Genomic DNA, 72,089 nt, shown 5'->3' on the forward strand with positions numbered 1-72,089 from the left:
AACTGTCAACCACACTTACATTACAAGCCAAGCCCTGCCTGTTAATTGACTCTGTATCCAATCTGCTATCTTCTTTGCAAGTGACAGTGGCAAAAATAGGCATTTTCTATGGCTGAAATTAGGAGAGGATAAGAGAGACATAGAGAAAGAAAGCAAAAGAGAGAGAGAGTAAACCCCTAGCCCCAAAGTAGCATGTCCTGCAATGACATGTATATTGAATACCAATCAGAGGCATGGGGTTTGCCAGCCCAGGCGCAGCACTCATTTCCAATGCACACACTGTAGCTCAATCAGTAGGGCCCTGGCGGATAAAAAAGGATCGCTTGCCTGGCTCTCTGAATATTAGCTAATGCCACATTTGCAAGTCTTCAAGAGCAAAGGGAGACTGTGTGTGTGGGTGGGGGGCAAAGGGAAAGATGAGGGAGATATAGAGGGATGGAGAAACACAGGGATCTGAGAAGGGGAAGATAAAGATAGAGTGAAAGCAAGAGGAGGAGGAAAAGGCATAAAAACTGTGCTCTGTTTGGGACTGTGGAAAAAAAGAGATTATTTCTTGCAATAAAAAAGCTGTGAATGGCTTTGTAGTACACAAGTGATGGAAGTGATGCCTGGATGGGGATTATGCTCTTTTCATCATAAAGCCCCATCTGGTATACTAGCAAGACCACGTCTGTCCAGGCCTCTCGCCCTTTAAAGTGCCGGCTTGGGTTACACATCAATCCAGTCCTATTGCAGCTGTGCCGGGAAAATAAGGCAGAGCAACTCTGCACATACATGGCAAAGCACATGCATACATGAGCAAGCATAGCCACAAAGAAATGCTCATCAATTACAAAACCGTGTGAACAAATGCAAATGGACAGATGGATGCACAGGGTGAGGACAGACAGACAGAAAGATGTCTTGCACAGACACACACACGTAGCCATGCCCCAATGCACAAAATCCCAAAGAAACAATGGTAAAACACAAAAAGGACAGCTCTGTTTTTGAAGCCTGCCTATTTCTAACTTGAAAGAGCCAGCCATAATTAAAACCAATGGGCAGCAATGCGAGATAAATGAATAGCAGAGCGTTCACCAGACCCCTCCTCATCTTTTAACTAAACCACTGGTCCGGTGTCTCACAGATGTTCCAGCCCTATTTGATGTGTGAATGTGCATGCCTCTGTGTGCATATGTGTTTGTATCTATGTGTGCCTTCACTGACTCGCAGAACATTACCATTTGTCATTTTCTTCATCGTACTTACTTACATACAAATAAAATCCATGATGGGCTCCAACATGTATGAGAACCAGATTTGCATCTGCTGCATTTTCAACATGAACCATCATATGGTATGAAAATGGTATAGCGCTGTGCTCCACTACATAGTGGGAGGGCATTTGTGAAGATAGCATACCTTCAGTGCAGTTATAGTGTCTACTATCTAGGGATCTAATTAAAATATATAAATGTATGTTCAGTCTTTTATCGTCTGAACATGTGCCAACACAACTTTGACTACAGTACATGTAAGCAGCTGATCCATTAAGTCTTGGTACATGTGTATTGGGAATTATTAAATATTTACACTCTTAGAATATTTACACATCATTTAGATTATATCACAATAATTAATACCATTATGTAGATCTCTGGAAAATAAAGTTTTAACCTCTGTTCTAACCCTAAAATTAGGATGTTAAAAGGTTAAATAATTACATCACTTATTAATTCTGTGCAATAGCACTGAATAATGATGGCTTTAAATTATACTATACTACCAAATCCTTTACTTTTTTCACTGGCTCTATTAAGGAGATTATATTTAAGTAATATTGTGTTCGGTCACATTTCACCCTGAGATATACAATCGTTCTTATAGTACAGACATCTGCCTTTTAGTCACAAATGATATTAGAAGTCACACATTAACTTGAAGGACGTGATTTACTTTCCAGCAGTGCTAGACCTTTAATTCTCCTGTCTAAATTGGCTGGGGAGGAAGTTTCTTCATCTTTAGACCGTGTCATCCTCACATTGGGCCTCATCACTGGTAGAAAGGCACACGATCATTATCTCATCATCTGCCTATTCCCAGTCATTTCTACCATAGGATATGAACAAAGAGGATAATATTGGAACTGGATAAAGATAAATGGAACTCAATTTCACTGAAATTAAAACAAGCTTTTGATTCATTTGAGAAAAGAAGCGATAATAAAGAATTCAATTTGGTTCATAAAGGTAATTCAGGGTCTCTTTGACCATTCTGGCTAAAGAAATTAGTGTTGCATCTCTTTGAGGGTCTTCAAAATAATGAACAATGGGAGAAAGAAAAACAGAAAGATTGATATAAGGGGAGAGGCATGTTATGACTCTAGTGAAAATTGTGCTGTTAACAAATTGGTGGGTCTCAGCTGTTTTCCAAGACTCCAGCCTCCAGGTGCAGTTGTCTGCCTGTTTGTCTGTCTCTTGTTTCATTTTAGTGTTTCTTTCAATGCTGGACTTTCAGTTGCATCCGGACAGCCCAAATGACAAGCGCTGCTGGCAAGAGAGAGAGGTAGTTGACGGGAGAGGAGTAAATAAAAGCTGTTCAAATCATCGCTCCCCACCCCCTCCTCCTCCACTTCCCCTCCTCCCCCTGTCAGCCGGTCTGGACAGCCCTGAGGAGATCAAACCTGTTTGTAATCCTCTTCTTCCTCTTCATGTCTGTATGTTTACAACCTGACCACATTGCTGCTGTATGCGCTCTCTCTCTCACAGCTCTGTCTGTGGTCCACGTCTCTCTTTATTAAATCAGTTGTTGGAAGGTGGGGAAGAGATGGGATGCATTCATTGTCCTTGGCTGACAGCCTCTCAGAAAGACAGTTACACAGTTGTACTTTTTTTTATGCACCACACTGACAAGTGATGGGCAATTAATTTGCACCAACTGCTATGTTACCACCAACTGCCATGTTAAAATGGCCATAAGAGAGATTTCCAGCCCTGGTCTGACTGAATGGTGAAATGTCTACTGTATGGCTGTCATCACATGGTTTGAGCCGGTTCTGGGTCCTACTTGGGAGATATGCATGCAAACTGTTAGGGATGACATTTTTCTTCTGTTGCAGACCAGGGGCCTTGTTTCTTTTTCAGCAATGGTCCATTTCTTTTCGGATGCAGTAATTTGCGGAAGGGGACCCCAGTCGTAGATCACAGACTCTGGATCTGTGGGGTTGGTGAGTGAGGGAGAATGGCCTTTGGGGTCCAACCCTGGAACTTCTTCAATGGAAACCGCATGGGTTTTAATGGGCAACATCTGGGTGGTCCAATCAACTTCAAAATGACATTTACTGGCATATGTGTCTGTGGTGATTAATTCCAGCCAAAGAACCATCAGCTCAGTGTCCTTTCTTGAGATGTCTCGGATAGTGATTTATCAGAACGACAGGGGTGGTTGATTACATGATGCTGTAAATGAATTCCAATGAATGGTCTGTTCGGGTTCCTAGTGGTTTTGTGGCTTCTTTGACATCTTAATCGAGCTTTTAAAAAACTTTGAATCTTTGTAAAATGAGAAAAAAAATCTCTCTAGCACTTACTCTAATTTGGATTTTCAATTTATAAAATAGGAATAATCTCTCATGGAAACATGTCTTTGATTGATTCCTGTCAACAAATTACTTATGTTCAAACTACAACATCATCCACAGAGAACATAATGCTGTTAACATGTTCCCAAGCCTGGGGGTCAGAACGTAAACAGGATGCTATGGAGTTCACCACATCTAAACCCCATTCAACAAAATGTTACTAATCTGCATCACAAGAACAGCAATCATCTCACTTCAGCAGTTTTCCAGCTACAGACTCTATTATGCATCACCTCTCCACTAGAACATTCTGACATCATTGTCCACAAAACCCTCTAGAACATTTGTGGTGTGTTAAATCTGAAGCAATGGGAAAACCCCTTGTCTCCAATTCTGAAGTAATCATGAATGAGCAAGTTGTCATTGGGTTAGCCTGTTTGAAAATGGTCATCTGCATCCACTGAGCTGTTTTAATTTGCCAAGTGAGGCTCATTATGGAGATGTCATCTAAGGATGGAGATGTCATCTTGGTGCAATAGACTCCAATTACTTAACTAATGTAGCCTAGTAAAATCATAAAAAATGATCCTGTTACAATCTTAAAAACAAGTACAAAATGCAATCTTCCAATTTAACTGGCATAAAGCTGGATTAATGGTTGATTGAGGGACTGTATTTAGGTTAAATAGAGTATTATTTTCCCTGTGCTCATTGCTAGTGCAAATTAAATAATAGCGCACAAACCAGGAGCTGCATTTGGTGTCTTCACCAATTTTCTTGAACCACAAAAAACCTGCTTGCACCAAATGTCTTAAGAATCTCACATGAAAACCAACTGACCAGGCCACATACACAATGGGCAAGCGTTAAGTGTTAATTACTGTGTTATTCAATCGGCTATGTTTACACTAAAAAATATTATACCTCATCTATCTACCAAATAAAACTGGTGAAAATATTTAAATATGGTAATATGATGAATATTATGTTACATGAAGTAACGTCCTGTTGTCAGTGAGGCCTACCTCTCAGACTGCAATATTTCTTTGCAAATTAAGGAAAGTATTTGTATTTCATATAATGTAAAATGAATGAGAAGTTGCATCTACACATGTCAACATACTTCATCTCCCATTCTGAATACACACACACACACATATATATATATATATATATATATATATATATATATATATATATATATATATATATATATATATATATGTATATAAACCCAGCAGATTACCAGCCTTTTCACCAACATTGTGTGACCCCAAGAGCATCCTACTGGGTTCACCATTTCACTGTGGAACAATAATTTGCAAAAACTGTCCAGCAAAATCCCACCAAGGGTTTAAAAAAGTCTTTTTTCCATGCTGACAACCTACATTTGAGAGTAAAGTTTGAGCCAAACACAACTATTGAGGGTCAGTCTGCCGGATGGCATCCCACAGAGACCCCATGATAGCGGACTGAAGCTTTGTGAGGGAACGAGGGAGGGGTATGAGAGTAGAGGAGGTTTGACACTTAAATTTGCTGCTAAAAGATATACATGCAAATCATAATCATCCCACTGATGACCCTGGATTTGAAGAAAAGAACAGTAATTGTGAGGAGCTACAGTATGGTAAGTTGAAATAATAAGCTTAGGAAGACGATGACCGTAATGGCTACCTGCAGTGCTTGGAAAAAAACCAGAGTGCGCCCCCACCAAGCCCTCCATCTTTCATAGAGCTACAAACAACAGCTTTTTCTTTGGTCAGCAAGGAGCAAAATGAAAAGGAAATCTTCCCCAAGGTTAAGAATAAAAGGCCTGTATCAAACTAACACCAGGAGAGTTTTTAGTTCACTTTGCTACCTGCAGTGTTTGCATATTAGTCTCTTCTACCACTGGTCGACAACTTGCAGTGTAATGAATACAAAATTACATTTAAGTTAGTCCTGTATGACATCTTCCCTCTGTTCTTTTTTGGTTTTTGTTGAGGTTCTTTTGCCAGATGAACATTTCTAAAAACCACCTGCAGGAGTGATTTGCCATTTTGGTAAAGTGCACCTGGAGCAGTCCGAAAGCTGTAAGCACTATCCCAAAGCACAATTTAAGCAATAGTAATGACATTGTTCAATAACAGCATCCAAACAACAAACGTAAGTAATACAACAATACTTTGTATTGATAGCAGCATATAATCGCAGGTCGGACAGCAGCAGGCATGATGGAGACCCCCTACCTGGCACTCCCTGAATCCACGACCCCCGCTGTTTTTGTATTGTCGATCCATGGCGGCCCATTGACAGCCTCCCCTGGATTGCCAATTTCCCGTTGGTGGTCCAGGGTTTCGCCTGTCCTTTCTCAGCATTGTGCAACTGGAATAGGTGCGTCCTCCCCTGTTCACGCTGCGGTTGTAGCGCCACAATCTGATTGGACAGCGCTGAGCGAGACTTCATCAGCAGAACATCCCTGTCGTCATGACAACTTGCCAATATCCCAACAGGGGTGTGTTTGTAGGAGGGTGGGGTGGCAGGGCATGGTTTTTTTCTTGCCTCCGACTGCAACACGACAGCGATTTTTTTTTACATCATCGTTACCTCATGTCTTGTTTTCCCTCGCTCAGACCTAGCGGCTAAGCTAATCTGTTTAGTGTTCGATCTCTGCGAATGCGCGGGCCAATCTGCCACAGCCTCAGAATCTGCGACCAGCTGTCCCATCAGGGTTTCTCGACCCAATGTCTTGCACCACGGGAAGCCAAAGCAGCTTAAAACAACCATCATTGCTATTCTGTCACACAATAATCAGGATGGCAATAGCAAATCCAAAGCACTCTTACTACAAAGTTTGTTGTGCATTTGTTTCTTTCTTATTTATTTATTTATTTTTTTCTCTTTCTTTTTTTTTGGGAGGCTACATGTTTTTGAAGCCAAGCCAGAAATATTAATAAGGGAACTGCACTTTCGGAATGTCTTAAACCATGGTAATTGCAGGAGGAGAAACTTTTGGGGAAAGTCATTTTACACTCTACACCTGATTGGACTTGCAATTATACCCCAAAACTTCTCACCCACATTTTTCCAATGAAAATTACAGAACAACTTATGCTAGACTAAAAACACCTTTGTAACAGTTCATCATTCTGCTAGCACAGCATGTAGTTAATTTGAAAGAAAGGAATCTAAATTCCAAAGAACCAGGCTGAAACAGAGCAAAAGACATCAACCAAAGGCAGAAAAAAGAGGGTAAAGTGAGAGAAAAGTAAAAGCAAAGCATTATCTTGTTGTCAGCCATGCTATCAGAAGCACAAACAGATGAATGTTTGGCCACAGAGACACCTGCTGTGCTGCTAGCCTGCTAACCCATGATTAGCACAGAGCGGACGGCTGGTTCCCAGGGTTCTTTCCCAGTTACCTCCTGCCGAGCTGAAGATGATGACCTTGGCCGCTGCTGGAGCTCTCCTCCCCTGCTAGGAGTGAATGGCAGCCAGGGATGGAGGACTCTAGCCTCGACACTACTTTGATTACTAATCCCCCAAACATTGTGCACCACCCGGCACCCTACCTGGTCTTCTAGCTAGAGGCGGCTTGGTGGTGGCCATTGAAAGCGGGAGATGAATGGGCATAGCTGCTGGAAGCCAGACTCCCCGGGTAGCAGACGAGCTCTGCAGGCCCACAAAGCTGCTTAAAACAATCCAGTGTGGTTCTCATCTGTTTTGAAGAATTCAAGAAAAAGGATGCCCCGACTTATTCCTTATTTTAAGTTTTCATCAGTAGACAGCATTTTCCAAAAATAGCCCTGTGAAATGAGTATTGCACTTTTTAAAGATGTAAACAAAGCATCAGACACCCCTGAAAGCGTTTCTGTGAGTACTACGAGATACCCAGTACGTATTACATGGGACTGTGACTACGGAAATACAATAGCTGACAAGTGAAGGGGGAAAATTTGTACATACATATATATATATATATATATATATATATATATATATATATATATATATATATATATATATATATATAATTAAATGTAAGTTGTATACTGCTGCTAATGAGAAGACCCGGCAAAAATTGATCAAGCGTGGTTTGAGAATAAATGGAGTTCTTAAAGTGATAGCACTCTTTTTTCTGACTGACACCCAGCATGGGTTGAAGCATGAGCGTAAAACTACATCAGTCTAACCTGTCCTCACCATGCGTCGTGTCAGAGTGTAGCGGTCTTTGGTCAGTTCATGCCTTTTAATTCTGTAGGTGCACTCATAGACTGTGCTTGGAGACTTTGATGGGAACCATGATGCTATAATCTACAGAAATAACAAATAACATAAAAGGCGGTAATTTTTCGCAGAAAAAGAATGTCCAAAAATTCTTTGCAAAAGATACAATAGCCCGATAATGTATAGAATTCACCATGACAAACAGAAGGCGCCAATACAATGACTCTGCCCGCAAGGAAATGGCGGTAACTCTTGATTCTGCCAATTCAGATTTTTGCTCAAGTGACATGGAATTGAAAATCATTCCTTGGTACATTTCAGAAGCGTCGGCAAAAAACAAAACCAAAAAAAGAAAAGAAAGGAGAAGAAAAGAAAAAAAGAAACAAATAGAGGGAAAAAAAGAAGTGCCATGGAGGAAAAATAATTAAAATACAAACCTTCTCATTGTAACGTCAGCAGCATGTTCAGGAGCGACTGCTGGATGCCAGACTCTTAAGGGGACCGGAGCTGAATTCAATGCCTGTTGTCAGGGAAGCTTGATGTGATTATCGCCCCCTGCTAGGATTGGGATAGTGAAGTTGTCTGGCACTGGCAAGGACGCTCAAACAGCACTGCGGGATGTCCTTCTTGCTGTCCCTACTGCGGGAACGCCGCTCCGGACGCAACAGGGGGTGGGAAGCATCCACCATCTTCAACCAAGGAGTCTGACTGTGTCTATGTGTGGCTTGATGTGTGTACATGCGCACATGTGTGAATTCGGTGTTGTGTTGTGATTATTTTTCGGCAGTTCCTCACAATGAGTAATGGATGATGCTTCAGACACAAGAGGGGGTGCCAGGACAAGGTGCTTCCTCCTCGCCTTTCGCTGACCTAAAAACTTATATATAAGGATGAGGTGCGGCTGACTGGCAACAAATGGACTTATTACTTTTTAATGCATTACGCCTCGGTGTGTGAAGCAATTTAAAGCCAGTCCCGTGTGTGTACATATTTGTGTTTGCCTGTGTGAGAGTAAAAATCATTGTTTAGTTTGCCTAAGGAATACTCCCCTCCCCCTTTCTCCACTGAGAGGCTCGTTGCTCCTGGCCAATATCGACACATCCTGCGCTCACTATTGATCTATGAATTTGTACAATATAGTAATAACAATATGTCTTTTTCAGCAGTGGGATTGTGATATGTCTGTTTAATTTTTTTTTAATCTCTCGAGTATGTCTCTTTTAGTTTCCTGCACATTCAAACAGAGCAACAGCCTGCATTTAAAGCAGTGGCATTATGCTGAACTTACATTATTTCTGCAAGCTGTAGTTTTTCCATTGCATTGCATATGAATAGTCCAATCTAGGTTGAAGCTACAAGGGAATTTCATGTGAATTAGAAATTATACATGTAAAATGTAATCAATGCATAAATGAAGCCTTAATGACTACTTTAGGATAATGAAACCTCCTCCTTAGGACATGCTTAAACATGCTCAAAGAAAGGAATATCAAGTATCTCTCCGGACAGGAAAACAACAGCAATCAAACACAAACAGACCACTGCAGTATGTGATCCAGTGACATACATATTAAGTGTAACTTGTAGAGTATTTCTATGAGCTTTGACCACCCAGGCACAAGATCAGGGAAGTACTGCCTTTTGGGTTATCAGGGCATTTCTGCAGATTTCCCCACATTGTACCACCCAGCCCCCTTTGCTTTCTGTGCTGTCCCCCTGGAGGCAAAGGGGGGTAAAATAAGACTTCAAAGCAACTCCAAAATAGTCCTGACACAAACTCATTTCCTCATGTTACATGAAGGGGGCTGGCAGGCTCACCCAGACTGCGCAGACTCTGGTATGTCTCAGACTGCTGCTCTGCACTACCTCATAACAAGCAGCGGTGATGGGATCACATTTTGACAGAGCGATTATGGACAGTCTGACATCAACTTAAAAGGAGCCAGATGGGGGGAGAATTTACAAGGGCCTATCTGTGGGTCATGCTGGGCTCAGATGAGATGAGGAAATGGGAGCTCATTTAAGGGGATGCTATTAGCAGTGAAGGACCACAAATGACTGCAGCTTGTAACTATATTAAGATGAAGCAGCTGGGTGGGATAGTGGCACATTAAGTTGGTAAAACTGTTGTTGTTGATGGTTTGACCAAAAAATTCCACAGCCAACATAGATGATCGACACCTACTGTTTATACAATATTATCACATTATATATACTTCCCTTTATACTGAGCAACTTTAAGAAATTTGCTTTAACAGGATGTGATTTACTCTGTATGTACACTGTCCTGTGTAGTTGCATTTTAGGGGTTTTTGACTTATGGTTGTTTTTTTTTGTTTTGCTTGTTTTTTTAGGTATAAGGTGTCTGCCTCACACCAACAGTCTGGAGACATGAAATTTCATTTTTCATATTTTCTGTATATGACAGATTGAGTTGACTGCAATATTGGAGGGTTTAAAAGTACAAGAGAAATATTCACAGTTGCCCATAAAGTTGGAACAATTTAGTTTTATTTATTTATTTATACACATCAGTAATCATGTTTGACCAGGTGCAATGATTACATACTAAGTGTACATAAATGATTTGATTTGGCCAAAAATTAAACACAAACTACATTTCCAAACAAATCACAGATTCTACATTTGATTGAAGTTTTGCAAATGTCCAAGCTTTTCTGGAAATGGGGTTTGTACTTTAAATAGCTGTATCATTGTATCCAGTTGTGCATGCATTTTTGGTTTTACATTTATGAGAAATAACACCCATCATCACTTTTCCAGTTGACAGATGCATTTGCAGATTTACTGGGGTAGCTGTGACATTTTGTAATTTAGTTGGATCGACTACAGATTAACTCATCTCGCAGTAACAACTTAAAGGTGGTGTGTGAGATGTTTTCCTGGAGCATTTTTTACTATATTGCTAAAAATCCCCTTCACACCCCGATTACAACCAAGTAATTAAATGCTCTAACATAAAAATTAAAAAAAAATGTTGTCACCTGTGTAACAGACAGGACTGAAAAAAACACCATCCAATCATTTTGAGCGCCCACACGAAATGGTAAAACAGTGATATGTCTATTACACTCTCCTGCCATTCCCTTCCCCCTCTGCACATACCCCTCTTCATGCATGAATTGTGTGTTCCCAGAGGCTTGGGGGAAACTGTACAGGAAATGAAGCCAGAGCCAGAGCTTGGCTATATTAGTTATATTAGGATAGAAAGTTCACCGGCAAACTGTTTTGTCACTAACATAAATCACTAGGAAATGTAACGTTTGCCAGATAGGTATGAATTGGGGCTTTTCTGTAAGAGCAGGGGTGTTGGAGGAGATTGAATGAGGTATGCATGGTCCGTGAGCCAGAGCTGGAGCTGGAGCTGAGGCCTTAGTCGGCGTTGGAGCCCGAGTCGTGGCCATACGGGGCCAGAGCCGGAGACAGAGCCTCACCCGGGGTCAGAGCCGGAGCTGGGGCTGTGGCCAGCAACGGAGCCTGAGCTGGGGCCGTACGGGGCTGGAGCTGGAGCCTCAGCCGGGGTCGGAGCCCAAGCCGGGGCAGGAGCCGGAGTCTGAGCCTCAGCCAGGGTTGGAGCCGGAGCCGGAGCCCGAGCCGTGGGCAGGAGCCGGAGCTGGGGCCGGCAAATTATTGCTGTGCAGCGCTCATGAACCCTCGGGAACAAGCATTGCTCTGGAGGTGTGGCTTTGGGGGGATGTCTGAAGAAAGGGGTTTAGACTTTTGAATTGAGTATTTTCAAAATGTAGCTTGCTCGAACTGTTTTTCTAAGATCTCATACCCCACCTTTAAACAAGTTTGTCTTTACTTTATTACATCTAAATTCCACATGTCATTAATAATAAAGACACCCTTAGCATGTGTTACCCTTCACATTAAAATTAAGGTATCCAACCCCGTTTCTCATGAGGTGTGAGTTCATGTGTCTTATGTACCATTTGATGAACTCTAACCAAGATCCTTCCCTGCCCTGAAATCCAAAAAATGGGAGCCAGAATTTCAAATGTGCTGGTGCTGGAGAAGAAACGTCACTCCTGATGTGATCCAGGGTTTGGCAAATAATTGTCTGGCGTGTTTTGTTTTTATATCCTGAAGCGACATAAAAGAGATGACAGGAAACTTGAGACAGAGGTGGGGAAAGACATGCAACAACTTTACTAAGCCGGATTCCACTCCCAATCTTGACAGTTTGTGACCTGAGCGTTAACCATCTGGTTAAAATAAGAGAAATAACTCAAGTTAACATAGGGAATGGTTAAAGATTCAGTGTGTGATATTTAGTACCCTCTCACTTTCACATATTGTGACCACAAAAACTGCAAAAGGTCCATGTTGCCAGTGTTGTTTTATCTGTTCTGGTCTTTTATTTTGAGTGTATTAACTCCAGTCCACATCCAAACATGGTAGGCAGGGTGTTAACATCATTTTAAGGCTTTGGTGCGGCAACCGAGGCCTTCTCTGCACCACCTAAGCCAAATTACTATATAATTAGTATGAAAAGGAATAAATACAATAAATACAACGATAATTAACAGATGATCATGACTGTTTTTAAGCTTTTTATATGTAATTTAGGATCTGCTCTCCTGTTTACCAATTTTTTAAATACATCGGCTATAGCAATATAATTGTTGAAAATGATGCAATTTTTGTAAAATCAGAAATTCAAGGTAACAATGAACAATGTGTAATAGTTCAGACCACCTTAGCCAAGGCCAGGTTATGACAGTTCAGAGTGTATCAAGACCAAGACAAAACAGGCAGGGCCAGAATGAGTGAAGAACAAGGCCAAATACATAGCAGGGGTATAAGGGGAAGACGCTTCTCCTGGAGGAACAAGTGTGCAGAATGAGGCAGCCAAATCAAAAACTGGTGAAAGGTTTCACTCTTAAAAATACATTTTATAGATTTTAGAAATGTCAAGATTTTTTTATTAACATATTAACAAAAAAAAATCACAAAAATCACTAGACGATGAGTGATATTCCAACAACTTGTAGTCTTAACTAGTATTGAAATAAAATCCCCATCATCTTATTCTGAGTGACACAAAACAGAGTAAAATAGTCCTTGAGACCAAGATGAAGCCAAGACCTTCAAAAACTGGCTTTGAGACCATTCCTAATGTCATGGCCGTGGGGTGAAACATCACCCGTTACCTCAGTCTTAAAGCCAAAATTTTGTAGACAACGCCACCGTAGTAAGGGACAATAAGGAATATAAATAGGCTAAGCCTAAATTTAGCCCACCATAAGGTCACGCATGTAAGTGTCTGATAGGACAGTAGACCAAATTATAAAAAAATACAAAATCTTTATTTAATAATACCTCTTACTTTTAAAACAAATATTTACTTTCTCTTTTTAAACAAACCCAACATACACACTCATCCATCCACCCTCACACTTATCTAAAAAAACGACAGTCCAAGTTACAATTAAAAAAAACAAAAGTCAAACGCCACACCAGCGGGCCAGAGCCTTCAACCGTGCTCTTTAAACAAAACACAGTCTTCGAGTTAAAAGGGTCGGCCTACCAGGGTGTAGTAATACCGCAGATAAGTTTGGTTGGAGGCTCGCTCAAGCGTCCTCAGCGGAACTAGGGGCCGTATGGTTCCGCGGGTCCAGACAACCGAAGCGGCGGCCCCAGATGAATCGTTCCGTGGGTCCGGCCAGGGGATGAGAGAACCGGTTGGGAGTCCAGGATTTGCGGAAACGATGACCGACCACCACAGGAAACCAAGTGAAGAAAAAGGGAGGAAAAAGGGGAGGCTCGTCGCTCCTCGGACCTTGCATTTAATAGCGTGGTTTAGTGGTTGAATGCTATTAACTAAGAGCTATCATAAGCTAGCAAATACCCACCACGCCGCGACTTCAGACGCCCAGCCGGGATGATTTCAATTCCTTGTGTCGTTCTTCCAAATGTTGCCGGAGAGTAGGGCTACCAAACATGGAGGTTTGCTGGACGGAGCGCGAAAGGCTTCCCAAACGCCAGCGTTCTAGCGTTGCAGCATGTAATGAGCGAACGTGGAGTGACTGTGCCTTGAATCCCGGCACAGGTGAGTGAATCTCGTTTGCAGTCTCGGCTGCTCTCAGTCGGGAGCTCTGTGGTAGTGGCGTGTGACGTCAGTAGTGGAAGAAGAGAGAGGACCAGGTGAGAGGCCCTCCTAATAAAGGCTCCGGTCATTGATTGGCGTGCCAGCAGGTGCGTGCATCACCACATTAAGATGACAACCAATGTCAAGTACTACAACACTGCTGGCAACCCCAGAACATAAATTACTCACAAGCTACAGGAAACACTGTAGTTATAGTCTGAAATTATGTATGTTATCAACTTTTCTTGTCAGACCATCCCTAATCCCAAGGCTACACTGGTTTAGAATGTTTTAGAAATGTGTTCGTCAGAGATAATGTGCTAAATCTTCTATAGTTTCTATACTTCTATACTTGAAAACTGACAAAAGTACTCGTTGGCTAATGTTTTCTACATATGGGTTCAAGGGGCAGCCATGGCTCAGAAGGTAGAGTGGGTCGTCCAATAACCAAAGGGTTGGCAGTTCTGTCAGTCTGCCCCAGGGCAGCTGTGGCTACAAATGTAGTTTACCACCAGCATAGTGCGAATGTGAGAGTGAATAAATAATGGATCAATAATGTAAAGTGCTTTGGGTGCCTTGAAAAATGCTATAGAAATCTAATCCATTATTATTATTATTATTATTATTATTATTATTATTATTATTATTATTATTAAGTGGTATCACATATGTATATTATATGGTAAATGTATAAATCTTACATTACAAGGAATATTTAAGTGAATGTAATCTAATGTGTAGCCTTAAGAAGTAGTTGTACCTTAGAGACAAATATTCCTTTTGAGTAAAACCCATTTGCTCATTGATTAATACATTTACATAATTTAACACAGTCCTATTGCTTGGAAACTACAGTTAAGTACTTTCATTGACTTAATTTTTCTTTATTAGCGACCCAAATTTGTTAAAGTTTAACTATTTATTTTGGAAGTATTTTGCTTCTTGACTAATAGCCTTACCACAACTATAGCACTTTAACTGAACTAAAACCTAGAGGGAAAACCCTGGTGCATGACAGTAATGCAGCTTAATATTGCAGACAAAGAAAAAAAGAAAAAAATGAAGATCTATCCATCCATCCATTATCTGCCGCTTATCCGGGGCCGGGTCGCGGGGGCAACAGTCTAAGTAGGGATGCCCAGACTTCCTTCTCCCCAGACACCTCCTCCAGCTCCTCTGCACGGACCCCAAGGCGTTCCCAGGCCAGCCGAGAGACATAGTCTCTCCAGCTTGGGACACATTGAAAAAGATGAAGATGAAGATGAAAATGAAAATGAAGATGAGGAAGAAGACAATTTGGAGAAACTATAGAGAAGAGCTGGCAAAAGTCTGCATACACATGTAATAATTCAACTTCTAATACATCAATTCTGGTTTTCATCTTATTATACATTGTGAAATCATCATCTTATATCAAGTCAGATCCTTCTAAATCTTACACACTGGCTCTTGAAACCACCTTAAATCATTCTCAATTGTTTATTTCATATTGACCATTTACAGTGTCAAAAAAGATGGTGTGTGTGTGTGTGTGTGTGTGTGTGTAGACAGATGGCCCAACAAAAAACACTACACAGAATTCCATGGCCCCGAACTTGACTTGGCTGAAATTCAATCAAGAATTTGACACACTTATTACTAAGAAATTATAAACTGGCTATAGATCTGAAGTAGAATTTGGATGAAGTCTACCCTCCCTGGACCTCTTTTACATCAAAGGGACTTCTTCATTTAAAAGTTTCTAAATGATTTCACTTCCTCTTTTTTCTGTTTTTCATTAAGTCAGTGTGGCTGCAGCAAGACGATGATGCATTAAAGTCACATCCTGTCAGTCTCACTAAGAATCTGCTGCTTAGAATAGATGTCAACAATTGAAATGACAGGTAAAGTGTCTACAGTAGCTGTTGCTAAGGCCTGCAGAACTCACATGATGAGTGGTTAATGCATCTGTCCAGTGAGGGTGGGGGTGTTGCTCTATATACATATCTAACCACGCAGGCATTGAGATAATACTTCGGATAGAATTTTAATAAGAATTCTTCCTTCAAACGAAGCCATTTACCCCAAACAATAGAACTTATTCTGCATATATTACACCGAGTCATCTGCGTGATATATTTCAATCACAGAAGGAAATGAGGTAAGATTATTAATCAAGATTAAATGATACTAATGTTAGATAAACCCAGGATGTAATATAACTCATATAATGGAAATAGTAATAAACCTGAGGAAAGTCAGAAGATAATAATTGTCTAGGAAATTGATACCTTCACCCTACCATCACAGCCCCAGCCCCTCCTCCAGTTTTACCACCTCCACATCCTGCACATACATCCCAGTGTACAAGGCAGCATAACGCATAATTTATTTACCTTTCATAAAGAATCAGTTTAAGAAAAAATGAATGATAAATAAATGCATGTGGAAAAGTAGTTTTTTTACCCCTCGCAAATTGCAACCAGGCAAAAGTGAGAATCTCTACATCACTTTGCAGTAAATATAGATTGTATGAAATCTATTGACTTTTTTATTGCTTGAGGATACATTGATTTTTCTCTTTGATTGTGTTTTCCACAGACGCAGGAAGAGGAAAAGCAGCTTCAAACTGATGCACGCATCGTAGACATTTCCACAAATGAAAGGAATCCAAAAACAGATACCTGGCGGGACAGATGAGCCAAGGACAGGCAGTGAAAAGCTGCAGCGTTAGAAGAGTGTCACAAACCTGTTGAGTGACTCTTCCTCCCTCCTGCTCCTCTGCAGGGAGGACACTTGTTTCTCGCACAGAAGGGTTTTGATCTTTTTGCATTGGCATCCGTTTCCTCCATCTACAAAGGCCATGAAAGAGAATGAGTAATTCAACTATCTGTGAATGTGTGTGTGTTAGTCTTGACCTATTTCTGTTGCACTGACATGAGGTTGGCATTTCAGCCTCACAAGTAGAACTGCAAAGGCAGGCGCATAGTCACAGGAAATGCTGTTTCTCCACACGTTGAAAGCACAAATGTTAATGCTGACATGAAAATGCACAATATGTGAATAATGACACATTTTTTATTCACTTTAATTTATTCATATCCATGCTTTGAGATTTGCGATAATCCCACTTTTTGCACTGTAACCATCAAAACCACACACACAAATGTGAAATGATGTTTCTTCTTTCAGGATCACTTGCATTATTTACTTAGTTTTAATAATTTATTTTATATACTTTTGAATCAAAGTAAGAATTCTAGAGAAGATATATCAAATCTAAATCTGAGTCATTTAACAGGGATAATGCGGTTGACATAAATTCAACGCAAAGTATGCAAAGTGATGTGCTGCACATAATTTTTTTTTAGCTGTTGCTGATTCTCATTCATTATCTTTTGTTGGACAAAGTTGCACATAAACTAAATTTACACTGTTCATCCATAAAACCACAATACACATACAATACTGTGAAAAGAACAGTGATAGCACAATGAAGATTCATACAGCAACATACACAGTTTACAAACAGTTTATAATGAATCAATTAAAGTGTATCAGGAAGTTATTGTTTTTAACCTGTTTGTCCATTGGAAGTTTAGTGTCTGTAATTTTGTGTGATCACTTTCTGATTTTTGTGTGTCCATTTGTGTTTTGTGTATGTCAGAATGAGTGAGTCCCTGTGAACAATGAATGCAGATTATACAGTATATCGCCAAAGATCTATATCAAAGTCAAAACTCTTCTTAAAAGATTCTAATTTACCATATATTGGTGTTGTGTCTGGTTCTAATACCACAAAAAATGTCACCCCTAAAAGTTCAAATATAAAAGGTCAAGGTCACAGTTGACAATTTCATAAAAGTCAGTGTATTTTAAGATTTTGTGCTGATTTTTTGAGGCTCAGTCCAAAATCATCACATAATGACGTTGTGATAGAAGTCAGTCTAATGCCTTTTTGTCTTTACTCACTGGAACTAATAAACTACACAAAAGTGTAAAATACCCACAAATATTTTGTCTCATAACTATTTAGATCGCTGCAAGTTTGCAACAGTTGTGACCCTTGTTCAATTAAAGATTTGAATATATGTGAAATATATTATGAGTATGAATATGAGCCTCATCTATCTATCTATCTATCTATCTATCTATCTATCTATCTATCTATCTATCTATCTATCTATCTATCTATCTATCTATCTATCTATCTATCTATCTATCTATCTATCTATCTATCTGTCTGTCTTTCTCTGTCTGTCTGTCTGTCTACCCTTCTTTCTGTCTTTTTTTCTTCCTTTCTTTGAATAATTCTGTCCCATTAAGCAGTTCTATAACTGACCCACGTCTTCATCTTTTCTTCTGAGACAACCGTAATATTAACATCCGGGCACTGCAGTGTTGGATGTTTCTTGCAGAATTAATCCTCAATTGCTATTTATTGTTGGTAGTGATAGTAGTAGCCTGATACTGGCTTCTACAGTGTAATTGGCAAAACAGCTCTTCTTCATGACAAGATCACATCTTGAATAAGCAGTGATATACTTGTGATACTACTTATGATACAACTTTTCTCTGTATTATCATCTAAACCAGGGGTTGCCAAAGTGGGGGTTGCAAGATAATTTTCAGAAACTTCTTGATGTCATCTCTAAGGTAGTTACAACTGATAAAGGGCAGTAATGTTGTATCTGTACTTTAAAGGGGGGGATACTGAGAATTTCCAAGTATGTAAGCAGTGCTTTTATTTGTAACAGTAACAACAACAGCAAGTAAGGCATTATTCAGCTTATAGGTTTGACTAATGGTGCCACATTAATAAAGAATACAAATTAACATAAAAAGGCCAATAAACGTTGTAAAACAGACACACTAAACAAAATAAACATTAACATATACTCCCCTTGAACCCCTGCACATAAAACAGAACACAATGAGTAAAATGTTAAGTACCACCAATGCAAATATGCCACAGTATGATTGTGTGACTCCTGTGCACATGTTTTTTTTGTTTTGTTTTGTTTTTTTTTATGTTTCATGTTCTGTATCTTCATACTGTTTTTACTTCTTAATCTCTTTGAAATTTTCATGCCATCAGAATCATATTGTGACAAACAACAAATACCATGACCATAATTTAAAAGACATTAACTGAGTAATATCCATTATTAACAGATTAGATCACTGAGGTGATGTACTGTTATTTTAAATGATTAGGATCCTGTTTAAGTCACGATGAGTGTGAACATATAATTTACTTGATAAGCTCTTATTTACCTGGAAGTATAATAACAGTTGACCTCTGGATCATGACGCGAGAAGGTCAAAGTGTGAGGGATGAAGAGATGCAGAAAATTACACTAAGTACACACAGACAGAACTAACAACATGAGATGTTGGACAGTGTTTTCCATTTTCTTTTCTTTTCTTTTCTTTTCTTTTCTTTTCTTTGTTAGAGTGAGGACTGTTACTGCTTAGTGAACATGAACATGTATGAGTTTGAATTGCTGATGAAGAGATGAAAAGAATCTTACATTAAAGAGCACTAGTAGAACTACACTAACCAATCATCAGAAAATCATCATACTGATCATCTGTTTTGCAGACGGACTTAGCTTGAGGAAAGAGCCTATGTAATTCCTGGATCATCATTGCTGGTGCATTTTCAAGGATGTAGGTAATCCTGCAGGAGTTGCGCTGTATATATATAGGTAACATATGTCTAATTCACAGGGGATTTAGACAGGTACTATACCTTGAAACAAATGCCATACCTTATATCTCTAGACTTAGGCCATGTCCACACGAAACCGCATCTTTTCTATCTGAATTTTTTCTTTGTTGTTTTCAAAAAAGTGCTCCTTAAACACAGAGTTGTTTCAGGAAATATCTGCATCCCCATGAAACCACTGGAAAAAAGACTGAAAACAATGCAGTACAAATGCCAGGCCTGTATGTCGCATGGCCATGCTCTCGCAAAAAATCCAGAAGAAGACATGAAGCCTGTGCATAAAGATTGCTTGGTTCTACCAGGTCTGATCCAATATTACTTCCTGGTTGCCCCTCTCCAATGTAGATCCAAGAGCATGTAGTGAATATTATTTGCTATGGTTGTTTGTTGCTCATTGTAATGAAAGAATAGCCGAAGATTTTGATTCAGTTTCCAATAAGCTCAATAGCTGTTGTAGGACGGGCACTACTCTGTAGTTCACCATTGTTGTTGTTGTGAAGTGGTGTCTTGTTTCCGGGGTGAAAGGTTGGAGAGGTGGAGCTATGACATCATTATTTTAGAAAAGTCGCGGTTTGGTTGTTCAGACAGATGCAACAGTGAATGAATGAATCCTTACTCAGATCTCTTATCAGAGATTCACTCACAGACAGAGGAACCACTCGCACACAGAGATTTGGTCACTCACAGGATAATGTGAGTCCTCTTGTTGAGATTCGAGTAGGGATCTACTGCAATGCAATTCATCTGCTTCATATTCAGGTACCTAGACAATACACTGTAAAAAAGTACTGTAAAAAAACAGTACATTTTGTACAGTATCATGCTGTTATTTGTAAATACAGTATAATGCTGTAAATAATGAGGTTTTTAAGGAGGAAATTTAAAACAGTAAGCTACTGCAAAATTTGACAGTATTCTACAGTATTTTCTTCAGTTCCTCCACTGCTGTCCGCCCAGAACTGGTCTGAACAAAGTCATCTGGCATCAAGTCCCACCAGCTCATTTACAAAAAGATTCAATCTTACGAATGTTAACTATAGACTTGCTGCATCAAAGGTTAGCGGTTATTTTACAAAACAAAAGGAAAAAATAAATACAGAAAAAATGACTATTTTCCCCCGGACCATACAGCACTGGAACAGAGGCCACCTGATGCTTTCATCCTTCTCTACCTACACTGCCATCGCTCAATCCTGCTCCAGTTGTTCATTCATCAAGGTAAATGTGATTTTATCAGTGTAACTGTCACCATGCTGTGGCATTTTGGGTTCATTAAACATTAAATTGCCTCCATAAACCGCGCTCACACTGAATGCAACTTGCGCGGTGTAACAGCCGGTGTAATACTGCTTCATATTTGGGGGTGTTAGCCTTATGTAGCAAACATGCAGCTAATTTAAGTTGAAGCATACTAGCTAGCTGCAAAGTGGACACCGTTAAACTAAACAGCGTGTCAATTTGTGTGGTTTTCGCTGCCCCAGGGTTACATTTCTAAGACATTAAATCTGTAAAGTGGACTTTACTAACTTGGACATCCATATTAACTGAGAAAATTAACCACTGTTTTAATAAAAGTAAGTGACTAAGGCTAATTTTTCCCTCTTTGTTGGGCAGTTTGTATAGGATGTGTAGCATTATTTACTGTCTGTATGCTTTATAGCTCTCTAAACACAGTGTCATTCATAACTGATATACCATTGTCCAAATATCTTCCACTGCAGCTGATATTGAGCTCACCCTGACCCTCCAGCCAGTCCCAGACTAATACTGCTGTAAGTGTCTGTATGTATGTGTTTATGTGTGGATGTGTGTTAGTCTGTGTCTGTCTGTCATTCAGTCTGCCTATTAGCTGTCTGTCTATATCCGTGTAATAAAATAATTGCTTTTGTCCTTCCATGACATGACATTTTGTCTTGCCACTGTAAGACAAGAATAGCCATAAGTGGTAGCAGTATAACTTATGACACCAAATTTAAATAAAGTATGAAAAAGTATAGAATAAATGTATCACTCAGAATTTTGGGTTCATCGTAACCAATTTTCATAGCTTACAGTGACTACATAGGTTCTTGGTAAATAATATATCTGATACTGTTTTGGGACATTAACCTCAATTCTTGTCTCCATCAGTTGCAGGTGATGAAGTCACATCTGGAAGTTGGATGATGAGCATTGAAAGCCATGTTGTCTGTGAAGGCCTCCAACCAAGCTTCATCACAACACTTGCTGCTGTTGCAGTGAATTTAATAAAAGCTCAATGTTATAAGGTCATCTCTTGTTTGAGCTTTTTCTAGCAATGTTCATGATTTTGTATTTTAAAATGTAATTTGAAATGTTAAAATCCTAGCTTTTTGCTGTGTTATACTGTAAATATTACATTAAATACATTTCACAGTAATATATTGTTTCTTGGAATACAGTAGTTACTGTAAAATGCAGCAACTGTGGCTAACAGTATTTTACTGTAAAAGGAACATTATATACAGCCCAGTACCGTAATACTTTTTACAGTAAGAAACTGTAGTTGTAGATTACAGTAGAGATACTGTAGAATAACAGTAGCATGCTGGCAACTCTAGCTGCCAGTATTTTACTGTTATTTAACGGCAAAATTTGTTACAGTGTATGCTATCCTGTCAGGCCTCTGATTCAGATTCATCCTTTCAGGTGTGAGTGAGTAATTCTGGCTCAAATTACACACGTGACTCAAGACACTCATACAACCCGGATCCTATCATTGAGGGATTCAGAATGATCTGGATCCTTAAAATGATCCAAGTTTCCCATTACTAAGGTCCTTCCCTCAGCCCATTTTCTTACATGATCTGAAATGTTATCATGTCAAAAGTTGACAGTGCTTTGGACAAGAAAATAAAAAAAAAAAAACAAACAAACTGAGAGACTCAGTGAAAAACCAAAGACTCTAAACCATGTACTTAAGAAAAAGGTAAAAAAAAAAAAAAAAAAATACTGAACATGTCAATGAAGTTGGATATATCTGAAACTGAGTTTAAAATGTCACATTCTACAAAACTGAATGTGAAATTTTTGAGATAACATTTTAAAATTTTTCAAAACTGCAGGGCAGTTACACTATATTGGAAGAAACAGACTTGCTTAATGGGCAAAAATGCTGCGTACTTAAAATACTAACAAAATAATAAATGACACCAGAGGTGATTGCTTGAGACAGCAAGGGAAGCTGAACTTCCCCTAATATTTCAGGAAATGAATAAACAGAATTACACAGTTTTTTCAATGAAGATACAAATTACATTTACATTAAAATTGCTCATAATTTTATAGCTATATCATTCTGGTCAGCTGTTTATTGTTTGCTTTCCGACGCAAATTCTCTGATACATTCTCGTATCAGTAGCCTACACTGTTGAGTTCCCCATTGATGTCAAGTGTCAGTAGAATGTCTATGAGGCAGCATGCATCAAGCTGTTTTTTTTTTCACTGCAGGGAAGCATAGTGGTCATTGGCTAAATGCATCCCACCCAAAACCCTACCATGGACTTTCAGTGTCTATGCGGGTGAATGGGTCAGTAGGTGGGTCAAGACGCTGGACTTTGGATGTTGGATTGGATGAATGGTTCAAAAGAGTAGGTATTGGTCCGAAAGGCCAAACCTGTTTTGACTGACAGCGATGCTGAAACAAACCAGCATCTGAGCACATTGGAGCTCAGTCCCATGTGGATTTCAGTAGAAGAGAGGTTGTTCATCCAAAGTGCTGTGACTACATCAGCTGAAGATAAAAGTTATATACCTGCAAGTGTGTGTTGCTGTGGTTTTATGGCATAGATGAAGCAGAACAGCCTCAATTAAGTATTCTTTTTATTTTTAATTGCTTTGCTCTAATACAACAAGTTTTATGATGGAGCCGTAAGATGAGCTTCCCCTGTTTCATAGACCAGCAGCCACTACTGAATGACACTAACAAGCTTAGTGAGGAAGAAAATGAGATATTGACTGGCCTAAGATAGGGATGCACTGATACCACTTTTTTCCAGACCAAGTATGAGTACTTACATTTGAGTACTTGCCTATACCGAGTACCGATATGAGTACTTAATAATCCCATTCCACCCCATGTTCGAACACAGGGATGTCCATAAGTGCACTCGGCACCAGGACACCCTAGGTCGGAGGTCGATGATCGACTTCGTTGTCGTGTCATCAGACCTCCAGCCGCGTGTTTTGGACACTCGGGTGAAGAGAGGGGCAGAGCTGTCAACCGATTACCACCTGGTGGTGAGTTGGATCTGCTGGCAAAGGAGGAAGCTGGACAGACTCGGCAGGCCCAAAGGTGTTGTGAGAGTCTGTTGGGAACATCTGGCAGAGCCCGATGTCAGCTCAGTCTTTAACTCTCACCTCCGGGAGAGCTTCTCCCAGATCCCGGGGGAGGTTGGGGACATTGAGTCCGAGTGAACCATGTTCTCCACCTCCATTGTCGAAGTGGCTGCTCGGAGCTGTTGCCACAGGGTCTCCGGTGCCTGTCGTGGCGGCAATCCCCGAACCCGGTGGTGGACCCCGTAAGTAAGGGAAGCCGTCAAGCTGAAGAAGGAGTCTTATCAAGCCTTGTTGGCTCATGGGACTCTGGAGGCAGCTGATGGGTACAGGAAGGCCAAGCGTGCTGCAGCCCGAGCAGTTGTGGAGGCAAAAACTCGGGTCTGGGTGGAGTTTGGGGAGGCCATGGAAGAGGACTATCGGTCGGCCTCGAGGAAATTCTGGCAAACCATTCGGCGCCTCAGGAGGGGAAAGCAGTTCCCCCCCAACACTGTTTACAGTGGGAGTGGGGAGTTGCTGACCTCGACTGGAGATGTTGTCAGACGGTGGAAGGAATACTTCAAGGATCTCCTCAATCCCACAGCCATGTCTTCCATGGAGGAAGCAGAGGCTGAGGTCGCAGAGGTGGAGTCGTCCATCACCCAAGCTGAAGTCACCGAGGTGGTTGGAAAGCTCCTCGGTGGCAGAGCACCTGGGGTGGATGAGATTCGCCCTGAGTACCTTAAGTCTCTGGATGTGCAGGGACTGTCTTGGCTGACACGTCTCTGTAACATAACACAACAACAACACAACAGTACCTCTGGATTGGCAGACCGGGGTGGTGGTCCCCCTTTTTAAGAAGGGGGACCGGAGGATGTGCTCCAACTACAGGGGGATCACACTCCTCAGCCTCCCAGGGAAAGTCTATTTCAGGGTACTGGAGAGGAGGATCCAACTGATAGTCGAACCTCGGATCCAGGAGGAACAATGCGGTTTTCGTCCTGGTCACGGAACACTGGACCAGCTCTATACCCTCCATAGGGTGCTCGAGGGTTCATGGGAGTTCGCTCAACCAGTCCACATGTGTTTTGTGGATTTGGAGAAGGCGTTCGACCGTGTCCCTTGTGATATCCTGTGGGGGGTGCTTCGGGAGTATGGGGTCTGGGGCCCTCTGTTAAGGGCAGTCCAGTTCTTGTATGACCGAAGCAGGAGCCTGGTTCGCATTGCTGGCAGTAAGTCAGACCTGTTCCAGGTGCATGTTGGACTCCGGCAGGGTTGCCCTTTGTCACCGGTTCTGTTCAAAATTTTTATGGACAGAATTTCTAGGTGCAGCCAGGAGCCGGAGGGGGTCCGGTTTGGGGACCACAGGATTTCATCTCTGCTTTTTGTGGATGATGTTGCCCTGTTGGCCTCATCGAGCCTGGACCTCCAGTGTGCCCTGGGGCGGTTTGCAGCCGAGTGTGAAGTGAGCGGGATGAGGATCAGCACCTCCAAATCCGAGACCATGGTTCTCAACCGGAAAAAGGTGGTCTGCCCTCTCCGGATAGGTGGGAAGCCCTTGCCCCAAATGGAGGAGTTCAAGTATCTCGGGGTCTTGTTCACGAGTGAGGGAAGGATGGAGCATGAGATTGACAGACAGATCAGTGCAGCATCTGCAGTGATGCGGTCATTGTATTGGTCTGTCATGGTGAAGGAGCTGAGCCTCGAGCCTCGAAGCTCTCGATTTACCGGTCTATCTACGTTCCTACCCTCACCTATGGTCATGAAAGGATAAGATCCTGGATACAAGTGGTCGAAATGAGCTTCCTCTGTAAGGTGGCTGGGCGCACCCTTAGGGATAGGGTGAGGAGCTCAGTCACCAGGGAGGAGCTCTGAGTAGAGCCGCTGCTCCTCCACATTGAGAGGGGCCAGCTGAGGTGGCTCGGGCATCTGTTTCGGATGCCTCCTGGACGCCTCCCTGGGGAGGTGTTCCAGGCATGTCCCACCGGGAGGAGACCTCGGGGAAGACCCAGGACACGCTGGAGAGACGATGTCTCTTGGCTGGCCTGGGAACGCCTTGGGGTCCCCCCGGAAGAGCTGGAGGAGGTGTCTGGGGAGAGGGAAGTCTGGGCATCCTTGCTTTGACTGTTACCCCTCGCAACCCGACCCCAGATAAAGCAGAGGATAATGGATGGATGGATGGACTGATGGTTTCAGTTCTTAGTTCCTTTTGTAAATGTGCTTTATTGTCGTTGCCATTGGACTGAGTGTAACAGGGTGCTGCTACTGACATTTAATGTGTTGGAATGAGCATTTCTCAATTATTCCACCCGGGTCACCGCTCTAAATTAACCATACTGGACAAATACCACGAAGAAGAGTAAAGTTTTTTGAAAAGAAGAAAGTCAGTAATAGCAAACATGGAGATGACAGAAGCAACACTAATGCGATACTAATATCGCAGCGTTTTCGCTAGTAAGGTTTAAAAGTGAAGCTTCAGGAGAAAGAGAAAAGAGAAATGAGTGATAAGTTTCGTTTTGACTTCCGCTGGCGATGGTCTGCACCACTCCGTATCCCCCAGCCCAGCCTTGGGTAGTTGACATAAATCTGTCAGTAGTTTTTCTCTAACTCACACAGTCACTCTTTGAACAGATCCTCTACCTCCGTGGTTCCTGGTGGTACTCTCCATCTCAGTACACATCCGCGAGCACCTGGAAAATGGATGGAATGTACGCAGAGGGTGGACAGAACACTCTGTCGGTATCTGTCTGTGTCTTTAACGTTACTAGCAGTCTGCATTACTTTCATTTGTCACTCCCCACACATTCTTCCACCGCTGCGTACCTGCTGCACTTAACTGTGAATGTCACACGGCCGTAAGCGGTATTGGTGCATTTGGTATCGGACTACTTTTACGTGTACAAATACGAGCACACACATTGAGTATCAGAGCTGATGCCCGATACTGGTTTCGGATCGGTGCATCCCTAGCCCAAGAAATGAATTGGAAATACTTAGCAATTGGTTTGAAAACTTAAAAAATACTTTTCAAAGAAAGAAAGAAAAAAACCCCACGTCAAACAGTTTCAGGCAACAAAGCACCTTCAATTAGTTAAATAGGACATAACATATTTTTTTCTAGGATGATATATATGAGGTTATATGCCTAAAAATGTATAGGATAGCTATAATATGATGGGGGTAAAAATACCTGCATAATTGACAGAAATCCCTTCATGTTTTGTCCACATCAGTCCTTCACACACACATAGCCAACGCTCACCTTGAGGAGACGAAAAAGGAAGTCTCTATCAAAGCTTTGATGTGGGACTGGAGACTGAGGGAAGTTCAAAAGCCAAGTCAAGAAAGAGAGAAACAGAGAATGAGAGACAGAGATGGAGGGGGGAGTCGCATGGGAAGACTTTCAACGGGCTACTCCGGGGGATAGTGAAGGAGATACTTAATAAGGACATGAGTTAATGAGGTCCAGGGACATTCTATAGGCTCAAACGCACTATCACGGTCTGTCCATAACATTTTTATTCTGTACATGTGATCATCAAGACTCCTGAACAAAAAAAAAAATGATGCATATTTCACGATGCTATCAAAAACAGGTCCTGGACTTGATATAAAAGGCCCCTAATAGGAAAAGCAGGGACATGTGAGGAGTATGTTGTTGTTTACCAGCACACAGTTTCCTTCATAGCACAATGTTATTCAAAACAGGATGCTTTTTGAAATAATTATGCAGGGATGTTTGCAATTTCATCGGGCCATACAAAAACAATCCCCCTTTGCTACCAGATGGAACATATTTTAGAAAGCTTAAAGATGGAAAATTCAGTGTGTCCCACATTTCTTTGGCCCAGAGATCAGCCATACATGGTTGGTAACTGATTTGAGAAGTCTAAGATGTCAAAAGGAATAAAGAATCTTTTTTTTATTTGTTGCACAGCTGAAAGATTCAGCCTATATGTGATTGTCAGGTGGACAAAATTAATATTGTTTATGATTTTGATAATGATAGAGCTTATACTGTGAATTATATTCCCTTTTTTTGGCCACGGGAGATTATTTTAAGAGTGTATTGTTCATCTATATTATTATTAAGAGCCTAAAGGGAAAAGGCGTGGGGTGAGAACTGACATTCCTACATGGAGCCCTCATTAAGCCATGTGAAGTAGGAAAGACTGGTTTAGATTCATGGCCATTCCCAACCTCGGTTCAACTGGTGCATCTGAAAAGACCTTGTGATAGAAACAGCATGCCGTAGGAAATTGAACGCAGCTGCATCCCTGTTGTTTGTTTCAGTATCATAGGGCATTTTCCCCCCTCTTATTCCCCTCTTCACACTTTTTTCCATGCAGCAAGGTTGAAAAGATAAGGTGCATTAGCTCTAAACATCAAGGAATGGTCTAGATGAACTGTAAATCCTGTCATGGTTTCAAGCATCTGATTGGATGGCATCATCCGGTAATCTGCCCTCACTCCCTCCCTCCACAACTCTTTGAGGTCTCTGTGGGATTTTTTAGCAGAATGTCTCTGTCAGCCGTTACAAGGAAAACCAGGAATTTTGCAATCCCATGCATCCAGTATCTTTGGAAGTGGATGTTAGGCTCACAGTCGATCAGTGGTGTCTAAATTTGATCTTTGAAATAGTCGGAGGTGGTGTCAGTGTTTGACTAACAGCTCTGACACATTTCCACGTTGCCCCCATTATATCGAAACCAAACCACTTGAAGTTGTTTACGTCAACTTTCACAAGTGGAAGTTTTCTGTTTAGTAGAATCAGATCATGTATGTAGGTGGGAAAAAGACATTTTAATGTTTGAATAATAGTTCTTATTAAGATATCAGCTGCATTCAGATCCAATATTCTGTTTTCTTCAGATACTTACTTCAGTAACAAAGTAAGCATGCCTATAAGCTACTAATAAGTGAAACATTTTACATAATTTAAGATAATTTCAGCACTCTGATTGTTACATAAATTTTGGTGCACAGTATATATGTAGTGGAGGTGCTTAATATTTTGGCCTCTTATTTTGTTGTCTATTTTCATTTCATACAACTTTATAGATTACATCTACTCCACTACATCTCAGAGGCTAATATTCAGATTTAGATTCAGACGACTTTATTAATCCCCGAAGGGCAATTCAGTTCACAGTTACCCTGCCTTATTGAAAGTCCAAACAATTAGGGACAAACAAACAAATGCAAAACATTCATAGCAGCATATGACAGCCATATACATACACATTCACCTGTCAGTACCCACAGAACCACAACTAGCAATAAGTTCAATTGTTCCTCTCCAGCCTCAGTTATTTTAATTTTACAAATTTTCTTCCCCTTTTTGCTAAATAAAACCACCAAATATTTCAATTTTGATGCCTGTTGTGTTCTGTTTGTCAGTTGTGTCAGTTCAGTTAGCATACAGTAGTTAATTTTTTGGCTGAATGTATGAATCCCTGATAAGGGTGTGGCATCTGTTACTGTTTCCTTGTCTACTCCTGTTCATTCCTCTTTATTCAGTCAGCTGCGGTAATGTATCCGAGTCCATAATGCACATCCAGTTGTAATCTAAAGTAGCCGGAGGCTGTCTCCCTCCTTGCCACTACACGTCACTACGCCAGCAGTGCCGTACCTTAATTGTGGGGCAGTGCCAGACGCGCCTTTATAATCAAGTGAGTGGTCACACCTGACCCTCTCCTTCCAGTCCTTTGAGCCAGCGTGGCGGTGACTGCAGCTCGGTGTGGCGGAGCCCTTTGTTTGAGGTGGGCATCGCGGCATTCAACCCTCAGGTAGTGTGGCCGCTCTCTCTCTCTTTTCTCTTTTTTGCTGTGTGCGCTCAATGTGTGCATTGGTGACACCGGTGTGTTTCTTGTGCGACAACAGACGGTGTAGGGGGGACAGATCACCCCGCCGGAGGCTTGGTGGGAGGTAGCATGGTCTGCTCGGTGAGTCGGCCTTGTCTGCCATTCTATCAGACTATAGCTTAGCTCTCGGCTGATTGCTGCTGTGTGTTTTCCTGCAGTGTTGGCTGCAGGTAACTGCAGCTCTCCTCCTCCTGTTCTCTGTGACGCTGCGCCAGTGGTATGTATGTGTGTGTATCATTCTCTTTAATTTCGTATTTTGCATTTATTAATTACAGTGTTTTCTTCACCCCGAGTGCTAGCGGAAGGCCTGGTGTTTACGACATTTTATTTTTTTTTGTTACCTGTTTATTTATCTTGTTCAATAAAATTACTTTTTAACCAAACATGACCTCTCCCGGGTGGATTATTACGAATCTGTGTGACCTGGCTATTTAACTTTTATTACCAGTGTGACATGTCGGTGCGCACCTGCTTGGTGATTAGTGGGTGGCACCGACAGAGCCTATAAGGCATAGTGGGTAGTCCACGCATCCACTCAGTCTCAGGTGGGTTTCAGAAGAGCAGCGTGTACAGACCAGTGGTTGTTGGGGCTTTATCGCTCCTTTGTTCTGTACCTGATCTCCAGCCAGAGCTGTTTGAGTAACTACCATGTGGTTACCACACACCTCCTCCTCCTTGCTCTCCGGCCGGCTTTGGGTCGCCGTGATTCCCTCTCCGGTAGGTCGCCTCATTGTCAAGTTGATTTGGGCTGCATACCAGCGTTTACCCCAGATTATTTCTGGGTCCTAGGCTGTTGCTGGGATTTAGCCGTGGATTCCCTGCGGCATTCCCCCTCTTCCTGCAGTCCGTGCGTGCATGTGTTTTCGCCAACAGGTAAGGCGCACACACCCGAACCTGTATGGTTTCTGGTGTGGCTGATTATTAACACCTTCGTCTCCATCCAGGACCTGCAGCGTTGGCCTGGCTTATACCCGCTGCCTTTGTTCGGGAAGTGCCGTTGTTTTACCCGTCTGTGCATCTACGGGATCCCTACACTGCATACCATCTTTTGGACCCCAGTCATTACAACCGTGTGTCAGGTGTGCGCGCACGCCGTTGCGCTACAGCCGGTGTGCGCGTGTGGAACAACATCAGAGGTTAATTAATTCCTTCTGCCTTTTTTCTTTTTTTTTTTTTTTTATAGTTGGATTTCTTTTGCATGTAGGGTGAGTGAGCTCGCATGCGTGTGTTATTTGTTGCTTTGTGTGATTTCACTGTCGTTACTTTGCATGTTCCCTTATTTGCTTAGTTTCTCATATTTTGTTGTGATTTATTTGCTTGCATTGTTTGTTGTTGCCTTGCTTGCTGTTATGTTGTTGTGTTGTTTATTGAATTATTAGTCTCTGATTGTCATGTTTTAATAATTGAATTTTAATTTTGCTAAAATAAATAGGTTTATTTTTTTTAAAAAGTGTTATTATAAAACAAAGTTTATCGTGTGTGATAAATCACATCCTCTGACTTATTTTGTCTTCACCTACGCGGCTATTTGGTAAATTGATATAGGTAGCCAGGTGGCGTTGTCAATTTTTTTTGTGTTGATGAAAAAGAAGTACTGCCTTCCACCATCTTCCGCCCCCACCACGCTACATTAGCATAATTTTCCCAGGGGTGAAATTCCCCTGGGTGGTGTTGTCGGACAACTTGTAATTTGATTTCCCCGCTCACTGCCACACTAACACTTTATTTGAAGATAAAGAGCAGAAGAAGTATATGAAGTTGAGAGGTAAAGTTGCAATACTTTAAAGAAAATGAGAAACAAAAATGTTTGCCATTTGCTGAAGTTGTTATGCCAGCTAACTACGTACCATTGCATCTGCCAAACCAGATCCTTATGGATAGCCCTCATATAGAACTAGGCTTTTGTGAGGTGTATCTCATCTTCATGTATTTTGTTTGTTAGCTCTTTATCTGTTCTGTCCAGTTCAGAGGAAGGTAAATAAAGCAACAATTCATGAAGTGAAGCGATGCATGGGTGTATTTAAATTCATGGTTTAAGTCAGTAGTAATTCTACTCCTGTCCGTCTCCTAAATGTCCTCCTGTAGAATATGGAAAACTGCAGAAATCATTGTACTTGAACCCTCTGAACTATAACTGGTGCTCCATTGAAGATGGAATTAAATGAGCATACAGATTCTGATGTTGCAGACTGTTTGGACCCTGACATAAGTTTTACAGCATCGCATTATTGTGTCAACATTAACTATAGGGATGGGTACCAAAGCATGGTACTAAACAGGCCCAGGGCCAAATAAACACCAGGGTATAGATAACCTCTGATGTTATGGGTATCCTAATAGTACTGGAGAAAGAAAAATAAAAAAAAATAGGTCTTCTATGTATTAAAACAGGTCTTCTACCTATTAGTGTAACAACAATGTTGTCTCTGACATCTGATGAATTTGATTTTCCGTCCAGATCAGAGACCTGGGTTTTGGTCTCTGAAGGTCAGCTCACTGTTAGTGCAGTTCTGAGCACCTTAAACACAGACCGGTGACAGTGACTACTGTTCACTGGAGAATTACACAGGAATGTGGACACTTCACTCAATGACAAAAAATCAAGTCTTTTACATATTTGTGTGAAAAAAATGAGCGATCTATCACATAACCTAATGAAAGTCCATAGTCTTATGTTAAGAGTGTTTTACATAATTTGGAGGTCATTTGAGTGACATGACTAGTCCAGTAGCAGTACTACATTCTGCTAACTTATGCAAACAGTGCAAACAAACAATGCAAACAAACATATGGCTCTATGCTTGTGTTCTAAATATCGTCATAGCACTGCCTGTGAAAACAGTAACAAGGCTTATGGTTATTTCTTTCAGCTGAATATAAACATACACACTGGATTTAAAAAATAAAATAAATTAAAATAAAATAAAATAAAAAATAAGAGTGAAGACAGCTTCATGGTGGTTTTTCTGATGTCACCTGAACTTACACCTAACTCATTCATAAATGATGAAATATTCTACACTTTAGAATTAATATTCCTTTAGCAAGTTACAAACTCATCAGTAAATAGCCTAATGTGCAGATTTAAAGGAACAAAGTAAAGTATGATAAGCAACTAGCAAGATGTAAGATCTACCAGCATAAATCTGCCAAATAGTGAGCCTGAGTCAATATAAGAAAACTGTCATGAAAGTAGAAATGTTTTTTTTTTTGTTTCCAACATAATTAACCTGATTATGATTTTATTTTTGAAAGTGGTTAATGTAAGTGTATGGTAGCTTTTACATGTTGTATCCAATTGCATTTGTAGCTTTGTAGTGTTAGTGCATAATTAAGTAAAAGACATGAAAACTTATTCCACTGCTGTACATCCTCCACTACAGAGGATGAGTTGCTGCAGTTATTTGAAGCTTGAGTTCTCATTAGTCCATGAAAGGACAGAAGTGATCAAGGCATGACAGGTCAAGATATTAAAAATTGACCTCTGTCTCTGTCTGCACCCTTGTAGTTCAAGGTCTAAAACTCTCCTGTCCCACCTGCTGCCTCTCGTCAGCTCATACACACTCACACACACAGACACCTGCTCCATGTGGTTTCATTGCTGCTCCTACCTGCTGAGTGAACAGCTGCCCACAACTCCTGTAAATCCAGTTATTTCCCATCAATCCCGCTACCTAACATCAGCCCTGTAACTGCAGAAGGACGCCATTGCTCCAAGTGAGTCTACACAATTATTTTCAGCTTTTTTATTACAGGAGTTGAGTCAGTTATTAAGGAAGTAAAGACATTATTATAAGGGTCCTGAGTCAAGCAGTGTCTCCACACGCTAAATGATTCAATGTGGGAGTGAATTCATGATGTAACTTTTAAAAGGCTCAGCATGCTTAACATAAAGTGAATCCTGAATTTCGTAGTTGTGTTTTTTTTTTCTCTGACTTTCCAGTAAGCAACACCAGCATGTGTGTTGGTATTGTATGGTCCAATAAAACAGTAGATTTGGATATCTCGGTCAGTATGAAGAATTTTTAAGACAAACACCTGGTCTAGATACTTAGATGATTCAGATGCAAAAACAACATTTTTGTTTTGTTCCCCACCAACTCCACATCTAGTGCTTTTAGCTGCTAAATGCTGGCCTTGCCAGTTAGTTTGTAACCTTATTATTTAGTGTAATTTTTATGTTATCTGTCATTGTATCTGACATTTACCAGACAAAGTTATTTTAAATTAGTAAAGTTTTTCTGTAAATCAAACATATGACTGTCTCATCTAGTTATTTAATAAACTACACTTAAGCCTCCAGCAATTAGACTAAGGGTGCTTTCACCCTGCGTACCCGTGTCCGTACTGTACTTGGATACATTCACGTTTCCTGCAGATGTTGCATTCACAAGCATGTACGCCCAAGTACAAGTGCATGTTACAGGGCCAAAACAGTAGGTGGCAGTGTGTAAGGAATTCTGTCGCTATCCAACACACTCAGAAGCCAGAAAAAGACAATCCCCTGTTATCAACTGAGCGACTGTTCTGTTTCACACAGTAACATACCGTACTGGAGTCTGTGCAGTCAGTACACAGGACTGCCATCCTACCTTCCTGGACTCGGGTACGGTACTCGAGCATGGAACATTTGCATTCACACTGACAAAATTAAGTGGACTGTGGGGTCAAACGTACTCTGATTCGGACTCGGGTACACTGTTTAAAAACGCCCTTACAGTTACATTAATATGGAGTGATATTTCTTCAGTATACCACATTGCAATCTCCATTTCACTGTATTTTGGCATCACTACCAATTCCTGAAAAAAAAAAAAAAAAAATAGCACAAGTTTCTAAATGCCCCTCTTTGTTGTACGGTTGGTGCACAGCTTATGTATAAGAAAGGACCTACATACATTTACGAGAAAACTGACAAGAAACCAATATAATTAGGTTTTAGATGCTAAGTTTACCTTTACTTGAAGGGACCTGCAGAGATGAGGGACCTGGGTTCATCATATCAGTAATTTTCAGGCAGACTTTAGGTGCTACTAAGTTGCACTTTATCACTTCCAGATCATCACGTGCTGATGCTTACCACATTTTCATGCTTACTTTTTTGACAAACAGGGTAGGTGTCATTTTTCAACAAAAACAATAGTATGAAAGATGTCTAGACTATACAGTGGTTATGGCTTTGGTTTGGTTAAGGCAAAAAGAAGAACAACTTAATTTGGGTGACAAAAGGGTTAGGGTTAGGGTGGGGGAAAAAGGGTAAAGGAAGGCCTAAAGTAAGACAGACAAAAATACAGGAAACTGCCACACAGTGCACTTGCTGGAGGCCTTTGAAAAATAATTTTGGCCTATATTTTCACGCTTTATATTTTGATATTTGTCGTTTTTTTCTATCTGCACAATTGAGGGAGCTATTCTCAAAAATTTGGGTATTTTGACAATCATGATCTTTAGTTTGACCTTTCAAGGTCATCAAAGGCTAACAAAATTTGTATCAAATGAAAGGCCATTTGTGACTTCTGATTAGACAATAATACTGTTAGTTGATATCTGCCATCACTTCACAGATATAAGCCATTTTGTGTGACATGCAAACTTTCAACTGTTATAACTCAGAAACAAGAAGTGGTAGAGGAAAACTAAAAGAATACAGTTTACTACTTTTCAAAGCTGAACTTCGTGGTAGAAGTCATATTCTTCTTTCTCAAACAGTTCCGCAGTTATAAGCGAATGGAAATTGCAAAAAAGTGCAGGAAATAGTGATATTTTCTGCCATAACTCTGAAATGAGAAATGATACGGAAAAACAGAAAAATACGTCATCTCTTGCTTTTTCACCTTTTATAATAATGGTACTAGTCATTTTTCTCTATCTGCAAAACTGAGAGAGTCATGGGCAAAAATTGAGTATCTTGAAAATCATGACTTTGCATTTGACCTTCGTAAGTCATCAAAGGTCATATCCACTTCCTATAAGTCGATAATACAAAGTTAGTTGATATCTTTGTTTTCAAGATAAAAACTATTTTCTGAATATGCAAATTTGGCACTTGACCCCAACTTTAGCCTATATCTCAGCTGTACTTCAGCCTACTATTGCCAAAAACTAAATAAGTCAACAAGAGACCATGGCAATTCATTTGGTCATGGTATGAAATCAGTTATGCTTAAAATGTGACTGCTACACAGACAAACAGACAGACATACGAACTGACCAATATGCTTGCCCTATGGCAAGCAAAAATATGAAAATAAACCCTGGTCTCTTGTAGGTTCATAAACTTTGGTATTCCACTATAACTACCTTAACCACATGCTAACAATGTCACCTAACTCATGTTGTTCGTTTCCGATGTCTACAGATTTACATTGACCTCTATCTGGTACCTGCTCATTAAAAATAGATACTATAGGGTTAACCTGGGTTTTGAAAGCAGACTCCAAACCACAGTATGTGATGAATTCAGAGTGAGAGCGGGCACCACTGGAACAAGCTCATGTCCTGAGTCAGCATTATAACTACAAATTCAGACCCTGTAGGAGTTTTATTGAACTAGAACTGAACCCAGTCATCAGTGTTACACAACACACTCAGATGTACGCCATATGACAGGATGCTCCAATATGTTTTCATATAGTTTTTCCCCCAAATACAAACACATACAGCCAATAAACAGAAGGCATATCAAAACTGTCACATCCGCTCTCAAAAACAGTTGTGTTTTCAGCAAATACTGTATGTCTGCGATGATGCGCAAACATCCGTCAAACAGGGAGCTTGCTGACATGATTCAAGTACAATGGAACTTCTCTTGTGTCACTTTAGCTTTGACGACTTAGTTCTTGTTACAGCAAAAGCACACAGTGTAACACTACCAAGCATATTTTTAAAGGCAAAGAGAAGTCTTTCCATACTGACACCTGTCAGGCTCACTGCTGTATATCCTGACTGTTTGGAGTGGAAGAGCTATGAGTACAGTAGTTTAACACTGATAATACTGTCATTTCACTTACTCCTGTTTGTTATGTGAACCTAAAAGTCTCAAAACACTGCATGTATCACAAACAATAACTGCTATACATTATAAGTGTATGGGAGCCTGGGCTTCAAAGGGCAGAATCTGTTGACATAGTGTGCAAATGAACTGATAGGGTCACCTCACATGTCAGTATTTTAACCTGCTTTTTAAAAGTACAATGACCTTTGAAAATACTGTCAGTCACATTTTCTTTTACAGGAGTCATTCTGGTCTCATCTGCTTTATATACATGCCATATTAAGTATAATTGTCGTCACCCTTGATGGGATTTTAAGGCCAGTAGAAACTTTAATGTCTGCCATGCTGGAGCTTGACTGACAACTGTGATGGACAGCTCATATTCGACTTCCAAAGGTTCTGTTTATTGACTATTTTTTTGTTGTTGCCCCAGACAGGGAACACAGCTGTAGATGATGTTAAGTAACACTTACAAAAATGTCAAATGATTTTCATTTCTAATGAAATTAATGGTTTTACTGTGTCTAGCATTAATTGAGTCATCAGTCTTTGCTCTCCCTCACCTCACCCTTTTGTCCAAATAAGGTTTCTTGTGGCTCAAAGACCCAACATGATGACAGTCAAAGCATAAATTCCTGGCTAATTCACTTCTTATAAATAGTTTATGGAGAAGATCCACAATAAAGGAGGTCGATCCTGGGTTACTTTTAAAACTTTTTCTGGCAAACATAACTCCATAAATCAAACAGTCTATTTGTCTAATCCCCAATTTCTGTGTATAAAAACAATAAAAACTTTCCTTCACTTAGTTTCATGTAAATCTGAGTGAAATCATACCTCTTGGTGAAGTTAGTAAAGAGATCACTTCATGCAACTAAACCTTGCTCATCAAGCATCCTGTATACACAGCCTTAAATGTTGTTAAAGGAAGAATTTTTTAATTAATTGTAGCTTAACAGGGACTAGTGCGTGCTAACAATCTCAAAACATATATGAAGGAAGCACAACCTCTATGAACCCAAATTTGGGTTCAGCTATTATCAAAACAAATTTTCAGGATCTCACAGAAAACATGTCTGAACTTCAGTTGTGGTTGTGGTCACTTTATTTGTGATTTGTTGATATTCTTTCAATATTATTATTAAAAAGGGGGATGGTGATCATGTGTGTTTGGAGGGCTGCCCAAGGCAGATCACTCAGTACATTATACAAGACAAAAAAAGTATTGGTTTTGTAAAGTACAAGACAGGGAGGACTGTAAATTCTCATTCCAATGATCCATGGCTTTTTCAGTTATAGGGAGTTTCATAGTCAGGCAAAGGAAAGAGCACCCTCAACCTTTCAATTACAGCCCATAATCATAACTCAGGGCCCTGACAGCTCTGTCCTCCTATATTTGGCCATGGTTTCTATTTATCCTAATGGTAAACAAAACAAACATCTCAAAACTGTACTGATGAGCCCAAACATGTAAACAGATGGACTAAATACTATGAAACATTATATATAGCGCCTTCTCATTTTCAGAGACATTTTAACAAAAAATAGCTGCCATGCCACTTCTCAAATATGCCCCTCCAGGGCCAGATGCTTCCCTCTTTTAAGTCTTCCTTAATGTTTTCAATGCAATGTGAAACAGTAGAAAGCAACAATAACAGGAAATAGGGCCAAGAGAGGGAGTCAGAAAGAAAGACCATCTTTCAAGACCTTTCCTCATCATCTTTTTTTTTTCGTTGTAATTTTGGTTTCTCTTATGCTTGACATCAAAGATTGTGAAATTGTTTTCCCCAATGTTGTGTACTCTGTAATTATTAATCTGCCTTGCAAGACGACTGCCTTTGGGGCAAAGACACAAAAGGCCCCTCTCGGATCTCTGATGTGGAGCAACACACAAGGAAGACAGGAGGAAAACAGAAAAAAAGAAGGGAGATGGGGAAAAAATGTGCAGCATTGTTACCAAAAGTGTGAACTTTCCGACAATAGATGTAAACTTTGAAAGACAGAGAAAGAAAGGGAGCTCCATAGAAGGCTGAAAAATGAAAGGCATGAAGTGAGACATGCAGAAAGAGAGAGGGTGAGACAAAGATTTAAAAGTGCAGCGCTGTTATGACAGTGCCAGGTGAAGGAATAATGACGAGATGCAGTAATGAGGCCCTCATTTCTTCCAGACTCTTTCAGCTCCTACATTTTTTGTAACACCTTGAACTGATTAGTCACCATTCAAAAGACGTCTGCCTGTGGACGCTGTGGATGTGGGGATACAACTCAGATGAGTGTGGCAGCTTTTACGCTGATATTTTTTCACTATTTGTACTCATGAAAAATGCCTCTACAATGGGAGTCTATTTCTTTACTATAGACAGCTTCCACCTCAACCAAACCACAGCCTGACAGGGAGGGCAGAGTGAATAAAAAATGATGGATAAGGACACGGGGACATAGATTCAAAGGTTCAAGGTTACTCAGCAAGTTGTGAAAAGTTGACCTTAATAGCTGACTTGGGGGCTTATAGCATTTCTATCCCCTTGTGAGTCACTGTTTGCTTTGCAGGGTCTGTTTTTTGAAAATTGTGGCAAACGTCTTCCGCCCTTCACAGTTTGTCTCCAGCAATCCGAGTCGAGCTGTTTTACCTTGCTTGACTGTGCGTAGCGCTACGGAGGAGGGAGAGCTGACATGGTGGCTACACTGAGGTGCTGATAGTGAAATCCCATTAGCTGCCCTCCCACTGACGCCAAACTGACATCAATAGGAAGAGCCAGAGCAGGTGGGTGGTCTGTCACTCTCTCAGCACTCTCTGGCAGGAACAACCTGCTCAGACACACACAGCTGGGAAAGCACTAACACATTACGGCCGCTGTGCTTTGCCTGTCACTGATGTATGCATATTTGTGTGTATGGAGTGGCATTGATGACAATGGCAGCGTTTTGTGTTTGTACATTTTGGAGGCCCACGGTTTTAATATGATGGACACTAACACAGAAAAGAAATAAATCTGCCTTGTAGTTTAAGCAAAGACAGAGGTGGAAGAAGACAGATTGAAATAAAAAGAAACCAAGAAAGAGCCACAGAAGTGAACAAACCATTAAAAAAGAAGGAAAAGGGGAATGCCAGCTCCTACGTGGCTACCAATTTAAAATGGTTTCTGGTCAGGAGAAGTGGCAGGAGTGGATGCCCAAATTAGAGAGGTCCCAGTCGGATCTTAGGAAACCCTGTTATCCTCAGCGTGCCGGCATTCCAGTGAGCGAGGAGCATGTTTGCAGGAGCCACCCTGGACAATGTTTGGTTCAGACAAGATGGGAGGGCCCCGCTTTCGTGGCGGATTTTCCGAACCTCTGAAACCACAAGGCACTTGGGAAGACAGGGGCCAGGAGTCTATCGATCACAGTCGAGGCTGTTTGCTGTTTGCTGTCAAACACGCTGCCAGGGAGGTCCCCATCAACAGCTGAACATAATTGCAGCTCACACAGATGAATGCACTCCTCACCCTCTGAAGGTTTTTGATCTACTTTTACAGATTACGAAAAATTGGCTTCAGGACTTGGATTATTTTCTATGGAGGAGTGCATACTTTGGGATGATAACAGTTTGAACCGATGTCAGTAAACACACAATGTAGGGATATTTTTCATCACAAGTGTATTCCCCTGTATTATCTTTTCCAGAAGGGTCAATAGTATTAATTTATTTGAATCATTGAAAAGTTGTGTTGCTTTGAGGTTGCGGGAGATGGAAAGACAATGCAAGAATTTGACATCACAGATCTTCCTTGTACAGCCCTCTGAGTCCAAGTAAAAAAATAAATTATATATATATAAATATATATAAATATATATATATATATATATATATATACACACACACACACATATATATATATATATATATATATATATATATATATATATATATATATATATATATACATATATATATATATATATATATATATATATATATATATATATATATATATATATATATATACAGGGTGGGGAAGAAAAAATTTACAATGAACATTTAGTTGTTTTTTCTCAGCAGGCACTACGTCAATTGTTTTGAAACCAAACATATATTGATGTCATAATCATACCTAACACTATTATCCATAACTTTTCAGAAACTTTTGCCCATATGAGTAATCAGGAAAGCAAATGTCAAAGAGTGTGTGATTTGCTGAATGCACTTGTCACACCAAAGGAGATTTCAAAAATAGTTGGAGTGTCCATAAAGTCTGTTTATAATGTAAAGAAGAGAATGACTATGAGCAAAACTATGACGAGAAAGTCTGGAAGATACTATAAAAGAAGAATGGGAGAAGTTGTCACCCGGATATTTGAGGAACACTTGCGCAAGTTTCAGGAAGCGTGTGAAGGAAGTTTTTGAGAAAGAAGGAGGACACATAGAATAAAAACATTTTCTATTATGTAAATTTTCTTGTGGCAAATAAATTCTCATGACTTTCAATAAACTAATTGGTCATACACTGTCTTTCAATCCCTGCCTCAAAATATTGTAAATTTTGCTTCCCCACCTTGTACATATATATATATATATATATATATATATATATATATATATATATATATATATATATATATATATGTGTGTGTGTGTGTGTGTGTGTGTAACAACTGATGACCTTGTTTCATGCTACAATTAAAAACGGAAGCCAAAATATCACAGGTATGGGAGCTGCTACGCTGTCACTATGACGAGACATAGAGCAGAGCAATTTAACAGAACTCTGTAATTAAAGCTCTTAACCACATATTTAACACGTCTACCTGTCTTAAATCATCTTTGATCCGCTAAATCCTTCTCCCAGCATTGTGCCACAGTGTAGATTTTCTGCCCGTAAAAGAGCTAAGAGGATAAGTTTCATGTCCTCGCAGACCACTTTGAGTAAATATTACTTGCTTACTTTGTTTAGTATCTTTTGGTCATGTTAGAAAAAAACCTCCATTATTAAGGCAAGGCAAGGCAAGTTTATTTGTATAGCACATTTAAGTAACAAGGCAATTCAAGGTGCTTCACACAGGACACTGAAATACAACGACAAGGGAAAAAGAAACACATTTAAACAAGAAAAGCACTCGGAGAGCGCAGACCTCCACCAAGACAGATCTGCTCCCCCACCCACCACCAAAATGTAATCATTTATTCATTGTGCCAGTATCAAAATTTCTTGAAAATTTCATGAAAATCAACCCATAACTTTTGGAGTTATCTTGCTAACAAACAAACAAACAAAGAAACACACAAACACACAAACACACAAAACACAACGCAAAGTGATCACAATACCTCCTGGCGGAGGTAATAAACATTGTAAAAGTTACATGTAAAAGGTGATTAAAAACAGCAAGTTAGAAAACAATACATAAAATCCAAAAATATAAAAACACACACATATTAAAGTAAGAGTTGCAGTGCAGAGTTTTGAAAGAGAATATAAAATTTAAAAAGTAACAAGAAGAGCACTCGGAGAGCACAGACTTCCACCAGGACAGATCTGCCTCCCGTGCGTGTTTGTTTGTTTGTTTGCCTGCCTGCCCCCCCCGCCCCCTAGGCCCAATCAGGGGGCCTAGGGGGTGATCGCAGGTGGGGGGGGGCAAGCCCCCCCCACCCCAATCACCACCACAATTTAATCATTTCTTCCTTGTGCCAGTATCAACATTTCCTGAAAATTTCATGAAAATCCGTCCATAACTTTTTGAGTTCTCTGGCTAACAAACAAACAAATAAACAAACACGCACGCACACAAAGCAAAGTGATCACAATACCTCCTGGCGGAGGTAAAAGCCTTTTAGTCAATGGCAGCAGTGAAAAGGTGAGTCTTTAACCTTGACTTAAAAGAACTCAGACTCTCAGCAGACCTGATATTTTCTGGTAGTTTGTTCCAGATATACGAAGCATAGAAACTGAACGCTGATTATCCATGTTAAGTTCTGACTTTTGGAACACAGAGCAGACCTGCACCAGACGACCTGAGTGGTCTGGATGGTTCATACTGGACTAGAAGGTCTCTGATGTATTTTGGGCCTAAAAGCCTAAACCATTCAGTGCTTTATATGCTAACAAAAGAAGTTTAAAGTCTATTCTCTGACAGACAGAGAGCCAGTGTAGAGACCTCAGAACTGGAGTAATGTGGTCTGCTCTCTTGGTCTTAGTGAGGACTCGAGCAGCAGCATTCTGGATCAGCTGCAGTTGTCTGATTGACTTTTTAGGCAGACCAGAGAAGATACTGTTACACTAGTCAACTCGACTAAAGACAAATGCATGGACAAGCTTTTCAAGGTCCTGCTGTGCCATCAGTCCTTTAATCCTAGAAATATTCTTGTGATAGGTGATAGTAAGCTGACTTTGTAATTGTTCATAAGCAAGTAAACCTTCTGCCAATTCTTGATAGATCTTTCCAGTCTTGCTATTTGCCCCTTGGGAATAACCTCATCCCTAACACACTGTTAACCATAAGTTATAGTAATTTTGTTTTCAGACACATTACCCTCTTTATTCCTATTTATACACGTCAGTAATCACCTTTGATCAGGTACAATGGTTACACACTGACTCCCAGTTACACTCAATCAAGAATACAATCAAGAATAAATGACATTGTCACAATTATTTCAAGAGGACAGGTAAAGACTTTATGGGCAACAGTGTACCACATCAGTATGTATTAATAATGATAATTAAAAAACAAAAACTTCATTGCCATAAAGTCATTATTACACATCTAGTCTGGTACTGATTTTTACTCAGCCTTGATACTCTGTTGTGTCATGACTTGATCTAGATTTAGGTGGTCCTGACAGTACCATTACTACACATCACAACCTCAGGTCTAAGATCAAATAATAGCCTTTTGTGTTCATATAAGCAAAAATAGTTATCTACTACAGTAATGTTGGTCATTGTATCCCTGATTCTGTCACAATAGCACTGTAAAGTATTCATACATTATTTTATTGTACCTCTTCTAACGCAATGGCTACTGTGTGAAATTAAAAAAAAAAAAAAAAAAAAAAGCATCCATTTTTCATTTGAGAAACATATTTTCTTGTGTAGATATAACTGTGCTGCTTATCATAGCATATAAATGGGAGTGAAGTGTGTGGTTTAAAGTAAAGCATACGAACATATGGAGATTGTGTGGGGAAAATAGCCTTTATTTAAGTTTTGTGAAGATGGATGCAGAGTGAATTCATCCAGATGGTATGGTATTCATACCAAAGCCAGATTAAAAGAAACACAGACAGACATGGAGGGCTAAAAGGCAGACAGCTAACAAAAAGCAAAGGAACAGAGAGGCAAAATAATACAAAAATGATATACTCGTTGCCATCAAAACAGACTTCTTTCTTCCACCCCATGAGACTGGAGACTGCCACTGTCAGCTCTGTAAGATTTTCACTTCAAGGCCTGCATATATATATATATATATATATATATATATATATATATATATATATATATATGCATGCATACATTAGTCAAATGACAGTCATAACTATAAACAGGAGAATAAAAACCCACAACAACTGCCTCTCATTGCATTGCTGACAGCGAAGGTCACAGGAGTCAAGATGAAATGTGACGCAAGCATAAATCGAAGAGACAGCTCGCCACAGATATTATATATCAGATGAAGAGTGGCAGTGAGAAAATAACTCCCCTTCTAATGAACCAAATCTTCTTCCTCTTGTTTACAGCTGAAAGGCCTTGATTTACCAGTGGAAGAGGGGGTTGAGGGCTGGTAATGGTGAGAAGAGGGTTAGGCGGGTGGTTTGAGAGGAAGGAGGTAATGGGGGGCAGTGAAGGGGGCTTATATTATCTGTTAGGCTTTGCCTGTCCAGTGCATTACGAGTCCTGCATCGCTCATTTCATGGCAAGTATACTGGAACAGATTATCGCTGGCTGGAGAGAGGGAGCGAGAGAAAGGGTGGGGAGGTTGCTCAGCCCTGGGTTTGTAGTCAGAAGATGAGCAGCAGAGTGAGCAACCTCCAAATCCCTGATTATGCACACCCCTTACAATTGCTTCACATTATCCACCGATTTATTTACTTTATTTACTCTGGCATTCAGCAGGTTTCTCTCTCAGCCCACACTCCAAAATCATTTCTCTGACTATGCTGCTTTACAGGGGGAAAAAAGTTTCTCCAAACTGACCAGGCAATCAAACTTTTCTGCTTGTGCTATCAAAATCACTGAGACTGATTCATTTTGCTCAAATTTTGGACTTCTCAAATCCTAGACTCCTGGAGAATTCTCACAGTGTCACCACATTGGTTTGTCATTGATTTGCTCTGAGATATCCCTCAACCCTGCAGGAAGAACATTTCATTCAGGCATGACCTGAAAGGCCCAGAGTTTGGTACTGTGTTGTGTTTTGTGAGTTGTTTTGAGGCTGAGGAGGTTTACAATTGCAGAAGCCACATGGCCAGCTCAGGAGGAAGCTGTTTTGTGGCTTTCTCCTGCATCTGTTGATCCTTGTGGATACTTCCTGCCTCTTGTGTTCTATGAAAGATGAGATGAGTACAGACCACCGAGTGAGGAATGGGATGCCATTGCCCCAGGGAAGTTAACAACTGGAGTCATCTGGTGGCCTAAATTTGTCCCAAGGGTCTGGAGAAGGAAAATAGTTGTTCAGGGGTAAAGGCACTCAGTGTCAGACACTGTATGTTTTATCTCTTCAACTCAGTGATAAACCCATAGTTAATGTTAAGCACAGCACTGCTTTCTTTTCCAATCTGTTCTTAAGTAAAACCTATGCTGGTAACACCCACACCAATACTGATACCAGTATTTATAGAATAAATAATTTGAAATAATATTAATCAATCATAATTACCACTGCCAATGGGGTTGTGAGATGACTCCCTTACACCTCTCTCAGCAACTTCATGGTACTTGATGGAAGGGTAGGAGAAGGGCCAAGGACAAACACCATACATTTTGGAGCAGGTTTGTTGGAACAAGCAGAGGCTGGAATTGTTTTTTGCTGTATTTTTACTCCCCAGAGCTCAGTCACCATGTCACCATTGATATTTTTGTATTTTATATTTGCTCCTTCTGTGTTGCGAAAACCATTCCAGAATTTCCCCTCCTAAAATGGCTGCAGTTTATCAGTGATCAGTTATGACATTTGTTATTTTATCTTTTTTTTTGTTTGTTATTTGCCATGATTTGGTTTAAGATGTTGTGGCAGTTAAGCTGTATATAAATATATATCTATGTGTGTGTGTGTGTGTGTGTGTGTGTGTATGTGTGTTATTCAAGATGTAACTATTCAAATGGTCTACAGTTAATCGGCTATTTCTATGACACTGTTGTAACATCAGGATTACTTCTCAGTTCTGTGTGACCCACGGTGATATGTTTGTTTAACACAGGAGAACCACTAGCTAATTTAGAACTCAGAACAAAGCCACTTAGACTGAAGACAGAAGATTTTACCATGTCATGGCCTTCAGATCTATGAGGGGAGACAAGGGGCTGATCTTCTATAGGAGAAACATTGCAGTTTCTTGGATGAAACATGTTCTTTGAAAACTGTTGCTTCCATAACAACCAGATGGCCTCTGAGATTACCTTTGAAGTGTTATCCGTAGACTGGCAAATTACAATTCTGCCATTAACCAAATGATCATTTTATGAGACAAGTGACAGGTTGAGGTGGGGCTACAGACAAGACCCATGAATTTTTCAATCAATGATATGATGACTTATATGACTTATATCATCAAAACTTAAGGCAAAAATTACCAAACTCACCAAACATGTCGCCAATCACTACCAAGAAATCCACAGGACTGTTAGAAATTGTCATGCACATTAGGAAAATGTTTGTGATGTCAGGGAAATGATACAGTTGGCTCACATGATTGAAGCTTAAGCTAATAAGATGCAGGTTTTAGCAATTTGTTTTTTTTCATTAACAGTGAAACAGGCCAGTTGGAATCTTTTGCCTTCAGTCTAAGAATCTTTGCTACCATTCTAACAGTTAAAGGTTCTTCGTGTAAAAGCAAAGCTCCTCCTCTTCTCTGACTTCCTCTCTCCTCCTCTTCTCTATTCACACCCCCAGCAAATATATATTACTGACTTCTTCTTCCCCAGAGTCTCTGTGTTTTATGTCCTCACAGGTTTTCCCTGGATCATCTCTGGACCTGCTGCTCTGATCCTGCCTCCATCGTCATTATTCATGTATCCATGTAGTTGTGATAGTGTTTATAATATAGTTACATAGATGGTAGAGGTTTCTGTTATCGGTACTCACGACTGCAGTAGTAGTATAAGATAAGATACGACTTTATTTATTCCACCATGGGGAAATTTCACAGTTTAACAGCAGCAACATATAACAAGTAAGTGCAGGGGAAAAGACAGGTAGGAATAAAAAATACAGTACTTGTATTTGGAAGACTACCATTAATATTTATGTATATTTGTATTAGTTATTGGTAGTTATGCTAACAACAGTAATTTTAACAGTTATTGTTCAGTTTGCTGTGCATCCATGTGTCTCCCCCTATCTCCCCCATTTCCCCTAATCTCTCTCTCTGTGTCTCTCTCTTCCTCTACCCCTCTTTAACCCCAACTGGTCAAGGCAGATGACGAGACTCCAAGAGTCGAGGTCTGCTCCAGGTTTCTGCCTGTGAAAAAGTTTTTTTTCCCTGTCACTGTCACCAAGTGTTTATACTCCGGGAGAATTCTGTTGGGTGTCTGTGAATTGGCTTAAGAGTCTGGTCTGATCAGCTCTAAATGTAAAGTGTCATGAGATAACTTTTGTTATGATGTGGCGCTACGTATATAAAATTTAATTGACTGATTTGATTGGTTGATTGACTGACTGATTGACTGGTTGGTTGGGTGATTGATCGATCAATTGATTGATTGAAAGGTGATCTAACTACCCAAAAGTTCCAAAATCATTTCAACAAAAGCAATGGCTAACTTGTGGCAAATTAAGTCATTTGTCACTGTTGGCCACCTGGAATCTGTTTTCTGACACTCAACATTCACATAATGTCTCCATAGTTGGTCTTGTTCTTTTTATTAACTTAATTTTCAATGACATGAAGAACAGATGAAAACTTTGGATACACAACTCACTGCAGACTGTAAATACATCCAGTCACTTGTCTCATCATTTAGCATCATAATTAGTCTATGTTTAACATGTCAAAGATCATCCCAGAGGTCATCAGACTGTTTTGAAACTGACTGTTTTCATTAACCACATTCTGAGGTACTCTCAAACAGAATATCCTCTTGTCCTCCTTTGAAGACCGCTGGCTTGTGACATTTACATCTGCTGTTTGGAACCTTTATCTCTTTTGTTAGATTGTCTTTGGTGATCCATAAATAATCCAGAATAAATTTAAATCCAGGTTGTAATCTAATTGGTCTGAGGAGAAACAGTACTTCTGAACCTCTTCCTGATTCTGTTTGTTGGCTGTAGAAAAGCTCCCACATGACTTAAGGTTTTGGATGATCAGATTCAGAACTCCAGCAACAGTTGTCGTATTGAATAACATTATTAGATTCTAAATGTAGAATGAACAAATTAAAAAAATTACTAGTGAATTGACCTGTGGGAATCCACAGGTTCGAGAAGCAGTAGAGTTGATAAAATGGGGAGCTGAGCTAAGCTTACTGGTGTAATACACAGATTAGGAACAAATAGAATGGCCCTCATTTTGTTTTGTGTTGAAATCAAAGGTCACACATGAGAATGCATTCATAGTTACCTTATAAATTTGTTTGAAAGGGCGTTACATCATTACTGTATGACTTCATAGTACTTGTAGACTTGACTAAGCTTACTGGTGTAACACACAGATTGGGAAGAAATAGAATAGTCCTCATTTTATTTGTATTGACATCGACGTGGACCATAGACTTTGACACAGAACTGAACATGATGGTTTGTGAATTTTACTATTCCCAGTAGCACCTAAAGGCAGCATAAGACTTTTACATACACAGTGGCTTATTGCCAGTCACTGCCATCCACAGTGACTTGCAATAACTCTGGTCAGTGATCTGCTGAACTCCGGCTTTGTCTGATCGGAACAGTCTGTCTCTGGGCTCTGGAGGGGAATGTTTACGGGCCAGGTCTGACCAGGGACCGACATTGTGGAACTGGGCCACAGTAAGAAACGGACCCACCTTGTTAGTGTGTGGTCACAGCTGGACCCGGTTCTCCCGTTGTGTCCCAGGAGTTTTGTTGATCCAGATCCAGCCCCTCCAATTTGCGGCTGTGAATGGACTCGTCCACAGGCCGCCTGTAAGACCATTGCAATTTTAAAAATAATAAGTCCAAAAGTATTGGTCCTATCAATCAGCTGTTTTCACCTGACTGATCCTTGACCCAAAATGCATAAGTACTCCAAAAGGCAAAGGCTAGGTCTCGCCAGTTTTTCAGTGATAAAGCAGATACACATACACACACGCACACAGAGATCTCTTGGCTTTCGTAATATAGATAAGTAGTCTTCTATATTGTAAGTGCTGCTGGAGTTCTTTACCTAGCTAGCTTTTCCCCCTTCTCCATGCACCATGGGAGTTGGAGAAGTTCTGCCTAAGACTTGTATTTAGATTTACTTATGGCATTTCCAGGAGGTAATACGCTTTAATTATGGATCTGTCCGATATGACTCTACTGCTATATTCCTAGCATGATATAGACCACTTTGGAGTCGATGTCATGGTCTGCGTCACCGCAGTTGTGCACGCAATCTAGTGGCAAAAAACACTGTATATCAATGAAGGTAAACTGAGAGATCAGATAGATAGATAGATAGATAGATAGATAGATAGATAGATAGATAGATAGATAGATAGATAGATAGATAGATAGATAGATAGATAGATAGATAGATAGACGGGACAGAGACGCTTATGGTTGCAAGCCATTGAATGGACGGACTGGGCTGATGAAACTGACTAAATCAGTGATTTACAGTATTTTAATATACATTAAACAACACTTACCCAGCCATGCAAGTGCAGTTGGCTGTTAATATGTAGTTGGTTGACTTGTCAATGATTGCCCACATCTTGTAAAATTGCGTTTTATGTCCTTGTTGCTGACTAGGCAGCATGTTGGTCCTCAACACACAAAAAACATCAAATAAATCTCTGCGTTATGTATTACAACCTGTTATAGGTAAGTTATAGGCATCGAGGGATTTGTATGCCTTGAACTTTTCTTTTGTGTACACACTGGGTTTTTCAACAAGTTATAAAAAGATGTCCAGCCGTTGTAGCTTCAGCTATTTTGTTGGCTCCATGACCTATGGAGCCAACAGTGAGTATGGATCAGGAAACTTCACCTCGCTGCTAATGGTCAACTTATCTTTGAAAAACACCTTGTCTCTCATTGACAGACCATTAAAATAATCGGAGAAGGCCTCTGTATCTTCAATTACTCTGTTTCTCCTGATTTTAGCCCTCCTGACACTGTCTTCCATGTACTGTTGACACCACAACTGTCACTTTCTGCCACCAGTTAGGCCCCACAAAATATGTCATTACTGTTTACCAACATGAAAATAATCTATTGTGATTTCATTTTTCCGCAATTTCATGAAATGATGTAATTTGATGATGATCAGTTCTCTTTATATTTGGTCTTTTGATTTGGGATCAGAGGGCAGAGCTGCAAAAGGAAGATGTACATTTTCAAATTTTATAAATTCAAATGCTGATTTCTGACTGTTGCTGCTTTAAATTTAGCTGTGGCACACACTGACAGAAATGTGTGAACCACTGATATTTTGTGGTTTAACCCATAAAGACCCAAACATCCATCACCGACCAAACCCATCTACTGATCTAAAATGTTTAATACCTGTTGATCCACTAATTCTATCAATTCATGTAAGTAATTGGTGTAAAATACAGTTTATCATCTTTTCATGGTCATCAAATATGACCCATTTGGATGTTCAGAGGCTCCGTAGTGAACATGGAAACACTGTAATCTTCTACAACATTGATTTGGCAGTAAAACCCATGGAGTTTGATCAGTTTGAGTTTGACAGTGGATGGAAATACTTGGTTTATGTTCAGTTAAAGATATTTTACTGAAAAAGTGACTTTTTTCTGCAGTTTTATCTCTTTAATATAACAACCCTCAATTTTGATCTGAGCTTTTATGAACATCTACATGATCAGTGAACTAAATATAGGAAAATACCTGATTTATTCTGATAAAATGCAAAATACAGAGGATAATATTATAATAAATGGAGATAAATCCCTTTAGAGAGGTAAAATATAGAGACATTTTTATTTGGGAACTGACACAAAAGTAGTACTAGGCCTTTATGGGTTAATAATATTGTGGACTCTTGGTTTTGGTAGAGGTCCACACTGAGTGACCTTCTAGTCTAATAATAAAATGGATGATGTACTTCATAGTAAGTGTGTCATTAAAACATAAAGCATATAGGCTACTGAGTTTGCAGGGAAACTGTCATTGCAGCACGACAGGTTTGGAAATAATAGCATAATAGACTGAAATAATGCAGTAATCTCGTAACTTAACACAAAAGTTTGCATTTAACTGTGGCGTGCAGGTATTTTTTTAGGCCTGATCTGTATCATAGGATAGTTTAATATTGATATTTTAATATGAGAATTTCTAGAACACTAACAGAAATTTGTTGACATGTGAAGTATAACTATTTACAGATCAATCTGTTCACCACAATCCACAGTGCTCAGGCACCAGATGAAATGTTGACTAAACATTAAAGAGCATCAAGTCTATGGCAGTGTCTTAGTAGTTATAAAATGGTTTGGGTTAACTTTACAGCACCTTGATGTGTGCTGATCAAACAAAAAATAGTGAGTCTTCCATGATCATTTCTCTCACTGACAGGCCATTTTATCATCTTTAAATATTCACTCAGTTAAATCATTTTCTACTGTTGAATTAGCCTCCAGTCTTTAAATGAATAAAGGAACCTTTTTCTTTAAGTTATAAAGTGTGCAGATGACAGGTAGATCTTTTTTTTCAAGCTTCTGCAGTATTTTCACAAAGGTTTCATGCAAAGACAGTGATGTAAATGAGATAACATGCTGTGTGAGATGCAAGAGTTAAGGAACTATGAAATCCATCTTAAAGCTACTCTAATGTCAATATATATCTTTTATTCACTGTGGCTGGCTTTCTGCGCTAACTGTTCCTGGTTTTTCAAATGGATGCTTCATATTGTTCCTAGGATTGTAAAATGGATTTGTGTCAGTTCAGATTTACTGTTTGTCTGTGGCAATTTTGTTGTACCAAAAATAGAGACCATTGAACCATGTATGGCATGTATAATAGAAATGTCCCAGTAACATAAAACTTTTGAGTACCTGTGACTTATCTTTTATATTTTCCTCTAAAATGAGCGGCAAACTGATAACAAATGGCTCAAAGGATGAATCGTGGTCTTTGTTGTCATTTAGGGATAAAATACAGTAAAAATTCATCTATGTATTTTAAACCTTTTCATGAGATTGTTTCATGTCCTCAGAACTTCTTCAAAAATGATAAACCATGAAGTGGTACAAACCTCTAAATAGTCTTTAATTATGATATAGGTGAGGCTAATTTGTTGCTAACCTTATCGACCATTCAGTTTTTTAGTCCTCGTGAGGGTGCTAGAGCCTATCCCAGGCACCTAAGGGCAAAGGCAGGGTACTCCCTAGGCAAGTCACCAAAGCTGACAAATAACCACTGCATTGCTATACCTAACCTTACAGCACTTTTCCCAGGCAGTCTATCAACAAAGCACTAACCAGGCCTGACTCTACTTGGCTTCCAACATCAGATGAGATCACCCATGTAGAAGGTGGTGTGGCCTATATATGTTTGTCAGGTATAAAAAAAAAAAAAAAAAAACATTGATAGCACATGTGAAACAATTTACAAAAGTTATGGTTAGAAGGTTCACTCCATAATTGACAATTGTTCAAAGATGTGCAGGTGAATTTGCTCCAAATTACATGATTTATTTTATTTATTTATTTATTTTTTTTAACTTTGATTATACACCATTGAGAGGTGGGACATTGGACATTTTAGACATTTTCTCAGAAATGAAGGCAGCTGTTGCTCTGAAAATACACTATGATAAAATCTATAAACATGATCTGGTGCTACAGTCCCTATTACAATACTCAGTGGGTCATACTCATGCCTTATCCACACTAATACAAATATTGTTCCCACTCTTTTTTTTTAATGTATAAAGCTCTGTCTGCACTACAATACAAAATTGACAACAAACAGGTATAAATGCTCAAACAAACCATTGTCTCTGGTGGACTTTAAACAGTGGATACCTCTTAAAATAAAATTAGAAATGGTCGATGCAGAAGCTTTAGTTTGTCTGAGGTTGAGCAGCAATGCCATGTTCAGTAACAAATTTACTGGTAAATATAGGTTGGGTTTTGATGTGCATTCTCACCTGTTCCAAACTGACTAGACTAGACCGACTGACTGAATAAGCGACAAGACAGTGGAAGACAGAGTGTGAGTAACTCAAGTTTTTTTTTCTTCTCTCTTTTTTTAAAAGCCCTGAATTGGAACTGTGCACTTGGGTTTTTTTTTTGTTTTTTGTTTTGTTTTATTTTATTTTACTGAGGAACTGAGACAAACTGATTTTTTTTTCTCCTTTTCTGAGAAACTGTGGAAAACCCGAAGTGGAATTTTTTGTTTAAACAAACTGAATTTTTTTTTTTTTTTTTACCTTCTTCTCTTAAAAGACTGATAACCTAAGGTGGAAATTTTGAGTTTGGATTTTGCTTGGTTGGTGGATTTTTTTGAGTTTGGACTTTGGGGGGGGGGACTGAGTTTGGAATTTGTGCTTTGAAATTGTGAGTTTTTGTGCCTTCACCCCAGATGGGACCTCTCTGAAAAAACACATTGAATGACTAAAGGAAACACAAAAGAACCACAACTGTTTTGGAGGAAAAAACTTTATTTCTGGAACAAAGGAACAAAATGGCCACTGGCTCACTGCTGAGTGAAATGAAGGGATTGGAGTCTCTGCCACCAAATTCAATGCAGGAACTATCCCCCTCTACATATTCTCTGCTGGACATGGAACTAACTGGAGACTTGGAGCTTGTAAAGCCTTTAACCCCTGAAAATGTGACCAGTCCAAGAGGTCAACAAGATGGAGGACCTCAGGCCACACTACGGGACAATGTTTGTGTTCATGGAATTCACCAGCAGCTTCAGGAGGTTTTACATGCGCAGACCTGCCACAGAAAAGAGATAAATGGACAAATGGAACAAATATCAAACACAATCGTTTCTCAAATCAAACAAGTGAACAATACATTAATGGACTTAATTCAAGAACAGCGAAAAGAAATGATTACACACATGGACACACAACTTGAATATCTGAGGATACAAATCAATGCAACATTTGGATGAAGGTTAAAGCATCATCACGCACAGATATTAAAGGAGCTTCATCCTGTGCTCACACCCATGACTGAGGCTGTAACTGTCCTTCAGGAGGAACTATTCCATTGCAGAAACTCCACAAACACCTTGTCAGCAGAAATCGCTAATAAACCTGCAACAATTTCTCTTGGTCATGCAAGCGTGCAAACTCAGTATCAAGCCTTACCAGAAACACTCATCTCAAACCGCCCCAGATTACACTCTACTGTGCAACCTGGTATGGCTGAGGATCCCTTTGGCTCACCTGGAGGATCCACTATTCATGCTGAAGGAAAAAGCAGATTTTTTGGAAAGAGTCCTGTAAAACTAGTTTCCAACATACTGGAAAGTGGATGATGCACCAGACCCCTTTCAATATTTAGAAAGGTGTGAGGATTTCTTGGCCCTCAATCCACTCACTGATGAGGAGCTCATTACCACCTTGTGTAATGTTCTGCATAGGACTGCAAGAGACTGGTGGGATGTAGCATGTCATAAAGTTAATACGCGGAAGGAGTTCCACAATCAGTTCCATGTTGCTTTTCTGCCAGAGGATTATGAAGATGAACTGGCAGAAAGAGTACGCAACAGAGTACAAGAGGAGGGGGAAAGCATCAGAGACTTTGCCTACATGTATCAATCATTATGCAAACGCTGGAAGCTAGATATCTAGGAAGGAGAAATCATCAAGTTGATATTAAAAAACATAAATCCCCAACTGGCCAGTCAGCTGCGAAGTAGCGGTGTTACCACGGTTGATGGACTTGTGCGCCTTGGCCAACAACTAGAGAGAGATTGAGAGAACCAGCTGCAGAATGAGCAGAGGAAACACCTGCTAAAGAAACCCTCAAAGCCTAGTCCACCTGATTCTGCTGATCCGCCCCCTAACAGGGAACCTCCTGTCTGTCCGAACCAACCTGTCCATAACCGGCCACCACCCCAAGTATTCTGTTGGTGCTGCAAGGGGAACCATGCACCTGCTTCCTGTCCTCAGTGGAACTCGCTCCGAGGTAACAGACCTCCATCTTCCAGACCTCAACCACAGGCTGCCAAACCTTCCCATACCCAAGAAGATCATGTGACACTGGGTTCCCTCACTCACTCGGGATACCCAGGAGCCATAACCTCACTGTCATGTCTCCCTGAAGGTCCGCCTCCCTGCCAGTTGTTAGTACCCCTGAACATCGGCCCATGGAAGGGAACCGCCATCTTAGACACCGGATCATCATATACCCTGGTCAATGAAAGTGTGTGGACAGGAGTAAAAGGTCATCAGGATGTGCTAAAACCCTAGACCAGAGGACCTTTATACCTGGCAGATGGAGAAGGATGACAACCATTAGGATGGAGTGACTTAACCCTCACCGTACAAACCCGAACAGTGACATCACCCCACATCATCATGCCTGCTGGCAGTCTGGCATTTAGTGTTGTGGTTGGGTTTAACTACATCTGTTTATCTGGCCTGCAGTTTGATGTCTCTGAGAACTGTTACTGGTTCAAGTGCAACAGAAACCGCAAATACCAGTTCTTACCAAAAGCTGCTGTGGCGTCAAATGCTGTTCTTCTACCCCAGCTGGCTCTCTTCTCTGCAATCCCTCCAATGAGCCTGGAACCACTGCCTCCATGTCTTGACCTCCTTCAAGCTGCCACATGTGACGCCGATCTGGATGATTTTGGGAAAACACAACTGTTATGTAAACTCAGGGAGAATTCAGATGTCTGCACTGAAAAACTAGGTTGTACTGGAGTTCTGAAACACAAACTCTTTCTTAGCCATCAAGTACCCATTAAACAGAAACCTTATTGTGTATCCCCTGACAAACTCTAAGTAATCAAAGAACACATACAGGAAATGCTGGAAATGGACATCATAGAGCCATCCACCTCTCCATATGCTGCTCCTGTGGTCCTGGTCCCCAAGAAAAATACCCCAAAGTCAAGGTTCTGTGTGAACTACAGAAAGATCAATGCTGCAACACATACCGATACCTATCGCTTACCAAACATACAGGAAATATTGGAATCCCTGGCTGTAGCTGCAGTATTCACCACACTGGATCTCAACAGTGGCTACTGGCAGGTCCAAATGGATAAAGACAGTCACAAAAAAACTGCTTTTGTCTGTCCCCTTGGCCTCTATCAGTTTGAAGTAATCCCGTTCGGACTGAAAAATGCCCCAGTAACTTTTCAACTGCTGATGGCGCTTGTGCTTGAAGACCTGCGTGGAAAGATATGCTTTGTATACTTGGATGACATCATAATCTACTCCACTACACCTGAACAGCACCATTTCCACATCCAAGCAGTTCTTGACTGGTTCTGCAAGGCTCACCTCACTGTCAACATGAAGAAGAGTCAGTTCTTCAGAACTTCACTTAAGTGCCTGGGACACATTGTTTCCTTCGCCAGAGTGGTAGTGGATCCTGAGAAAACAAAGGCTGTCCAAGACTTTCCTGTCCCCAAGAACAACAAAGAAGTTCAAAGATTTCTGGGAATGGCTGGCTGGTACCATTGTTTTGTGCTCCGATTCCCTCAGCTAACAGAACCACTCAATGTTCTGAAATGGAAGGGAACCAAATTCCTGCAGACATCATCTTGTCAAACAGCCTTGGATGCCCTGAAACAACATCTGGTTTTTCCACCTGTGCTAGGTCATCCTGACTTAAGCCTTCCTTTCAGTGTGTACACAGATGCCAGCGATGTTGGCTTAGGGGCTGTTTTGACTCAACCTACTGGATTGGGTGCAGAACAGGTCCTTGCCTTTACCAGCAAGACTCTGAATCAGGCAGAGTGGAACTACTCCACCACTGAACAGGAGTACCTCACTGTCGTCTGGGCCCTGGAAAAGGGAAGGTATTATCTGGAAGGCAGACATTTTACTGTGGTGACTGATCATTCTTCCCTTGAATGGGTTTTTAAAACTCAAGAGCCCAGCACCCAGCTTTTCCGGTGGCCACTGTGTCTCCAAGAGTTCCCCTTTAAATTGGAATACCGTAAAGGCGAGTACAATACAGTACTGGACGCTTTGTCACGACCCCCTGTGAATAATCCTCACTTCCAACCTGCCACCTGTGCTGCTGTCTTACGGTCCAAATGAGACACTTGCATAAACCTACACATCACGGATGCAGATATTTGGAAAGCTCAGCAGCAGGACTCTACCATACAGGATCTGTATGAAAAAATAATGGAAACAGAAGAGGTCACAGAAAATCCAACTACAAGTTCACCATTCTAGAATATAAAGTGTACAGAGTGGTACAGCTGCCCCACAAAACCCTCTACCAATTACACATACCAACCACCCTCCATCAACAGCTTCTCCACCATTATCATGATGAACCTCTACCCGGCCATCTTGGAAGGTATAAAACTTATAAACAGCTACAGTCCCTGGTGTACTGGCCAAAGATGAGTTTGGATTTGAGAGAATATGTTCGTTGTTGTCAGGTCTGCCAGCTTCATAAACCTGAGACCCGAAAACCTCCAGGTAAACTCCACCAAACTGTAATACATGCACCCTGGGAGATGCTTGGGGTGGATCTAATGGGACCTTTCCCTTGAAATTCAAATGGCAACCTGTACCTGATTGTTTTAGTAGATTACTACACCAGATGGGTTGAAATGTTCCCCCTTAGGACAGCCACTTCAGAGACAGTATCCCAGATTCTCAGGAAGGAGATCCTGACACGCTGGGGTGTCCCCACCTTTATCCTGTCCGACCAGGGCCCACAGTTTATGTCCTCTGTCTTTGAGGAGACCTGTGACCGATGGAACCTCAAACGAAAAAGGACCTCGCCTTATCATCTTCAGACAAATTTAACTGAAAGAGTAAATCGCAACATCAAGGCCATGATTCCGTCTTATGTGGAGGAAAAGCTCAGGAACTGGGAAAAATGCCTACCTGAATCTCGGTTTGCACTAAACTCAGCTGTGCATGAGTCCACGGGAGTCACCCCCGCCAAACTTAACCTCAGCTGTCCATTGAAAGGGCCTCTGGACATAGAGCTGAGCCCACAGCTGTGTGATTCAGATTCCTCGGCATATGCAACAGCAAATCAAATATCACAGTTTCAAAAACTTGTGGTGGGAAACCTGGAAAAAGCAAGACAAAGGCAGAAACAAATTTATGACAAAGGGAGACGAGACAGAAATTTCACAGACAATGATCGTGTCTGGCTGCATACTCACCCTTATTCCAAAGCTGACCAATCATTTTCAGCCAAACTGGAAAGGTCCATATCGGGTGACCAAGGAGAGTTGGACCTCTTAACTTTGAGGTTGTCCTGGAGGACACAGGAGAGGACCTCCGTGTGGTAAATGTGGCCCAGCGTAAGCCGTGTTACCCCACTGCTGTGGTGAAGCTGGACCGGAAACAAAGAAATAGGATCCTCGAACTCCTTCAGGATGAGAGTGATGAAGAGGACTTCCCTGGGTCCTCTACCCCAGATAAAAAATGGCAGGGTGTAAAGGGAAGACAGTGAGCACACTAAAGCCCTCCATACTATCAACTCCGTTCATCAGGCTTCTCTCAGGGGGGAGGGAGTGTGACAACTTGGTTAAGTTGCACCAAACCTACACACACATAGCATGCCTGGTATCTTCACACACCCTGGAAATTGTCACCACGTCATCGTCGTCACCCCATTCGTTCCCAGTTGGCGGCAATTTTTTTATACCCCCCATAGCCACATTCCACAGTCGAGTCGGCACAGCACATACATACATACACATACATACAGCAGCAGTATGGTAGTTTAACCCCACTACAATGTCCGCTTTATCATTCATATCGCCTCCCAACAACATTCATCTCCGTCCGTTCTCCCATTGGTTCATCACATCCATCCATTCATTCCACTGCAGCAGAAGCCTGTCACCCTTTCATACCAGTACTCCAGCAGCAATAACCCGGACCAGATTCCAAACTGACTGGACTGGACTGACTGACCGACTGACTAAGTGACAAGACAGTGGAAGACAGAGTGAGTAACTCAATTTTTTTTTCTCTCTCTCTTTTTTTAAAAGCCCTGAATTGGAACTGTGCGCTTGTTTTTTTTTTTTTTTTTTTTTTTTTTTTTTTTATTGTTTTTTTTTTATTATTTTACTGAGGAACTGAGACAAACTGATTTTTTTTTTTTCTCTTTTTCTGAGAAACTGTGGAGAACCCAAAGTGGAATTTTTTTGTTCAAACGAACTGAACTGTTTTTTTTTGTTTTGTTTTGTTTTTAAAAAAGTATAGGAAGCGTTGGAGCCACCGCTCATAGATACAACAACAGTACGGCAGTTTAACCCTACTACAACGTCTGCTTAATCGTTCATATCACCTCCCAACTACACTCATCTGTTTAAACGAACTGAATTTTTTTTTTTTTTTTACCTTTTTATCTTAAAAGACTGATAACCTAAGGTGGAAATTTTGAGTTTGGATTTCACTTGGTTGGTGGATTTTTTTGAGTTTGGACTTTGGGGGGGAAACTAGGTGTTTGAATTTGTGCTTTGAAATTGTGAGTTTTTTGCCTTTATTGTTAATACATGATTTTGAATTTTAAATGATTTAAATGTGTGATTTCTTTTTCTGTCATTTAATGTCTAGGTTGTTTGTTTAATTAAGACTTGCATCCTTTCTGTAGTTTGAGGGATAACAGACACAAACTAAATAACCAAAAACAAAGACTCGAGCATATACAAAAGACTGAATTGAAACGACTGTCTTAACATCTTAAATGTCAGGAGAGAGACCTGGCTGGCACCCCTTAAAAATCAATATAATAAAATAATATAAAATAAATAAATTAAAGCTTCGAGCTCAAACTGTCACAGGTTTTGTATGTAAACCTCCGGACTGCTTATGACGGCGCTATCTTTGAAGTTGTTCACCGTGAGGGACGTGATTTAGCTATGTAAGTATGGAAAGACTAATGGATTAGTGATAATTAGGCTATCACTCTGGTTTTACAAAGTCGAAGAAAAATTTGTGACAAAAGTCATACACTGCTTTTGAGGTGCGTGTTCATTCCACAAAATAACAACAGACATGTGCAAATTGGTGTATGACTTGACCATTCTCTAATGTCTTCCTTTTCCATTCATTCTTTAAAAAAAGTGTTTACTTTGAAAGGCATTTGAGATATTGCTGTTTTTCTCCCCTAAAATCCCATTTACATATGGACAAGAGGGCCAAATGTAGAGAAAAAAAAGTTTCTGTAAAATGGCTGTTAGTATGAACAGGGTATCAGTGGTGACACTGAAGTCACATCAGCCCCACCTTAACTAACTTCAAAACAACTGATCATAGAAACCTGAAATCCAAATCCTGGGAGCATGAATGCTTCTATAAGTGTATTCATAACACAGTGGAACTTATTTAGTGAGGTGGATATGATCATATGAATTTAACCAATGAAAAATGGGAACATGCTACTGTTCAGACAGAATATTAAAAACATGTAATTTATTTGAAAATCTTGAAAAGGAACAGATAACAAAAATTACCCTATAGTTCGACATTTAGAAAAAAAAAAAAAGTCCATACCACCACAGCCTTTCACTGTGTAAAACTGTATTTTACCATAGCAAGATCATTCTGTCATTACATATTACCAAGTGTCAGTAATGAATGAGACCTAAGTGTTGCCTAAGCTGGCTATTACACAGGAACATTGGACAAACACTTACAAAAGCATTGTATATGGCCAAAAATTAGACTCACTTAGGTTTGGTTCTTTGGTCGTGGATTGGTTTTGTGGCACTGCAGAGTTTTGTTTTCACCATCAGTGGGCTAAACAGTGAAAGTAACAGTGCTGCAACAGGGAGGCATTTAATTCTGTGTTTCAATCAAACATTATCCTCCAATATAGCCTTAAAATCTCTTTACACATGTGTTTAAATGCCCAGTATGTTGTAAATGTAGCTCTCCTTCAAAAGCTAGCATCAGCTATTGTTCTTGCCTTCTGTGTCTTTTTGTACGAGCACCCACCACAGGGGTGTGCCAGTAAGACAGCTCCACTCTTTCTTCTCCCTTTTCCTTCCCTGATCTGGCCAGGAGACAAAGCATTCAAAGAAGAAGAAAGGGTCTTATCTGAGGCAGGGAAAAGGTTTTAACCCAAGAAGCCAGAGCAAAGAAACTCAAGAAGTTGTTCAGCTCTTTCTCACTCTCTCAGTCTTTGCCTCTCCCTCCTTTAGTGTTCCTGAGGGGAACACGCAGTGGGCTGCATATTTGTGTTGCTGTGTGCCCACTTTATACTGCGCTCCCCTACTGAGTGAGGCTATGCAGCATGGAGTGAAAGGCCATGCTGGAATGCCTATAATGCACTGTGGAAACTGTGACTGCTTTTGATTTAAATGGTTTCAGATGCGCCTTTTGGAGGTGCGCAGTGAGAAACAGCTGGTTGCTCTGGCTATTGATATGCACAAAAAGAGTGTTGAGGCTGTTGAAGTAGCCCCGTAGGCTGGATTCACGCAGGATCTTGCCAAAACATGGCTCTTATCCTTATGTATCATGTTTTGTTATGTAGATAGATGTTTTTGGTAGATTATCATAATACTGATTTGCATGAATCCTTTCAAAGAAGCATGTCTACTATCCAACACCCTCAACTGATTGTACACTGTTAAATTAATATACAAAAATGACTGTTGAGCTTTGAACTACAACAATGAGCATCAGCCTGCATTCCTTTTAAGAAATTTCTTTGAAGAATCTTCTAAAAGACTACAGATTGCTTTTGATTAAATTGTTTTTAGTAGATATCCCAGAGGATCAAAACCACAATGTCAACTCTAAAACACATGGTCTGATTTCCAAGTTCACTTGAAGGCACAGTTTGAACACCAAAAAAGTTTGTTGGAGAGTTTAAATTTTCTTGTTGTGCACAAAGCAAGTAATGAAACATATAAACCCTTTGCCTGTTACAGGATTTAGGCTGCTGTCAGTTGCAAGTTCCAATGACGTTCAATTTCCTTCCAGGTCCTTTGGCTTCATCCCCGGTTGGAGTGACTTGATGTGATCATATAGACTGTGGGCATGTTTCTGGTGGATTTGGGGAAAAAAACGTATCCTGCTACCGAGAAAAAAGACAACCAGGACATAGACCTACTACATCACCTTTAATGGCTTTCCGTCACATGCTGCTCAGCTCAGCTATCGGAGCTCAGTCAATTTCAGCTCCCAACTGAGCTGAAATTGACTGAGTGTAGAGGAAAGGTTGAGCTGATTATCACCTACTGTGTGTTCTCTGATGTGCTGGAATGTTTATGTGGCACACAACACAAAGGAGAGAGACATCAACAATGGAAAGCTATAGATGCCTATATTTGTAAGGCTATTTGTAGGGGTAATTATTTTCAAATGGAGGAAATGGAGGAAAAAAAAGACTGAATGAAAATGGGCGCAGTATGTTAAATTTAAGTTCAAGCGGAAAATGGTCATCGGTAACTTAACTCTTTTACTCTGAAATGGAATAATTAATATCAGTTTTGATAACTGATTATTCCTACAAACAAGGCTTAAGGTGTTCAGTAGTGCAGGGTCTTCATTGTCATGCTTTGCTTGCTCCACACATTCTCTTCTCGGCCCCAACCCAGCCTTTGTCACGTGTACACAATGTGGTTTTGCATTGCCTGGTTGAAATGTATATGGGTGTCCCTGGAAAAGTTGCTGTCTTTGTGGCAGTATGTACTCCAGGAGCACAAATGACCTTTACACTTGGTGGTGACACAGTCCCAGATCCTGATTTCTGGTCTTGTTGCCAGTAACAGTTTGGATGATCTATTACATGTTTTGTCCATAACACATAAGATTCTTACAGATCTGGATACTGATTGGTCTAAGCATGTTCCGCATTTCCACTGAGTGATGATCCATCCCAGATACCTCTGAGTCCAGACAAGTCCATGGTCAGTTAATATGAGGCTTCAGTTTAGATCAGTAGAGTTTGAAGTGGCATTTGTGGCTTTAACTTTGTGTTGTAGAGTTTGACAGGTTTGATGCAGTTACATTTGAGGGATCACTGTGTCTAGCCAGGAGCTTGAACTCTTAGCCGTTACACACTTTATTCTCACCATTTCTTTACAAACTGGTCACTGGCACATCTTTGCCCCTGAAGGATTAGATTTGTCTTGGAAGCAGTGTCTGTACCACATCCATAATTGTAAAATATTAGCTGGGATCGTAGTTGTCAAAAATATGAGAGAATATGTGCTTTGTAAGGCTGCAGGTGTAGAGTTTACTCACAATTTGGTATTAATGACTAGTGAATTAAAATGTTTTCTTATTGGTTCTTTTATTAGGTTTGGGTGACAGATCAAATTGTGAGCAGAATTATTCACTTTATTTTATGATTTGCAGCTTAGGATGTTATAATTAATATTGTTTATTAGAAAACTGTAAAAGCATTGCTTTGAACTAATCACTGTCATAGATTCAGGTTTTTTTTTAATGGTAGTAGTGTGAAACAAGTACTGCACAAAACTACTCCAAAAGAAACCTATACTATGCATGTTTTGTATAAAACTGTATACAGGTATGATGGTTTTCCTGTAGCCTCTAGATCTCTAAACTTCCTGCTCTAGAATCTATGACTGACAAATCAGATGATGACCATTTCACAACACATTTATGAAATGTATGGCTACTGTCAATTTTAATCATTAACTTGTGTTCCTATTTATGCTCCAGGCAGCTGGTATAGCAGTACATAAAATGACCAGAACAGATGATCTGTGTGTGTGTGTGTGTGTGTGTGTGTGTGTGTGTGTGTGTGTGTGTGCATGTGTGTGTGCGTGATCCAACCACCATTTCTCCACCTGTACTTGACAGAGTTTCACTAGTTTTTGTGACAGATTGCTCATGTTTTTGTACAAATATGTAAAAGATGTTCCAGTGAAGTATCCACTTATCTGTGTAGTTCTCAGTGAACAGTGAGTCTCTAGGATGTCTCTAGGAAGAGCTGACCCACTCCTCAAAGGCCCAAACCCAGATCTGTGATCTGGACTGAAAATCACAAAACTGTGTTACAGAGAAATATTTCTTAGAGAGAAATGTAGCGGGTGAGAAAAATTAGCCAAATAACTTTTCTATTGTTCTTTTTATTCCTGTTGGAAAACGAATAATGTCTGAGCTCGTCAATACTCCAGTCTTAAGTAATTTGTCCCCGGGGCCAGTTTAGTGCCCATCCCCAGCAGTAAGTGAACACTCACTCTTAGAGTAGTCTTTATTTTGTTAGCCTTTTCAGACTCATTTCAAACTGTTTTTCTTTCTTTTTTGGTTTGGCACACAAAAGCAATTTACTTCATAAAGAGGAAGTATTGTTATGTTTTACACGCTGCCACAGTTTTAGCGTACATATACCAGCAGACACACACACAAACAAACAAACACAAACCTCCCTTGCCTCTACCTGCAGACAGTGTGAAGAAGAGATAAGGCTGCATCAAATGCACAACACAGTATTGATTTCCATGCCAACCAATCTCACCCAATCAAAAAAGGTCACGCTGTGTAGAAATCAAAAAGGGGCCTCTTTGTTTCAGAATTGCGTGCTGGGTAGCCTTCAGGCAGACAGATTCAGTGAGTGAGACAGTTTGAAGCGTAACGTTTTCATCTGTGGCTAACCACCTCATGCAGCAGGCAAAATTGGAAAACAGTATTGATATCTGACCAATGTAATGGCTCAGATAGCAGTGTGTGAAAAGGCAATTTTTTTTGTCTCCTTTCTTTTCAGAAAAAGTAGTCGAGGCTCAGTCCTATGAGAAAGTACACACATTTATACACTGGTGCCTGCGTGGGATCTAATTTTGTCAGGCCCATGCCATACCTTGCAAACTCAATCTGTAGCCTATGTCTGTCTGTGCAGCTTCACCAGACATGATAAACAAGGCAACAATTCAAATCTATGGGTTGTGGTGGGCGGATTTCACAGCCTTTCCATGGCTCCAGTGTGATGATGGTCAAGATGAGGTCTTTGGGAGGCATTTTTTGATGTGTTTGTGTTGTTCCGTGCTGGCTCCAGGTCACTCCTACATGCATTAATGAGCTGATGCAGCGTTTGATGTTGGCCTTCAAATCTCCTTTGGTGCTCTGGCCCTGGTGTCCACCCCTCTATGCTTCCTCCTTCTTTCCTCTCTCACACACACAAATACTGTCTTTACACACCCAGTAAACATCACACATGCAGGCAGGAGTTCACGTAGACTCATTTACATCAGCGATAGGAGACACACTGCTTTGCTCTCTTGCAGAGCTCTGCTGATGATGAAATGAAGAAGCTTGTGCACCCATGTTTTTATGTTTGTATGAAAGAAGGAAACAGAGAAAATAAATAATGTGACATGTTTGGCTCTTTATATCCACATGCATATATGCTGACAAGCGCTTACATGCACACAAATATTCCACTATCATTCTGAATGTGACAATAATCTGAATTTGACAGATGTCATTTAAACAGCATATTCCATTTTGATATTCTGAATGGAGCATTTTGTTTTTACAAAGACATGTAGGATATGTAGATATTATTACAGCTTTATGAGGATTTTTGGACATGTATACAATGATTTGATCCTTTATTGAAGGTTGTGAGACACAACTCCTGTTTCCGGTCAGCTGGAGTAGAGACAAAGATTGTCTCCCGTTGAGATGGACCTCCAAAAGGGGTGTAGAATTCTGGTGGGATGTAAAAATACACCTACTACTAAACATTATGAAAGTGGATATCACCAGGTTTATGGATATGAGCAAATAGCAAAAATGTAATACTCCAGCCACATTAGCCTTTTTTTTTAGCTGGTGAGCTAATAAAAATGAGGGGAGCCACATTAGTATTCTTCTATTTGACAACACAATTACAGAAACCTTCAATGTACAAATAGCATAGATATGACAATACATGTTAAGATTTGGGACCTTTAAACTCTGTACATACCACACCTCACTGAGCATAGGTTTAGTCAGCAGGTATTCTTTTTACTTCCGTATTATTGTTGTATCTATCAGCACTTTCCAACCTGAAGAATATGACACACTCATAAAGGTTCATACTTAAAGGTAAGGGAAAAAGCTGCTGCTTTTTTGTTGCAGCTGGAAACCAATGTGCAAAGTCCATAAACAAATTAATTTTTGTTGAAGTGCTATGAAAGGTCCAACCTAAGTGGTCCTATCAATGGAATGTCTGCTTTCAGTAGAACACAAAACTCTGTTTTTAATGTCAACAGGAGTATTAATGGGATATTCATTTTCATTAGCCATGTATACAGTTAATTATGAATATTGTGTTTTTTGTTTTTTGTTTTGCAATGACTGAAATATTTTGCACACATAAACAGTCACTGAGGAATACTGAGAACACTACAGAAGATGCGAAGATGCCATGAAACCTTGTTCTGACAAACATTGAATACTTTTTCCTTTCTCTCCTGGTCTATATTCTACTCATGATTATTTCCTTTTTTTTTTTTTTCAGTGTGTTTTCCCCACTCATTTGCCAAGTCCCCCCCTCTCAAAAAAAGAGAAAACTCATTTTTGTTCACGCGGCCAGCATGGCCTTCCAAGCACACAATTGCTTTCCTCTGTGAGCTCTCCTGTTTCCTGGTATGCTAATTTCCTGTGATGATCAGAGGGACACAGGGATAAAAGTGGTGCGCTTTAAGCACTTTGTAGTTTTCATGTTGTTGCCATAGTAACATGAAACTGGAGGCCAAATCAATGTGGCTTCTCTCATTTGCATGGAGAAATAGAAACCTTAAACAGGAACAGAAGGGAAAGAGAAAGGGAAGAGTAAAAAAAAAGGAAAACAACATGCCATCCCACACTGCAGTGCATCACCCTTCTTTCTATACAAGCTACTTTAACACAAACAACCACTATTTATGCACCCCTTTTACAACAGGCACAATCACTTATTATGGCATGTTCAAAAAATCTAAACATAACTTAAGTCGATCTCCAATCTGGGGGTCTTTTACTAGCTGGTACAACCCGCATGTATGTACACTCCCACTCTGCACTGTTCACTTGATATGCAACCCTGCATGCTGCTGACTTCACTTTGAAGTTTTTCACAGGGCTATGGAGCTATGATTATCCAGCCCCTCGAAACCCTTCCACTACATGCTCTGAACTGAGCAGGAACCACGGAGCTGCAGTGCGGCCATCCAAACTACTCCTCCAAACCAACCAACCAGCTGAGCAACCAACCACAGCCTCAATCCCTCTCTGATTCGGCTTGTGAATTCTTAATTAGTTGCTAATTAGCTCAGCTCCTCCGTACACCACTCGCTCTATCTTGTCATTTATCAGGTTCCCAGACTGGGCAGCTGTTAATGAATAGTGTAATTTATTCAGCCCAATCTGTTTGTCCTTGTGGAGTGTAGCGCTGTGTAGATTTGTGCACACACGTGAAGTGATTACTGGTGCTATCAGAGCTGCGCAGTCAGGTAGAGCAGACCTACCCTCTTACTCTGCGTATTAACACCAAACCTTTTCAGTCTCATTACCATTCATACAGACAGATTGGAGGTGGCACTGAATACACACCTTCTGTCAGCCATCTCCTCCCCATTCATCTAACCATATACACTCAGCCGACTCCAGGGGATAATACTTGCACTAAACAGTCAACCACGTCTGCATCAGCTTGATAATTCATCATGCAACAGTTGAGGTTAGTGACAGAAAGAGGTTGGAGTCAGATGAACTCCCTACCCATGAAGGGAGTGGGAGGGAGGTGATAGATAATAAGAAAAGAGGGGGTGAAGAGAGCAGTAGGTTCTGGGTGGTATTTGTAGCACAACTCCATTGGATCTCATTATCTCCATGCACGGTCAAGAAGTCAAGCTTTAAGTTGGTTTTGGCACACGATATTAAGAGGTGAAGTAGGAAACTCATTGGAATTTAAGATCCACTGGTTAATGTTGTGGATATTAAAATAAGAAATTTCAGTGCCCTAACATTAGTAGGGATTGTGCAGTGTATATCTGCCCCCCCCCCCTTCAGGTTAGAACCAGGGGTTAAGTCAGTTCAAAGAGGAAAACTTAAGCACGTTTGGCTACATCCCAAGGAAATGCTGTGTTTGTAAGGCTTGCATGTAATTGCCTCCCAACAGCCCTCTGATTCCACTTAGCGCTGGGCTTAATCTTTATAAGGCTCTATAATGCATAGCAGCTATTAGTTAACTTCACCTCGGGTGTTTGTCATGTCACTGTGGTGGTGCATTTAAAAAACAGAAGTGGACAAGGAGATGAGAACTGAGGGGGACACAGGACTGAAATTCTTGCGGCAACTACAGAATTTGAGAAATCCCAAAAGGGAATCTCTGGGAATTTTTTGCTAGAAACAAAGCACAGAGAACTTTGCTGTGGAAAAAAGGGAGGGCTGGGAGTGGAATTCAGAGATGAAAGCCAGATCTCCCTCACCATACTTCACACAAGGGGCCAAATTACAGATGACGTCGTCATTGTTTTCCACGGCCAAACAGATTAGCCCTAAAATGAGGCCCTGGCTCAGTGACTTGTAGAATCCACTCATCAGGGTTGAGTCCACGTGGTAGCCTTGTGTGATATCTCTCAGGCAGGAGCCAAGTAAACACAGAGTAAACACTGACATCATCTATGGGAACCAATTGAGTCTGACATCAGTGGGAAATGTTCAAGTGCAGTGCCCAGTTTTAGGGTGGAAGCTGGGTTTAGTGCTGACATTAAAATGTTCTTTTGAATCGGTTTATAGTTGAACAGACAGAGATGGAAGTAATGGCTGAAGACTCGTTTCATGAAGAATGCTGGTTTTCTGAGTTCAAATAAAACAAAACAGAAATCACAACGGTGTAAAGTTGTAAATGTTTTATTGTGATCAAACTGTTTTGTATGTTTTCTCACTTTTTGCTATAGATGCGTGGTGTCCTTATCATTTGTGTCTAAAGGGATTAAACCTTCTTTTACCAGAGAGAATAATGTATGATCCTATTTGAATTACATAATCACCCATGTATCACAAATGATATTAAGGATCCAAGTCCAGAAAGTTATAGTTTCACTGATCCTGCAGTAAAGATCCGTTAGTCTTTATGACTCTGGCCTGCATCTCTGGATACATGTCATCACCACCAAAAGGGCTATGATATCATCACATTTCTCCTTAATTTTTTGAGTGATATGAGTAAAGGAGCATCAATAGAGTTAAAAGTCACTACTGGTTTGGTCATTGTGAAGCTGCCGAAATATCTTCAGTGACAATAAATAGACTGTGGACAAACAACATTAGTAAGATGTCACTCATGTAACTTTTGAGCATGTAGTCTTTCTAATAATGTGTTTTCACAATCTGATACTCATCTTTTTGGGACAAAGTGACTTTCAGTGACCTACAAAACATTTCATTAAATTAACAAATATTTTTTTGGTCTATTTGTATCTAATACTGTTATGTTATGTACTTTTCTTTCCATTATTTTAGTCAGGAAGCCAAAAAACAAATGTTAACAAATATACTGTATTCAGGCTTTGCACAGATGTCACATGATCACGTGGTTTTCTGTTTACGACGCCATATTGTTAGGCAAACTTTCCTTGTGTGGCAGCAAGACATGCGATGCTGATTGATTTGAGGCTGGACCATCTTGCTCATTGGCCGATCGCTGTGGGCCGCTCTATATAAATGGGGGGTCTGCCATCTTGAGGCCTCTTGTTCTCCTTTGACACCGACTGTGATGTACTTCCTGTTCGCTTCCATGTTGTCTGGTTGTCCCTGTGCTGCGCTCCTGCAGGTATGATTGTAGCCGCCAATTAGGTTATAATTTATCTTATTTTGCATTGTTCACTTAGCAGCCATTGTCGCTTCTTTTACGTCACATTCTGGGGTTCCCGCACTTATTTGTGATGAATACTTACATGCAACGATGATGGTAGGTCTCTGTGTAGATGTGTTAGCATTAGCCTATTGTTTCCGGGTTGGGTAACATCACGTTTTTCCTTTTTAGATGCCGGGTGGACAGACTCATCACTCCTGCTGTTGGTAATTGGACTGAGCCAGACATACTGCTGCTTTGCAGAGCTGTAAAACCACTGCTTTGTGTACTGTTAACTGGTCGCTTCACTCAAACTGTCTAATCACGCTTACTTACTGGCTAACGCTCATGCCACTGATGCTGGCGTGGCTGTGTTACCTGTGGGGACTCTGCTTAATCAAGCCGCACGCATGCTACGAGCCAGCTAGCTGCTACCACTGCTGCGTCTGCCATCCACAACTAGGCATTAGTGTTGGCTGTCGAGACAAACAATTTGAGTCACCTTTTCTTTGTGGCTGTTACAGTTGCTTTTTTTATTGAGTGTGTGATAAGGGACTTATTGTTATGATTTGTTTTGTTTGTGGTTAAGTTATTATCATTGTTTGTCACATGGTGTTTTGCTTTGTGTAACATGTCCTTTTCATCCATGTGAAGTTTTGCTTTTTTTGTTAACCCCTTCGTTAATCTTGATTATTTGAATTAAGTAAAATATATGTATTTTGTTTTTTGATTTATTTCCATTCAGTATAGTTATATTGTGTAGTGAATTTTGATTTCTTTTGTTCATAATTTGTCAGGTTTAGTGTATGTTCTTTTGTATGTTCGTTGGTTTTCATTTGCTAAAGTGTGTTTGCATTCTTTGATGTATTTCTTAATTAAATTCATTTTCTTTTGTCCTTTTCAGTAGCTGTGGGCCTGCTGTGGCGGCGGGACTGGTGTGGTCAGTGGTGGTGCCCCCTTTTTCTTTGGTTTGCTGTGTCGTCTCTACCCCGGTTGATTGTTCACTTGAAGCGTGGCTGGTGGCTGTGTGTGTGATTGTGTCTGCACGTGTGATTGGGGTGACCCTCCTGGGATCCTTTACCATCCTCCCTTCTCCTCGTCCACTGGTAAGGCCCCAACCCTGAAGTAACATTTTCTTTTGGATTGTTTATTTTCTTTTTTTCCTTGCTCACCTTTTTAGTATGTATGGTATTGAATTGTATTTTAAAGATCTCTATTTGTATTAAAATATAATTTTATCTTCTTACTTGGAACCACGTCTCGACCCCCTCTTTTGTACAGCTGAATCTGTGTGTTATATTTGTTAATCGAGGGTATAGAAATTCTCTGGGTGAAATTCCCAGAATGGCATTGTCGGATCGGAGGTTATTTTAAAAATTCATTAATTTGCATTTCTGTCTTAGTGACACTTCTATTTACCCATACCACTGACGCCACATGTGGATCGTACAATTGCCCTTTGTTGGTGATATTTATTTTCTCCTATGTTGATCTACAATAACATAAAGCTTTAACCTGTGTGATCATGGTAACCACATGTGTTGCGGTTGGTTGCAATAGATGAGTTTCATGTAACGTATGCATACATTAAGTCTTGGAGGCGGAAGTCATGCTGAGTCCGTAGCGTGTTAAACAATGGACCTGCTAAACTCCTGTGTGCCGTTTATTACATAGCTTTCACCGAGTATAAGATAGGCAGAAAGACCACTCGGTTCCATTGGTGGCAGCAGTGGTTCAGCGCTGTTTATAGTTATTACCGCGGTTAGCGTAACTTCTCAGTATAGTTAGCCTGCTGCCTGTTGCGCTTAGCGGCGTGGAAAAAAAGAATTGTCATCATGTGGTATGGTGATGAAGACCCCTTTAAACCTACCAAGAGGGCTTCCCCTGGCCTATCACCCTATAGAGAGAGAGTGATTGTGGATCTACCTGCTCCCTTTGCCGGAGATGGCAGCCAGAGTTTCCTCAGCTGGGTGAAGCAGCTGGAAGGGGCAGTCGGAGCTACAGCGGGCGACACCGATGAGTTCAGCAGGGAGCAGGTGAGAATACTCCCCACCCGTCTGTGCAAGTCTGCTTTTCTACTATGGGACAGCCCTCCCAATGCGGTCAAGTCAAATTATGCGGC

The sequence above is a fragment of the Sphaeramia orbicularis genome, chromosome 1 (genome assembly GCF_902148855.1).
Source record: "Sphaeramia orbicularis chromosome 1, fSphaOr1.1, whole genome shotgun sequence".
Lineage (NCBI taxonomy): Eukaryota > Metazoa > Chordata > Actinopteri > Kurtiformes > Apogonidae > Sphaeramia > Sphaeramia orbicularis.